This window comes from Apium graveolens, chromosome 7, assembly GCF_009905375.1.
Source record: "Apium graveolens cultivar Ventura chromosome 7, ASM990537v1, whole genome shotgun sequence".
NCBI classification, from domain to species: Eukaryota; Viridiplantae; Streptophyta; class Magnoliopsida; order Apiales; family Apiaceae; genus Apium; species Apium graveolens.
In genome coordinates, this window is record NC_133653.1 from 53,266,151 (window position 1) to 53,338,239 (window position 72,089).

The 72,089-nt window shown below is 36.3% G+C and overlaps 2 protein-coding genes and 1 non-coding gene across 3 annotated transcripts; 2 read left to right on the forward strand and 1 right to left on the reverse strand.

Annotated features, from left to right (window-relative positions):
• The first annotated feature begins 3,926 nt into the window (after nt 1-3,926).
• On the forward strand, nt 3,927-13,594 carry LOC141670794 (receptor-like protein 4). The gene is made up of 9 exons (XM_074476791.1): nt 3,927-4,238; nt 5,366-6,421; nt 7,571-7,718; nt 8,990-9,061; nt 9,529-9,600; nt 10,477-10,548; nt 10,632-10,709; nt 12,465-12,646; nt 13,071-13,594. Exons 1-9 carry the CDS (start codon nt 4,169-4,171, stop codon nt 13,190-13,192), a joined length of 1,872 nt encoding a protein of 623 aa, XP_074332892.1. The 5' UTR covers nt 3,927-4,168; the 3' UTR covers nt 13,193-13,594.
• A 1,640-nt stretch (nt 13,595-15,234) lies between these two features.
• LOC141673646 (ethylene-responsive transcription factor 12-like) lies at nt 15,235-15,684 on the forward strand. The gene has a single exon (XM_074480393.1). It carries the CDS (start codon nt 15,235-15,237, stop codon nt 15,682-15,684), a length of 450 nt encoding a protein of 149 aa, XP_074336494.1.
• A 34,669-nt stretch (nt 15,685-50,353) lies between these two features.
• LOC141675925 (small nucleolar RNA R71) lies at nt 50,354-50,460 on the reverse strand. Its single transcript, XR_012556549.1, has one exon. It is a non-coding gene; the product is annotated as a small nucleolar RNA R71 (small nucleolar RNA).
• Nucleotides 50,461-72,089: the final 21,629 nt, after the last annotated feature.

The following is a 72,089-nucleotide window of genomic DNA, read 5'->3' on the forward strand; positions in this document are numbered from 1 at the left end:
ACAATATATCGCAAGAATTTGCTAATAACAAATATGCATTTATCGCAAGATCATGCATATACACATATACATCACAACAACAGTATAACGGATAGAAAACTTGCCTGAGCGACTGGGGGTTACGAATGGCTCGGGACGAGTCTGGTAACCTATAAACAACAAGTAAGTTGGAATTAAACCAAAGTCACTTGTAAATCTATACATTAACCAACTTAGACTCTAACGCTCGCTTTGCGCTTACTGATTCTCATAAGTCACTCGAGTACCCTCGGCTCCACCATTTTTAATAATTTAACCATTACGAGTTTTAAGACAATTCCTTCGCGAGTGTCTTACCAACTGCCTATTACACCTTACATAAATGTTTCATACTTCAATTAGTCCTTTAAGGTCTTTAACCTATGTTTCAAAGTAAGGCGAGGGGTAAGGGTTCGTTCGCGAAACGTCGTTACTTAAAACGGCCGTTTCTCCTAAACCGTTCATCGGAATCAAACGAACTACATATCAAAACGAAGCTCGTAACATGAACTATCTAAACATGGAAATGGTCATAATCTAGCAGGGGGTTCTCGGGTCCTAATGTTATGAACAAAAGCAGTCTAAAGTAAATCGGACATTACGACGGCTATGTTTAAGCGATTTCCCAAAATTTTACCTAACCAATTCAACACCAAACTATCACCAATCAATCCCAATACAACCATATGACAATATCACTCATCAACCACTTTAAACCATTTAAACCAAGCCTAAATCATACCATGAATCATCAAGAACAACTAGTGCTACTTTTTAACTCCAAAATCAACAAAGCACTTAACCACTAAGATCTCAACATGACAAAACAACTACTACACTTAATCTCTCATTCCATCATCATAATCATTTATACCAAACAACTAAATGCTAAGACAATGAAGAGTTATACCTTCCTTGAAGCTTTTAATCCATGAAAGATCCTTGGAATGCCCATGGAAGCCTTAATCTAACCTCCTACAAGTTTGATCTTTCAAAGAAATCAAGAACACAAAAATTAATTTCAAGAAAGTACTATTCACCATCTTCTTGAATGATTTATAGGAAATGCTAGGAAAGGATTTTGAAGCTAAGATTCCTAGGAAGTATGTAACTTAACTAGGAGAAGCTAGGATAATTACCTTGTAAAATAGCAAGTGAAGGAGCTTGGACTTCCCATTTCTTAATAAAGAAGCCGAGAGCTTCAATGGAGAAAAAGAGGTGAAGTTGTGTTTTTTGTGTTTTTGATTTGTTTTGCTTGGTTGCTAGGTTTTTGTTTTGTTTAATTACCCTTTTAACCATGTAAAATTGTGTGGTTAATAATCAACCACACTTCCTTCATTTTTGGTCATGCTTAGGTCATCAATCTTATGTCATCATCCCACACTTGTCCTCTTCTCATTGGTTGGGTGACATCATCCTCTCTAATCCCTTTGATTAACTTCCTAATTGTTTGCCTAATGACCGCTGATCTGTTATACGGTTCGCTTAACTTTCGTTTTCGTTTATCGTTTGAGGGATCATACCCGGGATCTTATTACTTAGGTTCCCTTAACCTTTCTCAATATATTGTATTCCTTTTATGATCCTCTCTTATAATCCTTTAATTTAAATCCTTTTAATCTGGTTACCTTATACTCAATTCTTTCCGTATCTAGTGGATTTCCGGAAAAATCAAAGTGTTCGGAATTTGGATTCTGACGATCTTTACATACACTTATATCCCATATAAAGTACTAATAAAATCTCAAAATATCCATACCAGAACCCCTATATAGTGTGGCATGAAAAGTTTTCCCATTCAGTAAAAACACTATTCATAAGGGTTTCAAAAATTTCCAAAAATTGGGGTTATTACAAAAAATATCAAGAAAACTAACTAGAGATGTAGTATTAAACAACATGATAGATTGTCTTTACAAAAGCGGTGAGAAATTTGTTATTATGCATATACATAAGCTTTATGGTACTGTCAAGAATTAAAGAAGGGGAAAAGTAAATAATGGGGATGTGATGAAGAGATATCTGATAATGAATTCACAAAAAATTAAAAGAAGCTAGTTGAGGAGTTAGAATAAGAATTGGATGAAGAAATAAGAGTAGAGTTAGAGGGTCCAACAAACCTAGAACCAGAACAAGAGCCAAGAGCTCACAAGTTTCAACAAAAAAGCAAGTTAAGAAAAAAGGTGGCTGTGAAAACAGAGTTGGTTGTAGAGGAGAAATTTAAGAAGAAGGATTCATTCAATCCTAATGCACACTGCTATTTCTGAACCTTCATTAAACCTAAAAAGGAAGAAAGAAACTTGTTAACTATGATGTTTCCTAAGTTTCTAGTCAAGTATGATCAACCAACAATAAGGAAAAGAAACAAGGGACAATCTAAATTCGAATAATCGAAATGACATATAGTCCAATTAGATTTTTTTTTGTTAGAAGGTTTCTAGATTTCATGCCTTAAAAATGATGGTTTCCAGCGAGGCTACCCCTATTTCGCAAGAAGCAAAAGTTCATAGGTTATTAATCATAAAAAATTACTTAAAGAGCAAAAACAATAAGTTTTATAAATAATTAAAGACAATAAAAGACAAGGATCGTTAAACAGCCCGTAAGCAAACATAAATTAAGGAGTATCATCATCCATCTTCCTATATCCAAATGTCTGTTAACTTACGACCTTGGATTTCATATTCATGTCATTATTTATCCTCTTGAAATATAAATAAGATATTCGATGCATGCATATTTTTTATTAAATTCGAACTAATTTAATGAAAAAAATCCATAATGCAACTATCAAAATCACTATATTTTAACAAATGCATGTTGAAATATATCAAATCAATTTTTCTTCATTAAAACTACGATTATTTGGTAGATTTTTTATTATGATGTCTCTCTCATTTTCATCATTGAAATGTACATGCTTTTAAAATGAAAATGTAACAATCCTTCTTCTTTTTTGAAAACGGTAACAATCCATTTTAGTTATGAAAAAACACATATATGATTCATCAAAACCAATCCTCAAAATCAACCGTAATCATAAACCCCATATATATAACTCATTGATGAATCAATATAAAACAAAACAAATTCTCGCGAGGAAGGCGAACAAACTCAAGGGTCTGTAACATAGCCCTCGGTGAATAGTAGTATGCACCATATATATATGTTGATAACTGCTAAATTATATTTTCTTTATTTGCAAAGTACTGTTGGTTCTCAATATAGATTTAATTTTACATTTTTATTTGTTCAAGTCATGATTGTAAAATTTTGGAATTGAAACTAATTATTTAAGTTACCCATTAAGAATTAATTGGAAAATCGAATAAAAGTTGATATTTTTTAATAACATTTAATAGGTTTATCTTACTTATAATTATTACACCATTCAAAAATAATTAATAGTGTTTTACAAATCAAACTCGTCAAATTTTTATTTGGAATAGAAATTGTAGGAAGTCTTCAGACCTAACATATAAATTTTTATTATTGTTGGTAAAGAATTATAAGAACATAATTAAATAATTATCTCCCATTCACGGTCCACCCCAACTCATGTAACATTTTTAAAATTTGTTTGATTATTATGTGGAGTACTTCTTTCCTTGGCTTTTTTTTTATTATTTTCGCTAAATACTTCTTCGCTGATCTCGCCAATATCTATAATCTACTCCTAGGACAAATGATGTGGCCATTATTAGACAACTTGAAAAGAAAAGTTAAAAGATGCTAAAAAGTCCACAAACCATGCAATTTGCTCCGGTGTTCGGAATAAAAGAATTAAACAAGACTACATATGTAACACTATTAAATCAAATAAACCATAAAATTGAATAAAGGGTGGTGAGTGGGAGATGCTTCAATGTCACGGGTCAAAATATGACTAAACACATACACATATAGAATTTAACGTCATTTTATATCTACAGACACACATCCCGAATCTCTCTCCTACTCTCTCTCTCTCTCTCCAAAAATAATATTGAATGCTCGTCTGAAATGTAGTTGCTTTACTGCTTTTTCACTCACACCCTCTCTCTACGAACCTTGTGTCTATCTTTCGGTATTTAGAAACCTGTAAGTATAATATGGTTATAGATGGATTGCTTTGAAGTGGGATTGCTTTAGTTTGGTTCAAATCTTGAAGATGTACTGGCTTTTCTTGCTGTTATTCACTTTGTTTTTAGCTCTTCCACCTTCATTTTGTAGACACCATGGTTAGCTCTCTTCTCTCTTATTCATTTGTATATATTTGTGTATGTAAAGTTTATTATAATGCTTCCCCAATCACTTCTGTGGTAGAAGAAATTACAAATCTAAAATTTGTGATAAATTTATGAAATTATTTGTGGTGCGGTTTTTTAGTTAATGATTAGGATTATTATTGGTGCTACATTTCAATTAATACCGGAGTATTTTTTTTTCATATATATAAATTTGGGTTGGAGTATGATTGCTGGTGTTTTAGTTTAGCATTGGGGGTATTTAATTTTTTATTGGTGTGGTGTAAATGTATTAGAATGGACCAATGCTGTCATGTTTTTTTGGTGTGAAAGGCTTGAGTAACAGTAGAGAAACCCAAAAATTTATAAGGATGTTTCCGTAAATAAAACAGTGACATTTATAGTGAGAGTGCACATTTTTTACGATGAGGTTTGTGAAGAATATGACGGGAAGTAGTAATTGCGGATGAGCCATTCATCACTAATTTTTTGGGATCCAGCAGTGGTTTTAGTTTATATGAATATAATGACGGTACAAATGAAAATTTAGCTATAAAGCAGCATAGTTTCCATTCAGTTCTCATTTAATTTAACTGACATATTCCATTTAGTTATTGATGAAGAATGTAATTGATAAGAAATGCATTCACCTTTTAGAATTTAAGAATGTGATACTGTGAGTTATGGAATTCTCTTAATCAGTGCAAGTTCCATCTTAGAGCAAGTCCAGTGCATACCTATATTTAGTTGTATGACTATGATATAGAACCAAATCACATTATTATATTCCAATTACATAGCCATTCTTGGTTGGATAAATGCATAAATAGATACCTGGTTATATATTTAGAGCCAAGGATGACTATAGGCATTCTTGCCATATCATACACTAAGTATAAATGGGGTGCGAGTTTGTCCACTAACCACTTTGAATGAACTGAAAGAGTTAAATAAAATTTTAATTAAATTTGGAATTAGTTTCCAATTTGCAACTAGCATTGCAGTGCAAGTTCAATTTTAGTACTAAAAACCACTTTTTGGTGCCAAATTATAGCCATGGCTATATTATTTTACTTTTAGCATTGGACTTGCTCTTAAAAGTCTTGTTATGCTCACTGCAGGACCCTATGCTTTGCGAATAAGCTGTGGAGCTCGTGACGACATCCACATTCCCCCAAAGAATACAAAATGGCATAAAGACATTGCATACACAGGAGGAATAAATACTAATGCGACACTTCCAAGTTCCATTTCACCAGCTCTTACTACACTTCGGTATTTCCCGTTATCTGAGGGTCCAGAGAATTGCTACAGTATCGACAAAGTACCCAATGGTCACTACTTTGTGAGAGTCTTTTTAGGGTTGGTAAAAGAACCCAGTTTTGATGATGAACCTTTGTTTGATGTTTCTATTGAAGGAAGCCTGATATCTTCTTTGCAGTCTGGTTGGAGCAATCATGATGACGAGCGGACTTTTGTTGAAGCTCTTTTATTTCTTACAGATCACTCAGCTTCTCTGTGCTTCCATAGTACTGGTCATGGAGATCCTGCTGTACTCGCAATTGAAATTCTTCAGGTTGATAATAAAGCATACAACTATGGTCCGCAGTTTGGACGAAGAACTATTTTACGAACTGGCAAAAGACTGAGCTGTGGTGCTCCGAAACCAAAATTTGATGCCGACTTAAATGGGGATCACTGGGGTGGTAACCGATTCTGGAATTCTTTTAGTTCTTTCGGTCAACATTCCGATCATGTCATATCAACCAACAATAGCATCAAGCAGGCTTCAAATGCACCCAACTCTTTTCCAGAAGCTTTATATCAGACTGCTATTGTCAGTACGAATCAGTCTGATTTATCATATACATTGGATGTGGATCCTAACAGAAACTACTCAATTTGGTTGCACTTTGCCGAGATTGATCCTTCAATCAAGTCAACAGGACAGAGGATTTTTAACATTGTGATAAATGGAAATACAGCATTTAGAGATGTTGACATTGTGAACATGACTGGCGATGTTAACAGCGCTCTTGTACTGAACACGACAGTTGCTGTTGTAGGAAGGAGTTTAACGGTAACTTTACACCCTACAAAAGGCAGTCATGCAATAATCAGTGGTATTGAGATCTTTGAGGTCATCTCGGCTGAGTCCAAGACCATGCTAGATGAAGGTATAGCATCCAGCTTATTTATGTTCCAATCTACTTATTTTACTGAATTGACTATTTAATATGCAGAATTAGCTAGCCACATTAGCGTGGCGGATGCAAAGGGTGAGTTGGTTTCAGCCCACCCCTGCATGATACAATATTATGTGCATATATTAGTGTATTACAAAAAACCAGGAAGCATGGATGGTAAAGATTTTCTCCAATTTACCAATTGTATTATATACTCATAGTTTCGTACCTAAAACTAATTTCCTATTATTGAAATTATTTATATAAAACAATTTGTTAATTTATTTTAAAGTTCTATTCAAAAAATAAATAAAAATGAACTTTTTTCAGTTATGTTCAACAATAAAGAACTGACTATTTAATTCTATTCAACAGATTCATGTATGTCTACATCTTTGACATATTTTGTACTCTTTTTAATGTACATCAGTTTTATCCTGTGGCAGTTAATTTGGAATAAAGATGTTATGAAGTTGCTTTCATAGTAAAGAAACCTAAGGAAAACAGTTACTTCTTATAACTTAGTATAATAAACTGCGAAGAAGAAATCTAGCTTATTATGTTGGATTTAAATATCATATCCACTTGAACTTTTATGTTGAAGAAAAAGGTCTTAACTGAAGTTCAAAGGTGAATCTGGAAAAAAGTTGGGATAGACATGTGGTGCTCATCCACCTACTAATGTATTCATTGTCATAGTTGTCTTGGCTTGTCAGTTTTATGTTTGTCTTTAGTAATCTTTCTAAACTAGTATGTACCTTCGTATTTAAATATTTTTTTGACTAAGGCTTTGTAGTTTCGTCCATGATTAGTTTTCTTTTTCCTTATAAGATTTTTAACTTCTCAAAAATAGAAAATTGATCATACATGGACCTGATATTTTTTAATTTTTTTCTAATGGATATGATATCTATATGCAAAATTGGCTTGGAGTAGAACTAGTCTTGTTAAGCATGGTTATTTGTTACAGATATTTCTAAGGTAACCAATGCTTAAATATACATGGCATCATTCAATAGGTTAATATAACACGTATGCTAGTTCATCTTACTTCTTTTGCATAGAAGCCAAACAAAAGCAGGTGATAGTTAAAATTTTAAAATTTAATGAACAGTTAAATAACGCCTCCTTTTTCTATAGTTAGGGCCTTGCAGGCGCTGAAAAGTGCACTGGGCCTTCCACGTCGTCTTGGGTGGAATGGTGATCCCTGTGTTCCACAACTGCATCCATGGAGCGGAGCAGATTGCCAGTTTGATGAAGAAAGCAGCAAATGGGTCATCGATGGACTGTATGGAATTATTTTCTTAAATATTTTTTGCTTTATTCTTTCATTTAATCATTGTTAAGTTGTTTGATTTCATATTTTGCCTCATCATCATGTTACAATAACTCTGAAAGCAGAAAAAGCCACTGGAGCTTGGTTAAGTAAAAAATGATAAAAGTCTATTGTTGAATCAACAATAAGTTTATACAATTCACAATAAGGATTGTCATCTATGTTCCCGACCATATGACTTATCCTATTGTTAATTTGATCTTCATTTATACAATTTACAATAGTTACCACCTGACATAGTTGTGTTCATGATTTCTAACTGGACATTGTAAATTGGTGGTTGTTTAAAAATATTTTTTTGAAGGGACAGAGAACCATTTTTTAATATATGTAAAATGTCCCAAATTTTTTAAGGCATGTGATCCTTATTATTGAGCTTTAGCTAAATCAATTTCTGTCATCTTATGCTAGGATATAGCATTCTCTAATTGTGGGACTGGCATAGTTTTGTCACATCATACTTATTGATATTAAAGTTGATTTGCTCCTACCACTCACCTGATGGTTTAAATGGCTGCTATTCATCCCAACTTTATAACTGATGACTGTGCCTTAGTATATTAATCTGATTTTCATTGCAAACGATTGACTTAAGCTGACAGATTTGAACTTTTCTCCGTAGATATGAATTATCTTCTCCACCTTTTTGATTAGTTATTATATATACAACTACAGTATCATTTTTATCGTCATAGATTGGTATTGATACTCTTAGTGACCTTTGGTGTGTACGCTACATCCCTGCAAAGGTTTTTGTAGTTATGAAGCATTACCGTGTACAAATCTGGATTCGGCAGCCTTATTAGAGACCTGAGACTGTAGAGCACATCAGCACTCTTACAAGTTTTAGACTTGTTTGTTGCCTAGATTTGCAGACCTCTTTTTTATAAATAATTATTGTGGACCTCCTTAATATAATCAATGGATGATTTCGGCTTTATTAACCATATGCTGAGCAGTGAGCAGTATCTTCTTTTTTAATCATAGCTGAAGTGTCTATCAATTTTGTTCCTTAAACTATTCATTAGGATATCTTGACAGATCAATAAATTGAAGTTGTGCTTGTTATTACCTCTGTTTTCGTCAAATACAGAAACTTAATGTATAATATTCTACTGAAAGTCAGTAGTAATAATGGTAAATGGTATTTCTTGTCTATCAGAAGCTTTTGACATATATAGCTGAACGTGTCATAATAATTTCATCTCCTTTTGCAAGAGTAGTGGACTTGACAATCAAGGCTTGAGGGGTCGCTTGCCAAATGACATGTCTCGGCTGCAACATTTACAAAACATGTAAGTTCTTCACATTCGTCTGTAAATGGATATGTCTACGGCGGATCTCTATGGATTTGAAAGACTGCACCTTTTTAGGAGTTATGTCCGTCTTCTTAATTACTAGCATGACAAGAGTGGACCTACTATCGGCCAATTTCATTTTATTCTCTTTGCTAATAGCTAATTTGAGGGTTTAGTTGTTAATTCTTTCAGTTGAGGATTATGCTACAACTAACAGTTTAGTAGCCTTTTTTAGCAATATTTTCATCAGATCATGTATCTCGTAATGCTATTTGAACTCCTATGTCCATTGACCTTGATTTAATAATTGCAATTACTAGCAAAGTCAAGTCAAGTTAAGTTTTTGGTTTCCTGGATTTACATTGATTAAGGTTATTTTCACAACCACCAATGTTGCGACTACCATAATTATAATATTTGGCATTTATTCTCTTATCTTTCAATCTAATTTTAATTATTTGCAGAAACTTAAGTGGGAACAGCATCCACGGGACTATCCCTTCTTCGCTTGGAGCAGTTACGAGCCTGGAAATACTGTAAGTGTACCTAACCATTATAATCAAGTTGGAAACACGAACATTGCACTCGTTACTAACGCAATTGTTTATTGTTCCAAGTTTGAGATCAATCATATAATCTCAAACCTAAAGGTACTTTGTCAGTTTTACATTTTTCTTAAATAATTCTAAAGGAATGGACTTCACTTTAATCTTGTAGAAAAAGGTGTGGAAGAAATGAGTGGTATGACAAAATTATAGACGGTGTTAATATGCTTTCGTACAAACAAGTTCCTGTAATTATAGGCATAGGTACAGCAGAGCTAATTAGATCTTCAAATCATCCAACAAATCCCTTGATAAAGTCCTCTAAATCACCCTACAATATCCCGTAGTACCAGCCTCTAAATTGCCCTACTACAGTAAATTTAGCCTCTATATATCTGTTAACACCTTTAGGGTTTTAGACGAGTTGAAGCAATAACAGCCTAATGTACACATCAATATCACAGATTTACATTTGTTAAACATATCAATATTTACAGCAATACAATAAACTAATACAAGAAATATCGGGGATGATAACTGAATAAAATTGACATAGAATCCATTAGACCTCAATCTGTTCATTTTTCAGAAAATTATTTCTTGAACTTGGTTGTAGCTTGAGTGCTCTGTACATTGAATTGATATAAACAGTAACAGACAGCAAGATAATATCTTAATTCTTTCTCTTTTTTTAAGTAATTCTATAATATTAAATCCTACATTGTTTAACCTATTCTATAATGTTATACATTTGGTTAATAGTTTTCTCCCGTTCTTTATTTTTGGAAAGTCACAGTTGGTAGTTTATTTTCAAGTTTTTTACTTCTTGGCTAGTAATCTGATGTAATATCTGACATGGCATTGCAGAGATCTGTCTTACAATTTCCTCAACGGATCAATTCCTGAAAGCCTTGGACGACTAACATCATTACGCAGACTGTAAGTTACGCCAATCATTATTTAAGGGTGTGTAACATTTGTGCATACGCAACTTATAGCATTTCATGTTAATTGGATTTCAGGAATCTCAATGGCAACTCCCTTCATGGAAGAGTCCCAGCTGCTTTAGGAGGAAGGCTTTTGCACAGAGCTAGCTTTAAGTATGTTTCTCTTAGTCTCATTACGATAGTACTTTATTGTTATCCTGTTACTTCAAAAATTTCCTTATAAAAGGGTAATCCAGGGTTACATGCCTACATCAGGACACACAGCCCATTTGGGCTACGTACATAAATTCGATTTCATACCTAAATCAAGACTTTAATCAAGGCCAAACATCTCGTAAAGAGTAGTGAGAATCAATTAGTTGGAAATGAACTTATGTTAGGATAGCAATGGTGACCGTGTTAAAATCTCAGAAAGCTTTAAGAGTTCTGGGATCACCCTATTAACTATGAAATTACTGTCCATGGTCCAGTGACTCATTCCTCCTGTGGCTTCTTCAATAATAAATTACGGCCAAGGCACTAGTAAGTTTCGAATAAAGTGCAATAGGTTGCAGGTTGTTTCAACCATGTTTAGTCTCCCCTGGGGTGTTACCTAAACAAGTACTACTAGTCTTCCTTGGGTTGTTACCTAGACGAGTAATACTACCCTGGTGTTTTAACAAGAGTTCATGTCAGAGTATCTGATGGCCATGCGATCTTAAGTGCAAATCCACAAAGCGCTGGAGCAGTTCATCAAGATTCGCTATTATGACATTTACCCTTTGTGGTATTACTATCAGGTCATTGTTGTTTCACATCTAAGTAGCTGATTTTAGCCAATTGGCAATTACTCTATATATCCTTTTTTTTTTTTTTTTTTTTTTTTTTTTGTCACATTTTTTTTTTTTATTTTTAATATCTCGCAAAGTAGCCTCACCACATCAGGTGAGCCTAATCCCCTTATGTTGTGTTTGGTGGGGTGAAAGAATTGGGTGGTTATTGAATGAAACTTGTAATATTTGGAACTCTTTTACCCATTTAACTAATTTTCTCCACAAATATCATCATGAAAAAATTGCATTCCCTCATTTTCTTTCACTCTCCTTCCTACCTCTACTATTTCGCCTTTATTTTGTTCAAATTACAATTTCTCATTCCATTACATTCTCCCCGACCAAACAGAGTATTAAATTCTGTTGGGTTAAACCCAATAGGTGGTATGGGCTTGGTGATAGAAAACATAATTGGATTGGGTAATAATTGTATGGGTACACAATTATTATCATAATTGAGTTGGGTAATATTTGTATGTGTTGACAATTATTATTATAATGGGAATGGGTAATAATTGTATGGGTAGACAATTATTATTGTAATCAGATTAGGTATGTCTTGTTGGCTAAGTTTGTGATGGCTATATACATTGGGTCATGTTATTGTTTGAATGTATGCTTGAGTATTGTTTGACTTAAGTATCGCTTGAGTGAATACCGTTTGAAGAGATTGATTGTATTATTGATAATTGTTTGGATTAATAATACAAGTTGGGACGTGGGTTTTTCCGCGTCATATATTGTGTGTGTATTTTACATTGTTTGTTTAGTTCTATATTTGTGTGTATTCCCCTAAGAGATTCGGGTGTGATTCCGTGAGGCGTGACGTGTGGTTTGCCTTATTAACTGTATTGAGAAATATATCTCGCCCTTTGGCATTACTATTAATGTCAGATAATGCTTAGTCCACTAGTCCGTGTGTTCTTTATATTTATTTAGTCTACAGTCTACTGTGAGGAATGAGGTGTAGTTCATTTTAGAGGTAAACTTGGGACTTTGGCATTTCTTTCATGTTCCTCAGTTGAAACAGCATAGCATACATGTCTTTATACTTGTGATACATTGCACTTGGGATAGTTACCCTGCATATATTCAGTTTTACAGATAATGCTGGTCTATGCGGAATACCTGGATTGCCTAAATGTGGGTCTCATCTGTCTGTTGGAGCAAAAATTGGAATCGGGCTAGGAGCATGTGCTGCATTCATACTCATGCTCATCTGCTCAACTTGTTGGTGGAAAAGACGGCAGAATATTCTCCGAGCTCAAAGAATTGCAGGTAACCTTATCCTACTAGTGTCAAACAGCTTAAATGGGCCATAATGATTTCGCGGTCTTTATCCATATTCTTTTGATTGTAAAATAAATTTTGACGACAAGAGCTTTTAGTGAAAAGTGATAGCATCACAGAACTATGGAATTGTAGAATATTGTTTTATTGTAAGTTATCGCCAATCCAAATTGGACTCCTATTTTGAAACGATAAGTAGCTGAGTCTATACTCCACTGGAAGAGGTGATGGGGGGATAAAAGAACATGATTTCCTGCTAAAGATTCTTTGTCATACAAACATGTACATTGCTTTAAGAAAATTACAACTGTAAAGAGAATAACATGAAGACCCTTCAAAATAATACAAAACATAGCTTATAGGGAATGGTTGTTTCAAAAGCTTATATTCTTTTTATCTTTGATATTCGCAGCAAGAGAGGCTCCTTATGCAAAAGCAAGAACACAGTCTTTACGTGATGTTCAAATGGTCAGGAATTATAGCCATGGTCATACCAGGACTGCTGCTGAGAACGGACCGCCCTTGCTCTCCTGACTTCTCCAGCAACCTTCAGATGCTTGTATCTCAGGAATCCGGAAGGCTACTGATCCTTGTATTTTGCTCACCGGTGTAGGTCAATATTTAATTTCCACTTATTGGATCTACGGGCGTCCTTCTGTCAAAAGCATCATGTTCTTAAATCACAAATTGTGTCATTTTTAGAATCTTGTATATTATCTTCATACCCTCCCATGTAGTTTGTTTCAAAATTTAGCAACATTTGGATAGAATTTAATACTAAAATGTCCAGTTACACAAATACTCGGAAGCTGTACTTGAGCTATTCACTTTATTCTTTAATAATCTCTGCAATGGCTGTCTAATTGTATTGTAAGACTTGCATTGCCTCCTCACAGATATGCTAAGAGGTTGCTTCTTATAAAATTATTACAAGTACCCTATATATCTATTAATTACTCTGCTTATACCAGATGTTCTAGAGTTTCTCAGTTTCCGCATCGCTTCATCCTGGTCTTCTATATGTTCTCCTTGGAAAAAAAGTTTCATGCATGACATGGTGTCTCGTTTTGCAGCTAAAAAATCCTGATCTTCTATATGCATGACATGATGATTTATTGAACCGATCCAATAACCGGTTTAATAAATCATCCGATTTTAAAAAAAAATACCCGATAAATCGGCAATCATTACCTCACGATTGGTTCCAATTCCTGAAATATGTAACCACCGAAACAGGATTTTTACAACAAAATCACGAAATAAAGAGTGCATAGTGGCAGCATGAAATACAAAAGAAAATGGCAAGATAAGTGAGAGCTGTCTCCAAAAACCAGAACACTATCCATCTTCATCTACATATACTCATACATTATACACTTGCAACCACGTGGGAACTTCTGAATAATGACTCCATTAGTCCACACACTAGTACAACTGCACACTGCATGCATATGTGTGCTTGGAGTTTAGTGACGTACAAGTCTTGTTTTGAAATTATACAAGCTGGCACTGTAGCTGCAGAGAAGGGGTTTTAATTTTTTTACAGGATTCCAAACACTGCCTTCCAATCAGCTACAGACACCACTCGCCTGATTGCTTACACAACCATCCATACTCTGTATACTCTGTCGTCTGTAGTAGTAATACTAATAAAATCTTAAAATTTAATCCGAACCTTGATAGTGCAGCGCTTGTGCATACTTGTACTTGATGCCTAGTGGAGTACAATTTATATATTCATACATATATAGCCTAGAAGCCTAGTAAATGCATGTGTAATCAGACTTGTTGCATCACAAGTACTGGAATCGTGTCAGGCTCATACGTAAGCCCCCGCACCGTCTTTATATCTGTTCGCAACTACCACCATCTGTGCAAGAGACCCTTGATACATTTGTGCGACTAATATCTCTCTCTCTTTTTGTCTTCTTTTTAATCAGGATACTATCCTCACCGGTTTACACCAGCCTCGCTGCTTTTAAAAACAACTAGCACACTATCATCACTTTTACTCAACTCTGACCATTCATTTCAACTAAGACCCCATTTTTTTAATTTAACAATAATTTAGATGAAATACTAGTCTAGCGATCAAAATCAATCATACTAGACTCTATTTCATAAAATTGTTGGTTAGATTTAATCGATCAAAAAATTCAGAGCAAAAGTAATGGATTTCGTTAAAAAAATTAGTTTGCTTGAACCACAATAAAAAAGGAACATTTTTTTAGTTGAGGCGTTTCAAATGTCGGCCTATCATTTTCACAACTTAAAAGAAAAAATCAAAACCAAAAATACCACACGTTTTAAAACGAGTCAATAATACACACAACACACGTACATGAATATACAAAAAACCCATGATCAAATCCAACGGTTGATATCTCACTGGCAACCCAAACTCCTCAGCCGCAGACAATAACAACTTGAAACCCTCAATACATCTATATATACAAACCATACATACATTGTTTATAACAAACCAAGATAATGAACCTGTGCCATCTAGTACTCCTTCAGCCGACGATCAAAGGTTAAAACAGTGGGCCCACTTTACTCTCTCTCTCTAAAAGACCATGGCATCCACAAAAGAAGCTCACTATAGAGGAGTGAGAAAGCGTCCATGGGGCCGTTACGCAGCTGAGATACGCGACCCGTGGAAGAAAACTAGGGTTTGGTTAGGCACTTTTGACACGCCAGAGGAAGCTGCGTTAGCCTATGATGGAGCTGCTAGGTCACTTAGAGGTCCAAAGGCTAAGACTAATTTTCCGGCGCCGGAAAATGAGTTGAGTCTTGATCTGAACATGCCGTCCGATCACCGGTGGGGTGGTAACTCCAGGAGGGTAATGATGCGTGATTTTCTTGGAGACCCGGTTCAGAATATGGGAGGTGTGAGCCGCCGTGGAGTGGTGGTGAATAATGGTGGTCCGGTGCCGGAGAGTTCGAATACCGCGGCGTATTTGGGGATTGTACGACGGGGGTTGGGGATAGATTTGAATGAGCCACCACCTATGTGGCTTGCATGATGATGATGAATCATGAGTAGTGTATTTTCTTAACATATTTTACTTTCGAGGTTATTATGGCGTACGTATCAATGTATGTATATATTGGTTTCCTTTTATGAAACATTGCAAATTTTCGATGCTTTCATTTTTTTTTCCTGATTATTAGTGTGGTACTGAACTTTAGGGTTGTCTGGTGTGTATGCGTAGGCTGTCAATGGATCGGGTTTGGATCGCATCAGGTTTGGATCGGATCACTCTTTATCCATATCCTGATCCATATCCTGATCCATTTATTTTTACCGGATTCGGATCGGATCATAGCCGGATTTTTTAGAGCATTATCCATATCCTAATCCGTAGGATTTTCGGATTTTCGGATCGGAGCAACGCTCCGTTATATTTAGAAAAAAATTAAATTTATAATATGTTGAAATCACTATTAATAATAATGATTCGCAAAACCAAAATGCAAAGTTTAATAAAAAAATACATCATTTCACAAATTACAAGTTTATAATCCATTCTGCAAACTTAGAAACATGGCAGTAGCATAAAAAATATTACAAACACTTCAACGAATATATAAAGAGTGGTATTAGTGGAATACAATTCATGTTTTCCATTGTTCAGTCTTAGCATGAAACAAGCAAATTAGAGAATTGCAAACAATTTCTGCGAAAATAGAAAATGAACAGAGTTATACATTTCATGATCCAACAGAAACAAGCCATTGAGAGACTTTTCGTATAATATTAATAACGAAACGTACATAGAGGGACTTCTCATCGGAAACAGAAAAGTTATTCTTGTCCAGAATGAGGAACAACGGAATTGAATGTAATAATAATAAATGAATTTTCCATATTAGCTTAATTTAACAATGTAACTTCAGATTTGCTTAATTTAGTTATAATTATAAAATATTTTCATAATAGCTTAATTTAACAATGTAATTATATATATATATTCTGATCAGATTATTTACGGATCGGATCTTATTAAATCCATATCCTATGTATATCGGATCGGATTTTTATCGGAACGGATTTTTTTCGGATCGAATTTTATTTTAAGTGATCCATATCCGCTTCATTGGCCCTCGGATCGGATCGGATCTGATATCCAATCCATTGACAGCCCTATGTATGCGTAGACACTTTTGAGATTTAATCTTAAATTTATAATTTAGGTAATGGTTTCTTTATTTGTGTATTTGTTTATTTATTTAGTGTTGAATAAATCAGTTGTAACAAAGTATTTTTGTTAACAACAAGACTAGGTCAGTGGCATTTTATTAGAATAGCGTGGAATATTATTTTAGTAGTGGAGATAAAGTAGGAAGTAATTCCTTATTTTTAGGTGTCACCTCTATAGCTATAGGTGTTTAAATTCAAGTAATGTAACGTTCATGTAAAACACTTTAAAATATTATTCTTCTCTTTTAGTTATAATATATATATTAGTTGTTCAATGTAGTACTAACAGATATAAACACAGGCTTAAGTTTACTATCTATATTTGTCTTTCAGTACACATGTATATGTGATACATGATCTAGTTTAGTCTCTACACTTTGTATCAGAGCCTATGGTCCTGAATAATGGCTATACTCTTGTTGAATATGAAAACCCATGTACTTATTGTTAGTCATAGGAGCGGTCCTTTTGTTGGAAGCATAAGTGCATATGACACTCATATTTCCTCTCGCTATGGTAATTTTAGTTATCAAAATAAGTTTTGGTGTGCTTCAGGTATCTCAAGTTGTGATGCAGGTTCAGGTGGTTCTCTAGTGGTGGTGCAGTTGTGCACACGAGTCAATCTCCAAGTGGTGACAGATGGGCAAATAGGAGATATGGTGGACCTGATGAATCTTATGGGATCTTATGGAAATCAAGCTGCATATGTTACAGTTGAAGATTGGCTTAGGAGTAAGCAATTTCTGTGCCGGTGGAAAGCTAAAACCTTGTGGTGGCGGATTCATGAAAGATAACTATGATGATGCACATGAAAATTCAGGATAGATATGGAGATTATGGGCAAATAAGTATCTGTCATATGGGCAAATGCGACGTGCCAAATGAGAAAATTAGCAATGCCAGATGGGTAATACAACGTACCATACGGGCAAATAAGAAAAGTCATACGGACAAAGAAGCAATGTGTTAGACGGACAAAAAAAGGGCCAGATGGGCTAAGTATTAAAAGCCAGATGGGTTATGGAGTGCCAAACGGGTAGAGAAGTTGAAAGCCAGACGGGCTAAGTTGGAAGCCAAATGGGATAAAAGCCAGACGGGCTAAGTTGACAACCAAACGGGTTCATGAAAAATTTAAGATTAAGGGGGTGAATGTTGCGATTTAATCTTAAATTTATAATTTAGGTAATTTTTTATTTATTTGTGTATTTGTTTATTTATTTGGTGTTGAATAAATCAGTTGTAACAAAGTGTTTTTGTTAACAAGACTAGATCAGTGGCATTTTATTAGGATAGCATGGAATATTATTTTAGTAGTGGAGATAGAGTAGGAAGTAGTTCCTTATTTTTAGGTGTCACCTTAGTAGCTTTAGGTGTTTAAATTCAAGCAATGTAATGTTCATGTAAAATATTATAAAATATTATTCTTCTCTTTTAGTTATAATATACATATTTGTTGTTCAATGTAGTACTAACAGATGTAAACACGGGCTTAAGTTTACTATCTATATTTGTCTTTCAGTATACATGTATATGTGATACATGATCTAGTTTAGTCTTTACAGACACATGCTAGTACTAAAAATTACTCCTTGCGTCCCGCTCGATAGTTTACGTACACTGTTTGTACGTATTTCGAGGTTTCAATAGAGTATAGTTTCATAATATTTTTAAAAAAAAAAAATTGGATAAAAGTTTAAACATGAAACTTTTTTCAGAATTTTTTTAAAAAAAAAATTATGGAAGTATACTTTAAACGAGCATTGAAAAGCGTGTCGTAAAATAACGTAAACAATCCAGCGTGACGGAGGGAGTATAAATTTAGCTTTTTATGTACTTTTTGTAAATATTTTGGGTTCGTCATTATTAAGAAGAGTAAGTCAATCAATAAACCAAAATAAATAAAAGTTATTGCATGCTCATGAGCATATCATAAGAATATTTATTATTTAATTAATTAATATATTATCGCGTAAATTAGATTGAGTAAGCATATGACTCGTGTCGAACATGATCATGGAATGATTACTCATATTATTCGATATTAATTCAATAAGCATATTGTGACAAAAAAATATAATCATGTCAAGCACGGTCACAGAATGATTACTCATATTATTCAGTATTAGTGTTTAATTATTAATGATATATTTATTTTATTATTTATATAATTATCGGAAATTGAAGCTGAAATTAGGGTGAAATTCAATAAGTTAAATTAAATAAATCTTCTATAATTACGTAGTTACGGGGAATCGAACCCGAGTTTAAAGTGAAACTAATTATTAAACTATATGATGTTAACCAAAATTTTATATTTTAATAATATTTATTATTATTTAAATATTATGTTACTATTATGATGAATCAAGACCGAAATTAGAGTGAAATTTAAGAAGTGAAACAAAATAAACAAATCATGTATAATTGAGTAATTGCATGGAATCGAACTTGAGTTTAAATTAAAATTAACTATTTGGACTATACAGTGTAATTATTATCTGGTACTCCATTAAAATAGTGTTTCCCTTTATTAATAAAAGGTATAAATTTTGACAAAAAATAAAATGTATAAATTATCAACTTTTATTCTCATTTTTAGTTTATAGACTTAAGTTTATAACTTCTTTTACATTATTAACATTATATTCCATCAAAATAGTGTTTTTCTGGTTGTTAAAGAGTATAAATTTTTATCTTTTATTCGCGACTTTTAGTATACATGGCATAACATATCGTTAAGAGTGACGTTTATACAAATAAAGAGTTTCACTGTTGTTAGATAAATTTTTATTTGGTGGAAGCCCGAGTTTGTAACTTTATTATTAAACATTATTATTATTATTATTATTTATTATAGTGGCATACTACGGTATACATGACATGCCATATCATTAAGAAGGATTTTTGCTTTTAATAAAGATACGGGAAATCGAACCCGAGTTTGAAGAGAAACTAATTATAAGATTATATGATGACAACCAAAATTTGGTATGTTGATATTATTATATCCGTTATGGATTAAAAACTAGGTCATATTTATTGCTAGGGTTCGTGAGTTCGAGACTCGATTTGACTGCTCTCGTGTTTCGTGATTCAATCTGCCTTAACAAGATGCCTACGTACCTTGCTATGTGCCAAGGATCAAGTCAAAAAAACGTAGTTCTGATATATGAGGTGAGGCTCCTTATATAGGCATGGAATGCCTTGGAATTGAATTAGGGCTAGGAGACTTGGTGGACAAGCCTCAAATTTAGAGTGGACTTTGGAGTCCTAGGAAGTAGCAGACTAATTCTTTATCTCATAAGACCACTTGGAGGTTGATCCACAAGGACTCATATCCTTTCTAGAACTTTTAGCAATAGTTGATTTTTCCCATTTTTATTAATTACGAAAATAATTAATATTCAGGGTTTTTTGGCCTTCATAAATGGGCTTTATTGTTAGCCCCTCCTGGGCATAATTATGCGATATTAATTACGCAATCAGGGTTTATTTTTCTCCCTATCATTCCCCCCCCCAACTTTCGGGAAATCGTAAAAGATTCCGAGGAACTTAAGTTCATTTAATCCCGTACAGGGTATCGTTTTATGCGTAAGGTGTGGAGCGACCTACACATTTACAACGATTTGCCTTGTATGTGGCTTCAGGGTAACCTCCCTATTATTTTCCTTAACTTATTCCTATTTTTAAGAATTTTCTGGTATTTTTCCTTAATTTACAGGAATTTTCCCTTAATTCTGGAATTTTTCCTTAATTTATAGAATTTTTCTTAATTTACAGGAATTTTCCCTTAATTTCTAGAATTTTTCTTAACTTTTTTGGAATTTATTTCAGAAATTCTTATTTTCTGAATTTCCCAGAAAATTTTCCATCTTTCATTCTTTCTTCTTATTTTTGTATAATTTCGACCAGGAATCCATTCGACCAGGATCCTGGTCGAATTATGGTCCCAAAACTCCTGGTCGAAGTTCCTTTCGGTCAGGATGACTCCATCAGAATCCTGACCGAATTAAACTCTCATGTTTTTTGAACATGCATAGATTCGACCAGGGTAATTCGATCAGAATCCTGATCGAATTTCGGTCAGGATTTATTGTACAATTAGATTTTGACTGAATTAAGTTCCAGAAGTTTTGTCCAAATCCTGGTCGAAAGATCGTGGTTGAAAAAAATATTCGATCAGAAAATAATGATCCTTAATTCCGTCAAAAAATGGGATAACCACCAGGTCTTGACCGAAAATTCTATCAGAAATTCAGATCGAGCGTTCCTGATCAAAATTTCCACTCGTGGAAATTTTTGACCGAATTACACCTCTATATTTCCTGGTCGTGATGTTTTTCGAGCTGGTGCTTTCAATCAGGAATTAAATCATAATCCTGATCGTATTTAGGTCATGATTTTAATTCTTGATTTGATTTTTGATTAGGTCGGACTTTTCATTCATGGGCTTTTTACCGGGGCCCCCTTTTCCATGGGCTTTCTTTATTTTGGCCTATTTTTTCTTGGGCTTTTCTTTGGCCCATTCTTTATCTGGGCTTTTGTTTTGACCCACTCTTTATTTCAGAATATTCTAGAAACTATAAATATATATTTATTATTATTTATTTATTTATTTATCCAGGAGACTTCTGGAACTTCCTTGATTTTGGGTCCAAGCATTTGTGCTGGGCTTTTAGCCGGTTATAACCGGTTGGTCTGCCCTTTTTACCGGCCCAGTGACCTATTGGGAGTCCTATATAAGAGTGGGGGGAGTGAAGTGGTTTCTCACACTTTACTTTCTCATTTCTAAACTCTCCTCTCAAAACCTCTATCCCCATCCTTAAAGCTTTTTCCGGTAAAATCAGCCTTTTTCGGCCTCCTTCTTCCTCCTTTCTTCGCTTTAAGCTTTACTCCAACCTCCATTAATGGTTGACAAAGGTTTATAAAGGGCATCGAAGATTGCTTCAGCATCTAAGAGAGGTAACGACATTGAAATTCGCTCTTCTTATATGTCGCTGATAGATATGATTAATACTAGGGGAGATGAATATTCATATAACGCTCATTTAGATTTCTTTGATTATTTTAAGAAATGGTATGAGGCAGATGCTATTAAAGAACTTAACACGACTTATAACGTTCGCCCTCCCCTTAGGATAGTTCCTACTGAAGGTGGTGATCGTACATGCCACTGGAAGCCTGACACTTTATTTATTTATGCTGATGCCCTAACCGCGGAGCTGAGGTTTCCTTTTCATGAGTTCATTCCTAGATTATTAGCTGATTTGCAAATCAATCTTTGCTAAATTCCCTCAAATTCCTGGAGATATATCCTTTGTTTCATGGTTTTATACCTTAGTAGTGGTTTTCCTCTTTCCGTAGCTGTGTTTAGAAAAAAAAAATTAATTCTATAATAGTGCCCAACCCGGTTGGGTTTATATTAGACAACGACCCAAGTCTCCACAAAACTTCAATAGTGCTTCAATCCCTGATAACAACCAGCACCGGAGGGATAGTTTTGTTAGGCTCGGATGGGAGAATGGTGACTGGGGCACACTCTTTAGATCCTCCTTCGGGAAGGTCACTGATGGCAGCCCTAAAACCATCCACCTATCTCCCGAGGAAACTATCATATATAATGAGCTTATAAAGGATAATGGCTAGACTCCCAGCTGGACTTTGTTAGAGGAATTTTCTTTGATTCAAGTGGGACTTTCCTCAGTCTCTACGCAGGGTACTTCTTTTCTTCCCTTCCCATATTTTCTTCTTTTTCATGCGATATTGACACCACGTATCTTTGTTTATCCCTTTTTGCAGCCACTAAGGAAATCAACAATGAGAAGTTGCCTGTTGTTGAGGAAACAGCAAGAATGAAAAAGGCCCGGCTTGCGGGGTTAGACCCCCGTGGTAAGGCAATAGAGCCTAGCTTTCTGAAGAAGTATAAAGAGCCCATGGTGGAGGCTTCTTCTGGGGGGACTGAAACCCTAGCTACTCCTGCTTCAATAGCTACTGGTGCTTTCCAGCCTCTCTGGGGATTCCGTTTAGCGGATACCGTGGTTGGTTCCACGAAGCACGTATGGGATTGGTCCTATCACTCTGTTACCCCTAAGGACTTCACTGATATGGTGGTTGGTCCAGACTTGGAGAGGATAAAGCTTATGGGTGCCCAGTCTCTAGCCTCGGTAAGGGTCTTCCCCTTTTAACTCCTCTTTTTTATATATACTTGTAACATTCTTTTGCCTTACACCAATTGTTATCATTTTGTTTCAGTCCAACACTTATTTCCAAGCGGCTGTGAGGCAAGCCGAGTCCTGGAAGAAAGCCTCGGATAATGCGGATAACGCCCTCAGGAGGCAACAAAGGAAGTATGTCGCGCTGGAGAAGAAGATGAAGCACAAGGAGGAGGAGCTAGGGGAGGCTAATGCTGAGCTAGTTACACTGAAGGCTGAGAATGACAGAATCATTGATGTTTACCTAGATACGGATGAGTTTGCTCAGTCCATGAGGGTTAGGGACAACACGGTGTTCCCTGGAATTTTCATGATTGGCTGGGACACGTCCCACGGGACTGTGAACGAGGCTTGTCCCGACATTAAACCGGCGGACTACGTGTGCCCCGATGATGAGACCTTACTACAGAGGTTTCGTACCCGTGTAGTTGTCTCGGATGATGGGCATGTTTGGCTGATGACTTATAAGCCAGCTTATGACTTATACGCCGGTAACAACTTATAGAGACTGTTTGGCGACCTAATTTATAGGTCGAATTTATAACTTATAAGCTGATAAACTGAATGTTAGTAACGACGTACTTTTTCTTAACTTATTTTAATTTTTTACTTTTTTTATTAAGTGTAATATTAAAATCTATGTTTTTAAATATTTTTATAACTTAAAATTCACGAATTAAGAAAATTGTATTTAAAAATTATTTATTTTAGATTATTTAAGTAAAAAAATCCGACTTATAAGTAATTTATCCAAACACTTATATAACTTATAAGTTTTTATCCACGTATCATTTATAAGTCACTTATGCATTTTAAGTTATAAGTTACTTATTTTAAGATTTCCCAAACGGGCACGATATTTCTCAGGATCAGCTTCTTCCCCCTCCAGAGTCATCTTCCAGACCTGCTGCAGCGGATCTTAGCTCTTCTTCTTCCGAGATCGGCACTGCTGACACGTCGAGTGAGAGCGGAGTGGATGACAACATGGATGATGATGGCACCTCTGCTCCTTAGAATTTTCATTGGCCATATTTGCCAAGTGATATTTAGGCTTATACGTAGTAGACTTTCAGGTTCTGCGTGTGCCAAGTCCTTGGTACTTCAAAACCATCCATAGTTTCCATCTTGTAAGATCCTCTTCCTTGAACACTTTTGATCTTGTACGACCCTTCCCAATTTAGGGCAAACTTTCCTTTCTGCCCTATACCAGAAGCTTCTACTTTTCTTAGAATCAAGTCACCTTGTTTGAAGAACCTTTCTTTCACCCTTAAGTTGTAGTAAAAAGAAGATTTTTTCAGATATTCCACTATCTTGGCATGTGCCTCATCTCGTACTTCATCAATTAGGTCAAGGGATAGCCTTAGTCCTTCCTCATTTTCTTCAATATTGTATACTTGAATTCTGGAAGACAAATGTGATATTTGTACAGGAACAACTGCCTCCGCTCCATATGCCAACATAAAGGGTGTCGCTCCGGTAGTGATCCTACAAGTAGTCCGATAAGCCCAGAGTATTGGGAGTATTTCATCCACCCAATTATTCCAGGATTTTTCAATCCTCTTTTTCAGCCCATCTAGAATTATATGATTTGCCACTTCCGCTCGTCCGTTGGCTTGTGGATGAGTTACAGAGGTAAACCGTAAATCAAACTCATTCTCCTCGCAATAATTCCTAAACTCTTCATTATTGAACTATGTTCCATTATCGGTGATCAGGATACGAGGGATTCCATATCTGTACATGATATTTTCCCAAAGAAATTATGCAATCTGCTTGGTTGTGATTTTGGCTAAAGCTTTAGCTTCAATCCACTTAGTAAAATAATTTATAGCTACAATCAGGAACTTCCTTTGTGCAGTGGCCATGGGAAAAGGTCCAAGTATATCCATTCCCCACATGGCAAAGAGAATGGGTGAATTGATGGAAGTCAACATCTCAGGGGGCTGACGAACAACCAGTGCATGTTTCTGACAATGATCACACTTCTTCACATATTCTTTGGTATCGACCATCATCTTTGGTCAATAAAAGCCTAAACGAGTTATCTTGTGTGCCAAGGCTCTGCCCCCAAGTGTTTCCCGCACATACCTTCATGTACTTCTTCGAGAACCAAACGCGCCTCATCAGTCCTAAGACATCTTAAGTAAGGAACCACATAAGACCTCTTGTATAAAATTCAATCGATCAAGGAGTATCCCAGTGCTTGCACGGCCAACTTTCGTGCCTCAGACACATCATTCGGAAGCCATCCAGTTTGAATATGGGCATTAATGGGATCCATACATGATGTCCCCAGCCCTATATGGGCTACAAGCTTAACATCGATGCTTCGTGTTTTCAAAATACGGAAGTACACAATCCCTGAACTTTTCTCTATTTCTAATGAGGCAAACTTAGATAATGCATCTTCCTTAGCATTTTATCTCTTGGAATGTGCTCAACATGGCATTCATCGAACTGAGTCATCACAGCCCTCATTAGGCACACATACCTTGCCATAGTTTCATCCCTTGCTTCAAACTCCCCCTTGACCTGGGATACGACAAGCTTCAAATCTCCACAGACCTTCAAGTTCTTAACCCTCAATGTTCCCGTGAGGACAAGCCCAGTTATCAAGGCTTCATATTCAACTTTTTTATTCGTAGTTGGGAAATCCAACTTCATAGCATATTCGAGCAGAAAAACCATTAGGGATTTGTAAGACCAGCCTAGCTCTACTTGAATTTGTTTTTTATGCTCCATCAAAATAGAGAACCCATAATTCCTTGTCCTTTTTTTTGTCCTCCTTCATTATCCTCTTTTCCCTCTATACCCTGAGGTTTGGTATCTTCCTGCCCCCCGACTTCTTGGTTGGGATGGTACATTCAACTACGAAGTCAGCCAAGGCCTGGGCTTTCATCGCCGTTCGTGGCTTATATTTTATGTCAAATTCTCCCAGCTTAATAGCCTATTTAATCAGCCTTCCACTGGCTTTAGGACTGTGGATGATTTTTCTCAAAGGTTGATTTGTTAGCACTTCAATTTTATGAGCTCTGAAGTAAGGACGCAACTTCCTTGAAGCCATCACTAGGGTTAATGCAAACTTTTCAATATTCGAATAATTCAACTCAACTCCGTGCAGAATCTTACTAATATAATATATGGGTTTCTGGACTTTAAGTTCCTCCTTAACCAATACGGCGCTCAAGGCATTCTCTGAAATGGCCAAATATAAGTACAAAGTTTCATTCAGGGCTGGTTTGGCCAGCAACGAGGCTTGAACTATATATTTTTTCAATCCTTCAAAGACCTCCTGACTTTCCTCAGTCCATACAAAATCTTTTACTTTTTTCAAGGATTTGAAGAATGGGAAACCTTTGTCTCCGGATTTGAAGATGAATCGTCCTAAGGCAGCGACCCTTCTAGTAAGTTTTTGAATATCCTTGATAGACCGCAGAGGCTCCATGTCCAAAACGGCCTTTATCTTATCAGGATTTGCTTCAATTCCCCTCTTGGAGACCATCAATCCCAAAAACTTTCCAGATCCCACTCTGAAAGTACACTTTGCAGGATTTAACATCATTTTGTGGTATCTTAGGACCTCAAAAGCTTCCCTTAAATGGGTTATGTGGTCAGTCTTCACAAGACTCTTGACTAACATATCATCTACATAAACTTCCATAGTTTTACCAATAAGATCTTTGAAAATCTTATTTACCAACCTTTGATAGGTAGCTCTTGTATTCTTAAGACCAAATGTCATAACAAGATAACAAAAAACACCAAAGTCAGTGATGAATGATACATTTGGAATGCCATCCTTATGCATCTTGATTTGATTGTATCCACTAAATCCATCCATAAAGCTTAGCATTTCATGGCTAGCAGTCACATCTATCAATGTATCTATCACTGGCAACGGGAAACAATCCTTCGGGCACGCATCATTTATATCAGTGAAATCTACACACATTCTCCATTTTCCATTAGCCTTTTTTACCATTACAGGGTTTGCTAACCATTCCAAAAATTGTATTTCCTCAATGAAACCAGCATCTAAGAGCTTCTCCACTTCTTGCTTGATCGCTTCCTGCCTCTTAGGGGCAAAACTCATTTTTTTTTATTTCACGGTCTTTCGATTGAGATTCATGTTTAACTTGTGGGTGATCAGTCCCGGGTCTATACTGGGTATATCAGCTGCTGACCATACAAACACATCACTATTCTCTTGCAAAAACTTCACTAACTTACCTTTAAGGGGCTCCTCCAAAGATGCTCCGATAAAGGTCACCTTCTCGGAGTCCTCAGGAGCCAAAGGGACTGAAATCAGGTTTTCAGTCGGCTTCCCTCATTTCTCATCATTCTCACGAATATCCAGATCTTCAATAGGAAAAACCTGCCCCCAGCACCATCTGCCCTAAGGGAGGCCACGTAACAACTTCTTTCCATCTTCTGGTCTCCTCTCTCCTCTCCAATCCCATTTATGGTGGGAAACTTCATTACTGAATGGTAAGAGGAGGGAACTTCTTTAAAAGCATGTATTCTTGTTCTTCCCATGATTGCATTGTAAGTTGATCCAGTCTTCACCACTACAAAGTTCAATATCTATGTTGTTTGCCTTGGTTCATGACCTATAGTCAAAGGCAACTTAATTATCCCTTCTACGGGGCATTAGACTCTAGCAAAACCACATATCGGCATATCAGTTGGGGTCAGTTGAGAATCGTTGTAACCCATCCTTATGAAGGTATCATGGAGTAAGACGTCCACCGATGCCCCATTACCTACAAGGACTCTCTTCACCGGGCTATTTTTTATTATTGGTGTTATGACCAGGGGATCGTCATGAGGAAATTTGACACCTTCTATGTCAAAATCATCAAATGTCATTGTCACTCTGGTCCTGGCTCTTTTCGGAGGTTCCCTCACTATGTGCATGATTTCTCTGGTATAGGTTTTTCTTGAGTTCTTAGACAATCCGGCAGCAGTTGGTCCTCCAAAAATCGTGTTTATTACTGGCCCTCGGGGTTGAGGTCCTCCAAATATTGTGTTTATCACTGGCCCCCGGGTTGGGGGTTTCGCCCCTGATCATCTTGATCCTTTCTACGATCTTCCAAGTTCCTTCTTCCATTATTAATCCTATCTCCTCCATCTCCACTATACTTGCTCAGCCTTTCTTTTCGAATAAGGAATTCAATTTCATCCTTCAGTTGTCTACACTCATTGGTGTCGTGACCAGCATCCTTGTGAAATCTACAATATTTTCTCTTATCTAACTTAGCAGGATCAGCCTTCAAGGGTTTGGGTCAATGAACATCCTTATCTCTCTCGATTTTCATTAAGATCTGGATCCTAGGGTCATTCAACTTAGCATATTCGGTGAACTTTTGTCCAGATCCTCCCTTCATTGAGGTTGAATCAACGTCTCTCTCGGTTCTAGGATACTTGTCCTTAGCATTATATTTCAGATCAGTCTTCCACTTCTTATAACCAGCGAATTCGTTATTCACCACCGTCTTCCTCATACTTTCATCCGCCTTGATGTACTTCTCAGCCCTATCTTGGATCCGTAACATGCTTTTAGGGAGGCTCTTGGCTAAGGACATCTTGAAAAACTCATCTCTAATTCCTTGCTGCAGTGCTATCATAGCAACCTTGTCATCGAGGTCTGGAACCTTCAAAGCCTCCTTTGTGAAATAGTCCAGATAGTCTCTCAAGGACTCCTTTACTCCTTGCATAATGCTCATGAGAGATGCTGAAATTTTCTCATCCACTCTTCCACTGATAAATTGCTTGATAAAAACTTGACTTAGATCTCTGAAGGAACCAATAGAATTTGGTGGCAAACGACTTTACCATCTTTGAGCCATTCCTGACAGGGTTTAAGGAAAGGCCCGACACTTAATAACATCGTTCACGGGCTGCAAAAACAGTGTGTTAGAGAATGTACTGACATGATTAGCGGGATCTGCAGTACCATCATATGCTTTGATGGTGGGTATTTTAAACTTCCATGAGATATGGACATTCATTATTTCTTCAATGAATGGTGGAGTTGGATCATCAGGATCTCCTAGGGGCAGAAGATCGCTTGGATCAGCCCTTGGGACAACAACCCTTCTTGGAATTGGACCATCCTCGTCTATGATTGGAGGAGGATCTCTCCGCCTCGGAGGAAGTGGGGGTCTTGGGGTCAGGTTCGCCTCCAGATCGCGCTTCAGCCTTTGGATATCACCTTCATGAGACCCGATCATCTCCTGTACTTCTTAGGGATTCGTCCATCGGGTGCTCCTGGGACGCTGATTAGCATCAGGAATCGGTTCTTTACCAGCACGCATCCTTCTTGGAGCGACATCATCATCCGAAGATTCGGAGTCTCTCTCAGTATAAGGCCCAGAGAATTCTTAATCCTCCGGAATAGGAGCCAAATAATGTATGTAATGGGGCGTATGCCCTTGTGCTTCACTCTCATTGGAGTGCCCACTCCCTCCAACCTCTGGGTATAAGGGCATCCCGTAAGGGGGTTAGTGGTCACAATTGTTAAATACTCATACCCAACGGGTTGTGGATTTACAGGTGCTTATAACTGTTGACATCGGGGATTCATCCCTTGAAGAGTAGGAGTATTCGTCCCTTGAGGTTGTGCCTCGGTTGTTCCCACCAGAGTTCCTCCTTGGGTGGAGGCATAGGTTTAATGCGGGGGTATCTCTAACACTGACGAAATTGGTTGGGTTGTCCCAGCCGGTGTTCCTTCAGGAGCGTTGATTCCGCTCTGCGTATTCACCATGGTTGTTGTTATGCTTTCCCACAGACGGCACCAAATGTTATGGATTAAAAATTAGGTCGTATTTATTGCTAGGGTTCGTGAGCTTCGAGGCTTGATTTGGCTGCTCTTGTCTTTCGTGACTCAATCTGCATTAACAAGATGCCTACGTACCTTGCTATGTTCCAAGGATCAAGTCAAGAAACGTAGTTCTCATATATGGGGTGAGACCCCTTATATAGGCATGGAATGCCTTGGAATTAGATTAGGGTTAGGAGACTTGGTGGATAAGTCCCAGATTTAGAGTGGACTTTGGAGTCCTAGGAAGTAGGAGACTGATTCTTTATCCTATAAGGCCTCTTGGAGGCTGATCTACAAGGACTCATATCCTTTCTAGGACTTTTAACAATAGCTGATTTTTCCCAATTTTATTAATTATGAAAATAATTAATATTCAGGGCTTTTGGGCGTTCATAAATGGGTTTTATTGTTGGTCCATCCCGAGCATAATTAATGCAATATTAATTATGCAATTAGGGTTTATTTTTCTCCCTATCAATATCAATATTAACTTATTATGATGTTGTTATGTGGAATCAAAACCGAAATTACGGTGAAATTTAAGAAACGAAACTAAATAAATAAATCTTGTATAATTGTGTAGCTGTACGGAATCGAACTTGAGTTTAAATTGAAATTAACTAAATAAATTATACAGTGATAAATGTTATTTGATATTTTGGTAATTTAGCAATATTATGTTCCATTGAAATAATGTTTGTCGTCATTAATGAAAAGTATAAGTTTTGGCAAAAAAATAAATAGTATAAATTATCATCTTTTACTCTCAATTTTTAGTTATAGACTTCTAGTTTATAACTTCTACTACATTACTAACACTATATCCGTGAAAAATGTGTTTTTCTAATTAATAAAGAGTATACATTCTTATCTTTTATTCGCGGCTTTTAGTATACATAACATAACATACCATTAAGAGTGGGTTTTTGCTTGTAAAAGAAAGTTTTATTGTTGTCTGGTAACTTTTTATTTGGTAGGAGCCCAGGTTCGTAAACTTTTTATTAACCATTATTATTATTATTATTATTATTATTATTATTATTATTATTATTATTATTATTATTATTATTATTATTGTGACATACCATGCCATTAAGAAATGGTTTCTACTTTTAAAAAAAAGTATAAATTTTATTATAGTTGTTAAGGCAACGTCAAAAATGCTGTAAAAATATGTGTAGTTATTACTATAATTTAACACCAAAAAATGATTTTTGATGGTAAAATATAAACACGTCTCCACTGGTTTTGAATAAAGCTAAAAAGTGATCCTAAATTTTATTTCAAATTAAAATAACTTTCAAATACACTACATTTTTTAAAAATGAATATAACTACCTTTCAAGTATCCCACATTTAATTAGATATTTATTCATTTTTACATTATTTTTCATATTTTGATGAGTTATCAATTATAACACCATCTATATGTTGTGCTAAATATATCATAAATTATAGTATTATGGTATTTTAACATAAAATTTATCACAAAATTGGAATGATATTTATTGTTTTTTGTTCTATAATACAAATATAGCACAGAATATAGCACACCGGTGAACATGCTCTTGGCACCAAAATTTTCCTATAATCTACTATATTTATCCCAATTTGTCTAGTTTTAATATTTATAATTAAATTGACACAACTTTGATCGCAAATTACAAATAATTCTTTTATTATTTTTAAAAATTAAAAAATATATATTAAAGTATATTAGATATATTATATAATGATATATTTTGCATAAATATTTTCAATTATACACTACTTTATTCGTCCCACCCAATTCTTTACATTGAGTTTGTGCACGTAGATTAAGAAATAATGTAAATTAGTGGTGAAAAGTAAGTAAAGTGAGTAAAGTGGTTGTATCAATCACTGTTTTATACATAAAGTGGGTATAGTGGATGTATTTGACATTTAAATTATAAAATTTTACTATTTTTAGAAATTTTTGAAATATAAAGAATTGAGGGAGACATCCAAAAAAGAAAAGTATAAATATAAGGATGGGACGAGAGAGTATATAAAATTTTAAGTCAAAATTAGTTCATTTAACCTAAAAAATCAAACAAGACGGTTGAATTGGGACGAAGCGGAGTATGTGTTAGGTATGAAATGCATATAGAGGGGGTGAATGTGTGTTTCTTGATTTCTCTTGGACTTTAAATTTGGTTTTAAGCAAAATCAAGCTTTATGTTTAAGGTTTGGAACTCAATAGGCGATATGAAATTTGCATTGATAATTAATTGACTGTAGAAAACACATAAAAACAATTGTCAAAATTTGATCTTTTTATTAAAAAATCAAATTAGTTATGTAAAATCTTTGTTCTTGAATACATTAGAAACAACTACTTCTTGAGAGAATACAAGAATTTCTATATATGTTATGTTACTACTGAACTAATGATTCGTGACATGTTTTATAGATTAACATGCACAGTTTGTAGAGATAGTACTAAAATAGACTCACACATTTACTAAAATCCTTTTGTCTATTTCTATTTTAAGTGCAGCAAATCTGCATATGATCTTCTGGGTTTGTGACCCTTTTTTGTCCAGTTCATCTTAGCCCTTGATATTGCACTCCTAAAGATGCATTTGTAAACTTGAAGCTTAAAGGTTGATGCTTTATATAATTCTTGAACCTGTTATCGAGAACTGCATATTGTATAGAGATGTCAATATCGAGATGTAGATTGACTTGTCGATATCTCCACTTCTTTACATGTAGTTTGACATGTCGATATCTCCACTTCTCTACATGTAGTTTGACTTGTCGATATCTCCATTTCTCTATATGTAGTTTGACTTCTCGATTTCTCCACTTCTCTACATATAGTTTTGACTTATCGGTATGTCCAATTCCCTATATGTAGTTTGACTTGTCTATATCTCCACTTCTCTACATGTAGTTTTAACTTGTCGATATCTCCACTTCTCTACATGTGGTTTTAACTTGTCGATATCGCCACTTCTCTATATGTAGTTTGAATTGGCGATATCTCCACATCTCTACATGTACTTTTGACTTGTCGAAATCTCCACTTCTCTATATGTAATTTGAATAGTCAATATCTTCACTTCTCTACATCTAGTTTGACTTGTCGATATCTCTACTTCTCTACATGTAGTTTTAATTTGTCGATATCTCCACTTCTTTATAGGCCAAATTGACTGCTCTATAAGTAAAGTGACTTCTCTAAAGTGAGGTGACTTATCTACATGCCAAGGTTACTTCTCGATAAGCTTCTTGACATCTTGTTCTGTGACTTCTTGATATTTGACTTATAACATTTTTCAATTTAAAGCCTTATTCTTCACCAAGCAGTTTATCTTTATTCTGAGACTTGATCTTCTTCCATAGATTTATTTGTAGCTTGTTGGCGGTTTACTGAAAAATACTTATGTTTAGTCTATATAAGTGTAAAGAAAGCGTTATGTCGAGATGTCTGGGTATTTATAGTGTAAAGATGTGACTTCACGACAAGAGAATTAGAAATGATAAAAACTATATCGAGAAGTCACATGGAGCGTGTAGTGAACTCATATCGAGATATCATTTTCTTGACTTTTATCGAGAACTAGATAGTGACATATCGATATGTTGTACAAATACCTAGTTTGCCTAAATAGGACTAATTTATTCTCATATATATTGTGAGAAATACAACACAAAATTAGAATAGATTTTATATCAAAAGTATTTCATTAAAATAATTTATTAAATTAAATTATTCAGTTTGAGTTATCGAGATGTCTAGATTTGTACTATAGAGAACTCTATATCGATAAGTATATCGAGATCTCTACATGACTTATCGAGAAGTCATAAAAAGACTTATCGAGAAGTCATTAAAGACTTATCGAGAAGTCATTTTAGACTTATCGAGAACTCGGTTCTCTACATACTTTTGCTTAATATTGATCATATCTTATATTAATTTCACACATCAACAATATAAATTACCATTTGAAAAGTTTTTCTTAGAACTAGAAATATTTCAAGTCGGATTTATGTTAGATATATTTGATAATGTCATGGCTAATATGTTTTATGTTTAGATTTCAGATCTTATTTGAACAGAACAAATCAGTACTTAACTGATCAGTACTTATACTGGAAGTCAGAACTTAAGGGATATCAGTACTTATGTTATCAGGAGATAGATATCAGAACTTAAGTGCTGAAGGACGATCAGATAAGGACAGTAGCTGATTAAAGTTAAGAAGATCAAGATAAACATAAGAAGAGATATGCATGAAGAAGGAATTCCGTGAAGAATGGAATACTTGGAATAGAAGATATCTGATTGATATATTTTAGGAAGCAGAATTATATTCTATATCAATTAGCGAATATCTTGTAACTGTGTAGTATATAAACACAGAAATAGAGTTTACACTATATGTGTTATCATTATCGAGAATATTATTTAGTATAACTCTAGCAGCTCTCGTGATATTTTGTTCATCACTGAGAGATAACAGTTCCAGATTGTAACAGAGTTTATTGTTTAAATAAAGTTTGTTTTCTGTTACATAAGTTCTTGAAGTTTGATTTGATTGTGATAAACACTGTATTCACCCCCTCTACAGTGAAAGTGTGACCTAACAAGTGGTATCAGAGCTATCTGTTAACACACATACAGTTAAAGATCCAAACACAGTCATGTCTGACACAGAAACACCAACTAAGCCTACCAAAACTGAGGAATCATCAAAGACATCAATTCAGAGTCGATATGAGACTATCAGAGTTCCCATATTGAGACCATCTGAATATCCCATATGGAAGGTAAGGATGACCATGTTTCTGGAAGCAACAGATCCAGAATACCTTGATAGAATCAGGGAAGGGCATCACAAACCTACCAAGCTCGCTGTTGTAGTTCCAGGTGAAGCAGCAATGACCGTACCAAAGGAAAAGAATGACTACACTGCTGAAGATATAGCATCTATTGCTAAGGATGCCAAGGTACGTCACTTATTGCATAGTGCCATTGATAATGTAATGTCAAACAGGGTAATCAACTGCAAGACTGCTAAGGAGATATGGGATGCACTGGAGACAAGGTGTCAAGGAACTGAAACAGTTAAGAAGAACAGGAAGACAATACTCACTCAAGAGTATGAACACTTTGACTCTAGGACTAATGAGTCATTGACTGATGTGTATGAAAGATTTGTCAAACTCTTGAATGACTTGTCATTGGTTAATAAGGAGTATGATCTTGAAGATACAAACCTCAAATTCCTGTTAGCTCTTCCTGAATGTTGGGATTTGAAGGCAACAACAATAAGAGACAACTACAATCTTGATGAAACAACTCTTGATGAAATCTATGGAATGCTCAAGACTCATGAACTTGAGATGGAACAAAGAAGCAAGAGAAAAGGAGGAAAGTCAAGGACAGTTGCTCTCAAGGTTGAAGAGGAATCCCCCAAACCACCTTCCTCAAAGAAAGATAAGGGTAAAGCTCTTATTATAAAATCTGATACTGAGTCATCAAGTTCTGAGAGTGATGATGACTCAGATTCTGAAAGCTTGCCTGAAACTGATGCTGATGAGGAGATGATGAAGCTGTGTGCTCTTATGGTGAAAGGAATCACAAAAATTGCATACAGGAAGTTCAGGAAGGGAAAGAAGTTTTCCAGGAAAGGCATAAGTTCTGATAAGAAGAATTTCAGAAGATCTGAAGGAAAAGGAGGAAAGTCTGACAGAGGAGATTATGCCAATGTTAAATGTTATAATTGTGGTGAGAAAGGCCACATATCTCCTGAGTGCAAGAAGATCAAGAATGACAAAGGCAAAGCTCTTGTCACAAAGCAGAAAAGCTGGACAGACACCTCAGACTCTGAAAGTGAGGAGAACTATGCATTGATGGCAAATGCTGAAAAATCAAGTTCTGAGAGCAGTTCTGAAACTGCTGAAACAAAGGTACCTCAGACTACTTATGCTTTTCATACTGATGATATTAATGAGTTGAGAAGATATCTTAAAACCATGTTTGTTAGTTATAGAGATCAAACTTTAACATGTGAAAGATTAACTTCTGAAAATCTTGCTTTTAAGAAAAGAAACAATTTCTTAGAAAAAGAGTTAGTCATGTTTCATCAAACTCAGAAGGATAGAGATGATGCTTTTTATGTTAGGGATGAAGTGCTAAAAATGAATGAATCTCTAAAAACTGAGTTAGAAAAGGAGAGAGAGATTATCAGAACTTGGACTAACTCTGGCAAAGCAACTCAAAATTTGCTGAGCAGTGGAAACTGGAAAGAGGGCTTAGGTTATGAAGAAAATAATGAAAAAGGAACTGAAGAAATTAAGCCTATTGATAAGCAAAAGCCGAAGTTAAAACCTGTTAAGTTTGTAACTGAAAAATCCGAAACTGAGAAATCAGAAGTTAAAAAGGAATTAACTTCTGACAAACTAAAACAGGAAAAGACAGCTGAAGTTAACATAGGCTTAATGACAAAGAAGCAGCTTAAGCATAAGCTGAAAGATGTTAAGAATGCAAACAAGGTAAAATCACCTAGGAAAAACAGGAATGGAAAGGAAGGTGTGAATAAAAGCAATAACTATAAATCTATTCCTGATGCTCCTAGGAAAGCATGTTACAACTGTGGAAGTTCTAACCATCTGGCTTCTTTTTGCAGGAAGAATAAGAATATTAACTCCTTATCTACAAAGTCAGGAGTTAAGAGTCAGTCTGTTAGATACAAACCACAAAATCCTTGTTTTCATTGTGGTAGTTTATGGCATTCCATTTATACTTGTAAGGAATATCATAGTTTGTACTATGATTATTATCAAATAAAACCTTCTTTAAAGAAAGTTTCTGTTGTTCCTTCTAGTATAAGTTCTGATAAGAAAACTGTTAACATAAAATCTGATGTTAAATCCGCTGCAAATGTTAACAAATCTAAAAAGGCCAAAGGATCCAAGCAAGTCTGGGTCCTTAAAACTAATAATTAGTGGTCTTTTTGATTGCAGGGCAACAGGAAAAATATTTTAGTTCTGGATAGTGGATGTTCAGGACACATGACTGGAAATAAGGCCCTGCTATCAGACTTTGTGGAGAAAGCTGGCCCAAGTGTTTCTTATGGAGATGGCAACATTGGAAAAACTTTGGGATATGGCAATATCAATCTTGGGAATGTCATCATTAAAGATGTAGCTCTAGTCTCAGGACTTAAACACAACTTACTGAGTATAAGTCAAATCTGTGACAGAGGTTATCATGTTGATTTCTTTGCAGAACATTGTGAAATAGTTAGTAAATCTAAAGGAAAAATTGTTCTGAAGGGATTCAGGCGTGGTAACATTTATGAAGCTAAGCTTTCAACAAGTTCTGATGGTTCTGCAATCTGTTTAGTGAGTAGAGCCTCAACTGAAGAAAGCTGGAATTGGCACAAGAAACTCTCTCATTTAAACTTCAACAAGATAAATGAACTGATCAAGAAAGATCTTGTGAGAGGACTGCCAAAATCAGTGTTTGTTCCTGATGGTCTTTGTGACTCATGTCAGAAGGCTAAACAAAGAAAATCTTCGTTCAAGAGCAAGACTGAATCATCAATTCTTGAGCCTTATTATCTACTTCATGTTGATCTATTTGGTCCAGTGAATGTCATGTCTATTGCAAAGAAGAAATATGCGTTGGTCATAGTAGATGAGTTCACCAGATACACATGGGTGTATTTCTTGCACACAAAAAGTGAAACTGCATCTATTCTGATTGATCATGTCAAACATCTGGATAAATTGATCAAAGATTCTGTGAAAATTTTGAGGAGTGATAATGGCACTGAATTCAAGAATTTGATAATGGAAGAGTTCTGCAAAAATCATGGAATAAAGCAAGAATTTTCTGCTCCTGGAACTCCACAGCAAAATGGAGTTGTTGAAAGGAAGAATAGAACTCTAATTGAAGCTGCACGAACAATGCTTGAAGAAGCAAAGCTTCCAACCTATTTCTGGGCTGAAGCTGTGCAGACTGCTTGTTTTACTCAAAATGCAACACTCATTAACAAGCATGGAAAAACACCATATGAGATGGTGAAGAACAAGAAGCCAAATCTCAAATACTTTCATGTATTTGGATGTAAATGTTTTGTTCTCAAGACTCATCCTGAACAGCTATCCAAGTTTGATCTAAAAGCTGATGAGGGAATCTTTGTAGGATATCCACTTTCTACAAAAGCCTTCAGAGTCTATAATTTGAGAACAAAAGTGGTCATGGAATCTATCAATGTCTCTTTTGATGACAAGAAGATCACTGGACTTGAAGATTGCATTGATCATGATAAGCTGAGATTTGAAAATGAAGATTCATATTCTGATATCTCAAGTCCTGACAGTCTAAGTCCTGATACTGTAAACTCTGATGGGTTAAACTCTGATGTTATTGAAACTGTGGTGACTACGTCAAAGGAAGATGCACCAATGCAGGGGGAGCATACTCAAGATATTATCACATCTCAAGAAGCATCAGAACATACATCTGGCTCTTCAAATTCTGATTCGTCAAGTTCTGATAAGCCAAGTACTGACAGTACTGAAAATCTAAATACTGAAGGATCCAACTCAGAGAGCATAGTTTCAGGGGGAGCATCAGAAAATGAAACCGAAGACAGCATGAATCATGGGGGAGCATCCAGTTCTAGAGAAAATCTTCCATCTGCAAGGAAGTGGACAAAATCACATACACCTGATTTAATAATTGGAAATCCTGAGGCAGGTGTCAGAACTAGAACAGGTACTTCGAATGAATGTCTTTACAATTCTTTTCTCTCTCAGTCTGAGCCAAAGAAAGTGGAAGAAGCTCTTCAAGATGCTGATTGGGTGCAAGCAATGCAGGAAGAGTTGAATGAATTTGAAAGAAACAAAGTCTGGACCTTAGTGCCAAGACCCAAGAATAGATCGGTTGTTGGTACAAAGTGGGTATTCAGAAACAAAACTGACAGTGATGGCATAATTGTAAGGAACAAGGCAAGGCTGGTTGCAAAAGGATATTCTCAACAGGAGGGAATTGACTATGATGAAACATTTGCTCCAGTTGCTAGGTTAGAAGCCATAAGGATATTCATGGCTTATGCTGCTCACAAAAAGTTTACTGTCTTTCAAATGGATGTGAAAAGTGCTTTTCTCAATGGAAAATTGGAAGAGGAAGTATATGTTGAACAACCTCCAGGCTTTGTAGATTCCAAACATCCAGATTATGTCTACAGGCTTGATAAAGCACTTTATGGACTTAAGCAAGCTCCAAGAGCATGGTATGAGACTTTAGCTCAGTTTCTTCTGGAAAGTGGATTCAACAGAGGAACTATTGACAAAACATTGTTCTATCTCAATCATGGCAAGGACTTACTTCTGATCCAGATTTATGTTGATGATATTATTTTTGGGTCTCCAAATGACAAACTTTGCAAAAAGTTTGCCAACCTAATGCAGTCAAGATATCAGATGAGTATGATGGGAGAACTTAGTTATTTTCTGGGCCTTCAAGTCAAGCAGACTGAAGAAGGAACTTTTATTTGTCAATCTAAGTATACCAGAAACTTGCTGAAGAAATTTGGAATGCAAGACTGTTCAAGTGCATCCACTCCCATGGCCATTGCAACAAAACTGGATAAGGATACTGGTAATTCAGTAGATATTACTGATTACAGAGGTATGATTGGCTCACTTCTCTATCTAACTGCTAGTAGACCAGATATCATGTTTGCTACCTGTCTTTGTGCAAGATTTCAAGCAGATCCAAGAGAACCTCACTTAACAGCTGTAAAAAGAATCTTTAAGTATCTTAAAGGAACAGCTGATCTAGGATTATGGTATCCTAGAGAATCAGATTTTAAATTAATAGGTTACTCAGATGCAGATTTTGCAGGTTGCAAAATTGACAGGAAAAGCACAAGTGGAAGCTGCCAATTTCTTGGAGGCAGGTTGGTTTCTTGGTATAGCAAGAAACAAAAGTCAATTTCCACATCAACTGCAGAAGCAGAGTATATTGCTGCAGGAAGCTGCTGTGCACAGATTCTCTGGATGAAGAATCAGTTACTGGATTATGGGTTAACATATTTCAAAATCCCTATTTACTGTGATAATCAAAGTGCTATTGCTATGACAGGTAATCCAGTTCAACACTCTATGACAAAGCACATCAGTATCAGGTACCATTTCATCAGGGAACATGTGGATGAAGGTACAGTGGAATTGCATTTTGTTCCCACAGATCAACAAGTAGCAGATATCTTCACAAAACCACTGTGTGAAGCTACCTTTTCAAAATTGGTAAATGAACTTGGAATGATTTCAGGTTCTTTCTCTAAATCTGCTTAAACTTGTTCTATGTTATCAGACTTTATGATCAGTATTTACAGAATTAATCTCTTTGTATATTCTGTGCATTAATTGATAAATGTCTTTAAGTACTGACTGTTGTCTGATATATGTTTCTAAACTCTGATAAGTGATATGTCTGTTTCAGTAACTATTTAATCCCATGAGGATAACTGTGCTAGATACTGACCTACTAGTCTTCAATAAACAAATGATCCCATGAAAGAAGTAATTATTTCTGTGGAAATTTTATGACACAAGCAAATTCTGATAACTGAGCTTAGTTAAGTTTACTTTGTATATCTTATTACTAAGTCACAAATTAGAATAATGCTACTCATCTGTTTAAGTTCTGATTCTAGTAAAACTGCTGAATGTACTAAGTGCTGATAAACCTCACTTATCAAAAGAAAAAGAAAAAGAATCAAAGAATAATATCAGGTACTCCTTTGAGATCTAGAGTAAAAATGTGAATGGGACGACCCAAGTGCATTGCTGGTATTAAGTAAATATGCATTAGAAAAGCAAAATATTTTTCTTGGTGACTTTTCACACTCTATGATTACTGGAGAAATACTCTGATAATAGCATAAATTCTAATAAACAGTCGTGACTCACTTACACTGAGAAGCCTCTGTAAAATAGAATTTCAAAAGATGCATAAAATTAGCACAAAAACAGTAGAGGTGGACTCATGCATGAACTCATTTATCAGTAGGTTTCAGGATAATGACAGCTCTTTAGCAAAATTTTAATTATGACTTATTTCTAAGATGTACTGAAGTAGATCAGACTTTACTCTTTGTCTGTTATTTAGCTTAATGCACACACACATCACTCCATATGAATGATGAAACTTCTGTGGTGGTCTATGTTATTTTAGATAAACAGTCATTGTGTCACTTCTGCACAAATTCTGAGGACAAGTTCTAGTTACACGTTCTGATGATTAAATTCTGACGTTCATAACTAAGAACTTGTATGAGTATTTACTAAGATAGATATCCCTTGTTCGAGTTAAGACATTATGTTCTGATGACTGTTAAGTTCTGGTATAGGTCTAAGTTCTGATTTTTCAGTCTAACCCTTTACTTGACTTATCTGTGAATAAAATTTGGTAACAGTCTCAGATTAATTTCGAAATGTTGAAGTGGAAGATTAATAGTCTATGGTTAAAACATAATGGCACTCGTCCTTGAACAGTTCACTCTTGTTACATGTGCACATTCTTTTTCCAATGACTGTTATTCTTTTTCAAAGTCTAGGGAGACGAGGTAGAATTACTTCTACCTGTCAGCATTCAATTTCTTTGCGTCTCTTGGCATTCTCTTGCCTATATATACAACCACTTCACATCAGTCTTTCCATCACATTAGTCTTCTCATCACACTTGTATCACAAATTCAGTCTTGTTTTTCATTTACTATCACAAATGGCTGAATTTGGCTGGTTCTACAATTACGGTGATGAGACGGTGCATGTCTTTTTGAATGGAATTCCAACTCCCTACCCTATCACCAACATCCCTCACAATCTCTGGATTCAATTTCCAGAGGTTATCAAACGTGATCTGGTGGCCGTTCGAAGAGACCTTCACCTTCGTCGTATCCGTCAGCAAGAGCGAATCATTCGACTCGCTATCTTGTTTGTCGAAGATAGGAAGAGGAAGATGACTTAATCTCGTCTTCTTCCTGTTCTTCTTCATCCTCAGCTTTGTCAGGCTTCTTAGCTAGGACTACAGTTGTTGATGTTAGGATTAGAAGCTTAGGGAAAATCTTGTATTGATGTAATTTCTATTTCATATATGTATTGACTTGATATATATTAATGAAAACTGTCTTTACTTCAAGATTTTGTCTCTGAGTTATTTTATCTTGTGTTGTTAAATCCTGATTGATATTCTGATGACCATTTAAATTTTGTTTTTATTTAAGTTCTGATTCTCTGTCAGCACTTATTCATAGAAATTATCTCGGTCATTTTTAACATGATTCATTTTCAGAATATTAATGTTGCAGTGAAAAACAATCCAATCAGTGATAACGGGTTAAAATTTGAATTGTTTCCCTTGATAAAAGGAACAGTTTTTTTTTCCTTGAAACTCGGCAAATGGGTAAGTCATGATTACTGTTTTCTCGAGCCCAGTAACTATCCGTTATTACTGCATGTCTGATAGGTGTCCAACGGTAACAATTTTTTTTTGTATAAGTACAGCAGAGAGAAGATTTCTTTAATCTTTTTAATTTCTTCATCTTCTATCTCTCTTCTTACTTTTACTCTCTTTCACTTTACTATTTCCGTTGTTTTCATACAGATATTATCTCAAACACCTAACAGGCATACTTCAATTTCAATATTTTTTCACATGGCACCAAAGGATTTAATCATTGATGGAGCAAAGTTTGTTCCAAACAACTATGCTGCAATTCTTGATCATGCTGAAGCTCCATCTGAATTGCATTTTGTGCAAGATCTTCTTGCACATAGTGAGGTTGGGTACGCCTTAACTCAGCCTGAATTCTTTTCAAGTCAACAAGTTCTGAGGTTCTGGAGGACTGGCGTTTTTGATGATGGTGGTAACCGTGGAACTCCCAGTATTATTTTCCAAGTGGGTGATTCATCTTTTGTAGTCACTCCTGGTACAGTACGCAGGGCTTTACATCTTCCAGAGGATTGTACTTTCTCAGTTCCAGAGGACTCAGACCTTCGGGAGTTAATGGCTGAATTGGGATATGAAAAGAGTCTGACGAAACTTGGACAATTGAAACGGGCTAATATCAGAAGAGAATGGAGTTTCTTCTTCGATTGCATCACCAAGGCCTTTGGCAACAAGTGTTCAAATTTTGATGCCATCCCAATTCTAAGTCAGCACATCGGGTATGCTATTATCCATCAAACACATTTTGATTTTGCAACTGGAATAATTGGTTTTATTGGGGATAGGATGACAGAGGATCGAGATGTTGTTTATTTTGCTAGATTCTGTCAACTTATTTATACGTATTGTACTGCTGAACCCCAGTTAGTCAGCACTCAAACTCCACCTTTTAAGGTTGCAAAAAGGTACTTTAACGACCTGATAAATGCTGACACAAAGAAATCAATGGTGAGACAATTACAGATTCCTCAGTCTGTGAAACAGATTCTGGTAAATGCTGATCCAGCTACTTACAAATCTGTTTACTCAAATGTTCAACCAACTCACCATAACCAAAATCCATCAACTTCAGTCCCTACCTCTCATTCTACTCAACCTACCCTCAGAACTTATCTCAAATCCTATCTCTCCACTTCACAGAATGCTCAACCTTCTTCTTCAGCACCTACTGTGAAGCCTACATCCTCTAAGCCAAAGAGAACAAAGACTGTTCCTCAAACATCTCAGAAGAAGCGGAGGATTACTTTGAGAGATGAATCAGATTCTGAGGATAAGATTCCATCTTCAGAACCTATGATAAATGAAGCTGAGAAGGTAACTTCTCAGAAGGATTCTGCAATTGGGGGTTCTAGGCTTCTCAAGAGGCTTAGACGTATGACAGTTCCTGCAACTCCCAAGGAATCCACATCAACAAGGAAGTACAAGAAACAGAGGGCACAGAGGCCAGTTTCAGATGATGAGGAGGAAGCAGCTAAGGAAGGGGATCAGGAATCTCTGATCTCGCAAGATAAGGAATTTGCTCCAGTCACTTCTTCTCCGTCAACTCAATCTCAGGAACCTGTATCTGACAAGGCTAATTCACCTTCTATCTCTCTTGTTGATCCAGGCACAAGTGCTGAAATTGATATTCAGAACTTGGTTGTGCCTGAAATACTTTTGTTAGAAGCTCCAACAACAAATAATCCTTCCACAACACCTGTTACTGATGCTGTTCAAACTCCTGAGTTATCACTATCACCTTCTCTGCATCAAGATGATGATCAGATTTTAGGTGAGCATCAGGATATGGCTGTTGATCAGAACTTAGTATCCGATCAGCAATTCGAGGATGTTGAAGCCTCCATTGCTACTCACACAGTTGTCTTATCAGAAGATACTGATTCTTTAAGTTCTGATGCTGCAAATGTTGGAGATACTGGTGAAGCTGCTACAACTGTAGATGCTGATGCAGCAGGTCCTTCAGGACATACTCCTCCATTGACTCTTCCTAAGTCTGAACTGCTAAAGGAGTTTGTTATCAGGGATGCACCAGTACCTTGGAGTGAAACTCCTGCAGGTCAGGAGTGGACTAAGGAATGGAACTCAGTTTCATGTGTTCCAAATGCTTTACATCTTGCTGAGCACTTGACTAAAGCTGATGAAATGTTAAATACTGATGATTTCAAAACCCAGCTTAGAGTCACTGCATTGAGTACTAAACATCTACAAGGTCTTCATTCCAATACTCATGCAGAGCTACACAAGATTCAGGAGAACTTTATTAAACAGGAACAAGTTTGGAAACTTGATAAGAAAAAGTTCTTCCAACCTACCATTGACAGGGTTGCTTATATTGAGAAAACTCAAGAGAAGCAACAAGCTCAGATTGATCAAATTCTGACAAATCAAGCTTCTCAGCAATCGCAACTTACTGAAATCCAGACCTCAGTGGAACTACTTATCTCTCTTTTATTACCTGCTGTTGCCAAAAAGGGGGAGAAGGTAATTAAGTCCAAATGCAAAACCAACAAGTCACTGCAAGGAAAGGATGATGGAAAAGATGACCAAGGAAACTCTGGAATGGGTAGTGGTCATAGTCAAGGTAGAAGGTTTACATCAAGACAAGCTAGTCACAGAACAAGTTCTGATACTGGGAAAAGAATAAGTTCTGTTGCTGGTAAAAGGATAAGTTCTGATGAACTTCTAGATCTTGATGAGGAAATGTCAAGACAGTTATTTCTTCAAGAAAATCCAGGGATGGACTTGGAAAGTTTAAAGGAAGAAGAAGCCAGACTTAAATCAGAGAAAGTTATATCTAAATCTGAAGCTTCTGGTAAAAAGTTACTTCCAAAATCTAAAGGCATTGTGATCAAAGAAAGGATACATACTGAAGAAACTTTGGCTAGATCACAACCACAGATAGATCCAAGATCCAAGGGTAAAGAAAAGGTTGGTGAACCTATCAAGCCTTATGTACCTCCTGAGGAAGAAGAAATTACTGATGGAAAAGATAATCTTGCTCTGACTTCAAGAAAAGTTCTTAAAACAACCTCTGACATGGCTCAAGTTGTTCAGAGTCAAGAAATTGTAAGTTCTGATATTCAGAAGAAGCAAGTAACCTCTGACAGTGCTCAAGTTAACTTGATATCAGAAAATAAATCTAAAACACTCCTACCAGGATTCACTAAAGCAAAACAGACTCAATCTTTGAAGACTACTTCAAGTGGTTTTGAAGCAAGAGTAGTTACTGGAAAGGAAGCTAGAGATAAAACTGGATTGGGAAGTGCTGATGAAAGAAGAGTACACAACACTACTGATGATCCAACTTCCTTGAGTGAACCAGGTATTGGAGCAACTCCTGAAAGATTGAATCAACTAGAATCTGTACAGATGGTTTACCATACCTACTTGAAAGAATACATCATGTTGTATTTCATGACAGATGGTAGGGTTTATCATATAAGACAAAATGCCATTCCGTTGAAGTATTTTGAAGAATTGGAGCATGTATTGTTCTTACTTCAAGTGGATGACAGAATAACAGAGACTGCTGCAAACTACTTAAAGGAACAGATTCAGAGACAGAAAAGACTTTATTCTGTTAAGTCTGACAGCAGATATGTTCCAAAGTACAGAAATCACAATGGTGATATTGTTGATATGAAGCCTAATACTGCACAGATCAGAACATATCTTGGTATTAAGGGGCTTGAATTCAATCTAGAGTCTAATAAAGCTTATGTCATAAGACTAGATCGGGAGTTGAGAAAAGCAAAGATTAATGATCTCAGAGCTGCAATATTTCAAACTGGTGAAGATACTGCAGAGCTTAAAGATGTCAAACGGAGAATGATTGATGAACTCAGATATGCTGAGAAATGTTTGTTGAAGAATTATCTCAGAACAACTCCTGACATCAGAGAGATCAGAAAATGATGAAGCCAAGTCGAAGATCTACAACTGCTTAAATTCTGATATTTATACAGATTGAAGTTGTTATCAGAAGTTGAATTGGTAAAAACTTTAAGGACTGTAAGTTGTAGTTATCTTGTCTATTTCTCATGCATTTGTACTTAATGTTTTTGACATCATCAAATATCTGTTAAACTTGTATATTTTGTTAATTTACAAGTTGGGGGAGATTGTTAGATATATTTGATAATGTCATGGCTAATATGTTTTATGTTTAGATTTCAGATCTTATTTGAACAGAACAAATCAGTACTTAACTGATCAGTACTTATACTGGAAGTCAGAACTTAAGGGATATCAGTACTTATGTTATCAGGAGATAGATATCAGAACTTAAGTGCTGAAGGACGATCAGATAAGGACAGTAGCTGATTAAAGTTAAGAAGATCAAGATAAACATAAGAAGAGATATGCATGAAGAAGGAATTCCGTGAAGAATGGAATACTTGGAATAGAAGATATCTGATTGATATATTTTAGGAAGCAGAATTATATTCTATATCAATTAGCGAATATCTTGTAACTGTGTAGTATATAAACACAGAAATAGAGTTTACACTATATGTGTTATCATTATCGAGAATATTATTTAGTATAACTCTAGCAGCTCTCGTGATATTTTGTTCATCACTGAGAGATAACAGTTCCAGATTGTAACAGAGTTTATTGTTTAAATAAAGTTTGTTTTCTGTTACATAAGTTCTTGAAGTTTGATTTGATTGTGATAAACACTGTATTCACCCCCTCTACAGTGAAAGTGTGACCTAACAATTTATTTTTTAAAAATAAATATGCAAAGATTTCTAAAATATTTATATATCGTATTCCAGTTAATTCTTAATTAAATCAAACTAAATTTGATTCATTAAGAATTAATCTGTTGTAACATGTGAGCCGAGTTCTAGCCTTAAGATGAAGAATTAAGCATATCAATTTCACTAACAAGTCTCGTGAACGTTGCTTCATCTAAAGGTTTATTGAAAATGTCAGCTAACTATTTTTATGTTGGAACATAAATGAGTTCAATGGTACCATTAGTAGCATGTTCTCTAATGAAATGGTATCTTACATCAACGTGCTTTATTCTATAATGATTAAAAGGATTAGCAACAATGGATATTGCACTAGTATTGTCACACATGATAAGAATCTTCTGTAACACTAGTCCATAATTCATTGGTTGATTTCTAATCCAAATCACTTAAGAACAGCAAATTCCAGCAGCTATGTATTCAGCTTCAGCTGTGAAAGTTGACATAGTCTATTATTTCTTACTATACCAAGATACAAGTCTTTGACCAAGAAATTGACAGCTTCTACTTGTGCTCTTCATGTCAACCCCGCATCCAGTAAAATCTGCATATGTGTATCCAACAGTTTCAAAACCAGTTCCCATAGGATACCATAATTCCAAGTTATGGGTACCCTTAAAATATCTGAAAATCCTCTTGACGGCCATTAATTGTGATTCTTTAGGATTTGCTTCAAATATTGCACACAGGCATGTAGCAAACATGATGTCTGGTCTACTTGTAGTCAAATAAAGTAGAGATCCAATAATTCCCCTATAACTTGAAATATCTGCAATCTTTCCTTTTTTATCTTCATTCAATTTGGTAGCTGTAGACATTAGGAGTAAATAAAGGTGAACAATTCACCATTCCAAATTACTTCAGAAGATCTTTGACATATTTAGTTTGACTGATTAAAATTCCATCACTTATTTGACTAACTTGAAGGCCAAGGAAGTAACTTAATTCTCACATCATGCTCATCTCATACTCACTCTGCATGAGTGTTGAGAATCTTAGACAAAACTTCTCATTAGTAGAACCAAAGATAATATCATCCACATAGATTTGAACTAGGATAATGTCATCACCTTGCCTGTAGATAGAGTTCTATAAATTTTGCCTCTACTAATCCATTCTTGATCGATAATTCTTATAAGGTGTCTATTAAGTGGCATTTATGTCCACTTAGAATGCTTCATAAAGGCTTGAATTGGTGTTTTGTACTCGATTTGTTTGTGTTTTTGATACATTTTTTTAGGGTTTTGCATTTCAGGCGTGGAGGTTTAGCATTATTTTGGTGCTAAATTGGTGTTAGGAAGGTGTCTCGGAAGATTGCTCGTTGAATGCCATCAAAAACCAGCCAAGAAAACAAAAAAATAATTTTCTCCGAAAGGTCAGCGCGCCCGCTCCAGAGTAACAGAAGGTCGGCGCGCCCGCGCTGGAATAGCGCGCGGCCGCGCCAGGTCGATTTTTAAGATTCATGTTTCAAGTAGAAGACGGATTTTCTGGACTTCTCTTCTGACTGGGCTGCTATATAAAGACTCTGAAAAGACGATTTTCATAACGGAGAAAGGAGAACACAGCGAGAAGACCTAGGAGCACAAATACAATGAAGGCGAAGTAGATCTAGTTTATTTATTATGATTCTTTGTTTAAGTTGTAATCTGGGATGCTTGTTTTCTTGTTTGTTGAACTTATTACTCTAGTGATCGTACTTTGATTATTTATTCAGTTTTATAAAGACTTAGTTTTATTATACCATGCTTTCATCCGAACCCACGGTGATGATGAGTTCGGTTATGAACTAATTGTTATCGTGGGGTTTCAACGGATTTACTTATGGATTTCTTTAGTTAATTTGTTCAGATATCTTAGTGTGTGGTGATTGTATGATTTTCTAATATTGGTTGTGCTTATTCGTCTTATGAGCGTCGCGAACTTATAAAATAGTGTGTTAATCTCTATTGAAGCGAAAGTGAATATAGGGGTTTAGAACTTGCCATGCTAGCGTAGGTTCATGTATTTGTTATGCATGATTTGTAGGTAATTTTAACCATCTTACTTTCCCTATGTAATCACGATAGATAACTTGCGCATTAAACCATTATGTTGTCAAATTCTATAGACATATAGGGTCTCAACATAATTGGTGTCTATTCAGCTTCTATCTCTTTTGTGGATGTCTGTTAGTAGGGTATTCGTGCAATGAAAGTTGGCATTTACTAGTTTCGTGTTATCAGATTAGTTGTCATCACCATTATATGCTAAGGTTAAGAATAAAAGGCTATTGAATGAAGTAGTAATGAAGTTAGAATCACATGTTTGTCTCGTATAAGTAATTCAGTTTTCTTATTCTCTTAGTTAATGTTATTTAGTATAATCTCTTAGTTAATTGTAGTTATAAACAAACCTAGCTTGTTATCATCTTAGCATTGAATAATAACCATACCATTGTTGCATTAGCGCATAAATTAAACTTAAGTTAACCAGTCTCTGTGGGAACGAACTAGAAAGAATTATATATTGCTTGCAAACGCGTATACTTGCGTGTAAATTAGCGCTTATTTTATCCCAGCAAGTTTTTGGCACCGCTGCCGGGGACTTTTGGTTTATTTTTAGTTTATGTGCTTGACATCAGTGGTCGTTAAAGTTCACTGACTCGGATATTTTACTTACTTATTTTCGTGTGGTTTTTTCAGGTACTCTAGAGAGCGTGTATGCTAACGCATTCCCGATCTTGCAAGAGAACACTGGATAAAGCGGAGGAAGTAGTCGAAGAATTTCTTGTTGAGGAAAAGGTAGAAGAAGAAATCTTAGTTGAGAAAGTTGAAGAAGAAGCTCTTATTGCAATGGGAGAACCAGAAGCAAATCTGGAAGCTTTGATGGATTACTCTCAACCTAAGATTAATAATATTCAGTCTAGCATTGTCAGACCAGCCATCACGGCTAATAATTTTGAGATCAAGGCTAGCACAATTCAGATGGTGCGGAACTCAATCCAGTTTAGGGGTTCTCCAATGGAAGATCCTAACATGCATATTAGAGATTTCATCGACATCTGCGACACTTTCAAATTCAACAATATTTCTGAAGATGCTATAAAGCTAAGGCTTTTTTTGCATTCTCTACCACCAGGATCTATCACCAAATGGGAAGATCTTGCTCAAAAGTTTTTTACTAAATTATTTCTTATGGCGAAGACAGCTACAATCAAGAATGCTCTTACTCAATTTTCGCAGCAATCGGGAGAGTTTTTGTGTGAAGCTTGGGATCGTTATAAGGAGATGATTAGAAAGTGTCCTCATCATGGGATGCCTGACTGGATGATTATTAATTGCTTTCATAATGGCTTGGGAGCACAGTTTAGACCCATGCTTGACGCAGCATCAGGTAGAGCCTTATGGGCTAAGAGCTACGATGAATCTTATGAGTTGATTGAACTAATGGCTGCTAATGAATACCAGAATCCTTCTCAGCGATTACCTCAAGGCAAGGTAGTGGGAATTCTGGAGGTAGATGCAGCTATTATTATAGCTGCTCAGCTTAAGGCTTTGACGATGAAGGTGGATTCTTTGACGAATTATGGGGTTAATCTAATCACTAGTGTTTGTGAGCTTTGTGCTGGTACACATGAGATAAAGCAGTGTGCTATTTCTAGTGAATCAGCTCTGTTCGTGAGCAACTTTCAGAGGTCGCAGTAACCACTTCCATCCACATATCATCCTAGCAACCGCAATCATCCTAACGTCAGCTGGAGCAACACTCAGAATGCAGTACAACAGCCTTATCAGTAGTATGCAGCAAAGCAATACAACCCTCCTGGTTTTCAACAACCGTAATATGCACCAAGACAACAACTCCAACTGCAACAATCTAATAAAAAATCTGAATTGGAGGAGTTGAGGCTCATGTGCAAGAGCCAGGCGGTTTCTACTAAGACCTTGGAGAATCAAATTGGGCAGATTGCCAATGTCTTGCTAAATTGTCAACCTGGTACACTCCCTAGTGACACAGAAGTTTCGGGAAAGAAGGAAGTTAAAAAGCAGGTTAAGGCAATTACATTGAGGTCTGGGAAGGTTGTTAACCCCGAAAAAGCTCAAATTTTGAAAGATAAAGTTGTGGTTGAAGAAGATGTACAGAAGGAAGTAGAAGTGGAAGCAAGGAAGAAAACTGTGGAACATACTCCTCCTGAGGGTAATACAGGGGAGAAACAGGTATATCCTTCACCTCCTTTTCCTAAGAGGTTGCAGAAGGAAAAGTTGGATAAGCAGTTTGCTAAGTTTTTGGAGGTGTTCAAGAAACTTCATATTACCATAGCTTTCGTGGAAGCTCTTGAATAGATGCCTAGTTATGCGAAGTTTATGAAAGGTATTCTTTCTCAAAAAGTGAAGCTTGATGTCTTAGAGACTGTTGCTCTCACGGAGGAATGAAGTGTTGTGCTGCAACAGAAGTTGCCTCTGAAGCTTAAAAATCCCGAAAGCTTCACTATTCCTTGCACCATTGGAAACTTGTCATTCGACAAAAGTTTATATGATTTGGGAGCTAGCATCAATGTGATGCCCTTGTTTGTCTTCAAGAAGTTGGATTTACCTGATCCAAGGCCTACTTATATGTCCTTGCAGTTGGCCGATCGTTCTATTACGTATTCACGAGGCATTGTGGAAGATGTCTTGGTCAAGGTGGACAAACTCAACTTTCCTGCGGTTTTTGTAATTCTTGATTTCGAGGAGGATAAAAAGATTCCCATAATCTTGGGAAGACCATTCTTGGCTACTGGCCGAATCTTGATTGATGTGCAGAAGGGTGAGCTCACTATACGAGTGCTGGATCAGGATGTGACGTTCAACGTTTTCAATGCCATGAAATTTCCTATTGATAATGAGGAGTGATTAAAAGTGGAATTGGTCGATTTTGTGGTTACTTCAGAACTTGATCAATTGCTAAGGTCTGATGCCTTTGAGAAAGCCTTGTTGGGGAATTCAGATAGTGAAGATGACGGAGGTGATGAGCAGTTGCAGTATCTGAATGCTTCTCCTTGGAAGCGAAGGCTGGATATGCCTTTTGAATCTCTTGGAATGTCAGAACTGAAGAATGCTGAGGGGCGTCTCAAGCCATCTATTGAGGAAGCTCCTACACTCGAGCTTAAACCATTGCTCGAACACTTGAGGTATGCGTTTCTAGGTGATGCATCTACTTTGCATGTTATTATTGCATCTGACCTTTCAGGTAGTGATGAGGAAAAGCTCTTGAGATTTCTGAGAGAGTTCAAATCGGCAATTGGATGGACTATTGCAGATATTAAGGGAATCAGCCCTTCTTATTGCATGCATAAAATTCTGCTAGAGGAAGGAAGTTAGCCAATTGTTGAGCAACAAAGAAGGCTAAATCAAATAATGAAATAGTTTGTGAAGAAGGAAATTCTCAAGTGGCTAGATGCAGGGATCATCTATCCTATTTCTGACAGTTCTTGGGTGAGTCCAGTTCAGTATGTGCCAAAGAAATGAGGTATCACTGTGATCGTTAATGAGAAGAATGAGCTCATTCCTACTCGAACAGTCACGAGGTAGAAAGTTTGCATGGATTACAGGAAGCTGAACAAAGCCAAAAGGAAAGATCATTTCCCTCTTTCGTTCATTGATCAGATGCTTGACAGGTTGGCTGTGCATGAAAAATTATTGTCTTCTGGATGGCTATTCGGGTTATATTCAGATTTGCATCACTTCAGAAGATTAAGAAAAGACTACCTTCACGTTTCTGTTTGGTACTTTTGCCTTCAAAAGAGTTTCTTTTGGTTTGTGTGGTGCACCTGCCACATTTCAGAGATGCATGATGGCTATCTTCTTTGACATGATTGGTCAGAATATGGAGGTGTTCATGGATGATTTTCCTATGTTCAAGGATTCTTTCGACGAGTGCTTGCAAAATCTTGGCGCGGTTCTTGAAAGGTGTGTTGTGACCAATCGGGTTCTCAACTGGGAGAAATGTCACTTTATGGTGCAACAGGGCATCATTCTTGGGCACAAGGTCTCCAGTAAGGGTCTTAAAGTGGAAAAAGCCAAGTTGGGGTTCATTGAAAACCTTCATCCACCAATTTCTGTTAAGGGAGTCCGCAACTTTCTTGTTCATGCGGGTTTCTATAGGCGGTTCATTAAGGAGTTCTCTAAAATATCAAAACCGTTGTGCAATCTTTTAGAGAAAGATGTCCATTTCAAGTTTAATGATGAGTGTCAAGCTGCTTTTGGGAGCTTAAAGAAGAGTTTGATTACGGCACCTGTCATAATTACGATGCAAGTGACTATGCAATTGGAGCAGTTCTTGGGCAAAGAAAGAACAATATATTTCATGTGGTCTACTATACTAGTAAGACCCTCAATGATGCTCAACTGAACTATACTACTACTGAGAAGGAACTCTTATTCATTGTCTACGGTTTTGAGAAGTTTCGCTCTTATTTGCTTGGGACGAAGATGACAGTTTTCACTGATCACGCTGTTACTCGCTATCTCATCTCGAAGAAGGACTCGAAACCTAGATTAATTCGGTGGGTTCTTTTACTTCAGGAGTTTGAGTTTGAGATCAAGGATAGGAAAGGTACTGAGAATCAAGTTGCTGATCATCTCTCTCGTTTGGAAGATCCAAGTGCGACTTCACAGGATAAAACATTGATAAATGAGTCTTTTCCCAATGAGCAGTTGTTTGGGTGCAAGAAGAAGAACCGTGTTCACAGACATTATGAACTACCTTGTGAGCAATATTATGCCTCCAGACTTGTCTTCTGCTCAAAGGAAGAAGTTTCTTCATGAAGTAAAGTGGTACATGTGGGATGAGCCATTTTTGTTTAGGCAAGGAGCTGACCAAATCATTAGGAGATGTATTCCGTACAGCAAAATGGAGGGTATCTTGCGAGACTGTCATTCGACTGTTTATGGAGGCCACTCTGGTGGAGAAAAGATAACAGCTCGTATCCTTCAAGCAGGATTCTTCTGGCCAACATTGTTTAAGGATGCGCATCGGTTCATTTTGAAGTGTGACCGCTACCAGCGTGTTAGTAATATGTCCAAAAGGGATGAGATGCCTCTTAATATGCTACTCGAAGTTGAGGTTTTTGATGTTTGGGGAATTGACTTTATGGGGCCATTTATCTCGTCTTGCAATAATCAATATATCTTGTTGGCGGTTGATTATGTCTTGAAATGGGTGGAAGTTAAAGCTTTGCTGACAAATGATGCAAAGGTAGTGCTAAATTTTCTTCACAAGAAGATATTCACAAGATTTGGGACGCAAAGAGTCATAAACAGTGATGAGGGATCGTATTTCTGCAATCTCAAGTTCACTACTATGATGCAGAGATATAATTTGAATCATCGCATTCCTACAGCCTACCATCCTCAGATAAATGGTCAAGTTGAGGTGTCTAACAGAGAGATCAAGCATTTTCTAGAGAAGGTTGTATATCCGTCAAGGAAGGATTGGTCTTTGAAGCTGGATGAAGCTGTTTGGGCGTATCGAATGGCATATAAGACTCCATTAGGCATGTCACCATTTTGATTGGTTTATGGTAAGGGATGTCATTTGCCTGTAGATCTAGAGCATAAAGCGTATTGGGCTTTGAAGAAATTGAACCTTGATATGGATGCAGCTGGTAAGAAAAGGATGCTTCAATTGAATGAACTCGACGAGTATCGACTTCAAGCGTATGAGAACAACAAAATATATAAGGAGAAAGTTAAGAGGTGGCACAATAGGGGTCTAGTGCTCAAATCATTTGTGTCGGGGCAACAAATTCTTTTGTTCAACTCTCGTTACCATCTTTTTTCTGGAAAGTTGAAGTCAAGATGGTCAGGGTCGTTTGTTATCAAAACTGGGTTTTCATATGGAGCGGTGGAAATTTTTGAAAATGATATGGGCCAAGCATTCAAGGTGAATGGACAGCGGTTGAAGCATTACTATGGGAATACGGAACATTGTGAGGTGGTGAGTCATGTTTTATTGTCAACTTGATCTCGGAAATTCTACGTCAAGCTAGCGACGTAAACCAAGCGATTTTTGGGAGGCAACCCAAACTTTTTATACATTAGTAGGAGTTAGAAAGAAGAAAAAGCAAGAAGAAAACACAAAAAAAATCAGAAAATCAGAAGAAAAAAATAGGGTATTTTGACAGAAGTACGGTGCACTCGCGCTGCCTGGCAGGGCGGCCGCGCTGAAAGTACAGAAGCACGGCGCGCCCGCGCTGGGAAGCGGGGAGGCCGTGCTGGTTTGATAGACGTACAGTGTGACCGTGTTGTCATAGCGCGCGGCCGCGCTGCTGAAAAACAAAAAATTAAAACAAAATATAAACTCCAGCCGATTTTCCTCCCCCACTTATCTTAATTCCTTCTCCAAATCAATTCCAATCACCCCATTACTCCCACTAATTCCATAGTCTATCCCACTTCTATTCTAAACCTAATTCTTAATCCCTATATATACATACACTTATACACAATCTTCTCCACCACACTTTTCAATTCTCAAACACATAAATCTCTCTATACACTCTATTATTCTCTTTTATTCGAATTCAATGGCACCCAAGAGATAAAGGACCCAAGTTAGCAGCAGCACCACCGATTCTTCAAGTGTTGGAGGTGTGAGGCCTAGGTTTAATACTCCGGAGGCTGAAGCAGAGTATACGAGGTTGCTATTAAAGCCCATAGCGAAAGAGATAGGTTTTCTGCCATTGGGAAGGGATGGTAAGCTTTTGGAGATGATTCCGGAGATGGGTTGGGTTGCTTTTTACGAGGCACCCACTGTTATGCCCATGAGTGTAGTTCGAGAGTTTTACGTGAATACGAAGGAGGACAAGAACGGGTACTCGGTGGTTTGGGGTTTAACTGTGCATTATACTGTGGAGGCTATTCGGAGGGTGATTAACCAGCACGAGAGACAGGAGGATCAGGATGATTGGGTGACGAAGACCGGGGAGGATCTTGACTTGGACATGATTGTTGCGACGCTGTATGTCCCAAACACTCACTGGAAGTTCAAGAAGGGCTCGAACGAGTATACCACTTTCCCTGCCTCTTGCATGAATAGGTTCGCTCGTGCATGGAACTCTTTTATTTGCACTAACATTATGCCCTCCTCGCATGTGCAAGATGTTACTGTGGATCGTGCCAAATTGTTGTGGGGGATATTACAGGGCGACTATGTGGATCTTGGCTCTATTATTTATAAGGGCATATTGAGGTTTCTGCGTGGGAGCACTACGGGTTCTATTCAGTATGCGTCGATTGTGACAAAGCTGTGTGTGGCAGTTGGAGTTCATTGGCCAACACACAAGAAGCTGCAGTTTCCTAGTGCCCCGATTGACAGTTCGACAATAGCAGTGATGCAGGAGTAGTATGGGGGAAAGGCTGGTGAGAAGGGGCTCGGTTACTCCTATGATCATTTGTCGGGAGGACGGTCAGCTGATCAGACATATGATGGTGGTTCTGCTCAGGCTAGTAGAGCAGCATGGAGACGTCAGATGGGGGAGTCCGGTTCTTCAAAGCAGCAGCAGCAGGATGTAGAGGACAGTGTTGGTTTGGGTTCAACGCAGTATAGGCGCTTGGTGAGGCGGATGGATACGATGCATGACATCCATAGCAGGTTTGCACAGGACCTTACCCAGGCGTTGGGAACAACCTTTAGAGCCACACTAGTTGATATTTAGTGGCCAGTTTTCAGTGAGTATGTTATGTCCCCGCCTCCTGACACTCCCCCCGCGGAGTGTGACGATTTTGATTCCGAGTAGGTATGCCTGATTCCCTCATATTACCTTCACTGAGGATAGTGAAAATTTTAAGTTTGGGGGTGGTAGTTAAGGAATATTTTTGTGTGTCTATCCATTTAGTTGCATATTCAAGCTAGTCTAATCCATTTAGTTGCATATTTGTCATGTAGTTTTTTTATTTTTATTTTGCTCATTAATTTTGCATATTAATATGTTTGCATATAGTTACATGTGCATTTTATCATGATCCCTTAAGTTTGCTTTTCCGATTAATTTGTGATGTTGATGCAAGTGTAGTGATGTCTTATAGAGAGATGTTAAGTCATATTGAGTTGATTTGCATGCTAGAAGCAAGAATTTTTCACTAAGTCTTATAGGTTTCTTGCGTACTAGATCATGGTCATGGTTTGTTTTTTATTGAGGTTTAATCACTTGTTTATATCTAGAATTTAAGACATTGTCTTAATGATAAAATAACATGGTTATTTAAAAAATGGAGAAAAACATTAGATTTTATTGCTAGTTATTGTGGCTATGTGTCAAATGGCTAGTAATCGGCTCATATTTATATGAGTAGTCTAGGGTTGAGCGAGATGGAGCGAAACGCACTCGTTAATAAATCATGTGAAAAAAAAACTGTTAGGAAATGAATAAGACAAAGAGGGGGGGTTAATGTGTTTTACTGTTTTTGAGCTTTTCTTGAATGTTAATGGTTGAACAAAGTAAATTAAATCTTGTAGGGAAGATGTGTTAATGCAGTAAACAAGCATGCAATAAATAAGAACATAATCTTTTCAAAACTCACTAAATTTTTATATTAAAAATCAAGAATGTTTTGCTACAAAATTTCTAGGCTCTTTGTTGATAAAGAGCTTAGCTGCTTCTTGAGAGAGTTACAAGATTTTCTATCTGAATTGTTACAACTGACTATAGGACCAGTGTTAACTTTATAATTCAGTTAACTGCTGGTTTACACAGTGTATAATAAGACATGCTATTAGCTTTTGTAAACAGACACTTGTCATTTCCATTTATAGAAAAGTATATCTTCTATTTCTGGCTTAGCATATATTTAGCATCATGTGATCATCTTGATCTTCCTTTGTCAGTTAATCTTCACCATTGATCTTGCACATCCTTCAAGCTGCTTTTTGTAGACTTGTCAATCCAGCTGTTTGGATTGTTTGTTGATTGTTGATCTTGGATATTGAACTGGTCTACAATTCTGTACTTTGAGATTTTACCTCGAGATCTCCATTTGGTCTATAGAGAACTTGACTTCTCAATAAGTATATTGACTTGTCGAGATCTCTAATGCTTCATAGTAAATTTGACTTGTAGAGGTTTTTGAGTTCTCTATAAGAGAATTTGGCTTGTAGAGATCTCTAGTCTTCATATCTCCACTTTGACTTATCGATATCTCTGAGTCCTCTAATGATTTATTGACTTATCGATAACTCAGAGTTCTCAAGTCAAATTTGACTTGTTGACAACTCAGAGTTCTCTAGTGAATTTTGGCTTATCGATATCTCTGAGTTCTCTAATGGAATTTGACTTATCGATTACTCAGAGTTCTCTAATGAATGTTGATTTGTCGATAACTCTAAGTTCTATAGTGAAGAAATGACTTGTCGATATCTCCAATATCCATGTCTTCAATTTGGTTTGTCGATATCTCTGTGAGTTCTCTAGTGCCTTTTCTGACTTCTCGATAAGTCACTTTGAGTTCTTGAATGACTTCTCTATAATACTAAATCTGTGACTTGTAGAAATCTTGACTTAGAATATTTTTCCTAAAACAGATTTATTCAACTCCAAGCTTCTTCATAATTCTTCTGAGTCATGATCTTCTTGATCTTCTTCCAGATAGAATTCTTAGGCTTGACACCGTTTATAGAAAAAGACTTCAGTCTACTTCTTTGACATTTTTATAGACTTTAAGTGTTACAAGTACAAAATGCAGATTTCGATAACAATACAACTTACTTAGGATTGACAAATTGTCATAGTCTTGTTAAAGTACAGGCATGTCTTGTACAACAATCTCCCCCAAATTGTGAGAAGATTGCTTAACATAAATTCATGCCTGTTAACAAGACTAATCCCAAGTTTAAAAAGATGAAATATTAAATTGATACACAAAGCTTGATCAGATTACAACTATTTGTACATTAGGAAATTTACAGTGTTTAAAGGCTGCAAGTGTCAGGTAAAGATAGTTTTTACATCAGTTTGTTCTCTTTGTATGTCCTTTAAGTAATCAAGAATTTCAAGTTCTTCTATAATAGGTGTTCCACTTAGAGCTTCTATGAGTTCCTGTCTTGCTGCTTTTGAGTAACCTTTGTCCAGTAAATCAATCATGAATCTTGAAAATTGACCAGCTTTAATGTTGAGAAATTTTCCATCTTTGGAGATTCTACTCATTCCTTTTGCTTTCAACTCTTCAGATCTTTTTATGTACATCTCTATTTCTTCATCATACTTCCTCCTTCTATCTTCAGCTTTAGCCTATTCTCTTTTCTTTGTTTCTTTCCTTTCAATCACCATTCCGTTAGAACTGATCTCCATGCCCTTGTAGCAGTATCCTTGTCCTTTACCAAGCTTATTATTCTCTTAATTTCAGTGGTTGAAAGAGAGTCCATTAATTTTCTTCCAAGAAAGGTGAAGGAACCATCTTCATAGAAAACTCTAACATCCCTAAGAGATACAATCCAGACTTTGACTATTTCCTCAGCAAGTTGTTGAAAATGGTCTTCATTTGAGATGCACCTGTTTAGAGGTAGAAAGTCAGATTGCTTGAAACAGTTCCAGATGGCCCTTTCAGTGACTTCTTCTTTCTTTGTAGGCTTGACTTTCTTAGGTATTCTTCCAACAGATTTGAGATTGACTTTTAGTAAAGGCTTGGTTAAGGGTAGGGTTGTGATTTTCTTGAGATGTGTCTGGCTTGTGGTGATTGGAATTTTTAGAAAAGAATTGGTTGGTTGTTTGTTTGTACAGAAACTTTAGCTTTGAGATTTGAGATGATTTGATGTTTGAGATCATTGATGTTTTAGGTTGAGCTGAGGTTTGAGCTAGTTGTGTTGGGATTTTTAGGGTTTGATGTGGTTCCGAGCCATCATGAAGCTTTATGCTTCTCTTCTCACTTCTTCTCTTCTTTTATTCATCTTTCTTGTCATCCTCCTTCTTCTTCTCTCCACTCTTGATGCCATATGGCTTACTAGATTGACTTGGATTTGAGCCAGAAGGATTTTGATCATCTTTCTTCTGCTCATCATCATCCAAATCATCCTTATTGATATGTGTTTTGGGCAAGTTGGCTTCTACATTATCCAGATATCTCCTCAGTAGCTTTTTCATTTCCATATCATCATTGTTCTTATTCTTCTTGGTTTTTAAACCAGTTCCGAGGATCATGATAAGCTTCTTGTTACTCATGACACACTGTTTGGGGATCTGAAAATGTTTGAATTGTTTGGTGTTTGGACAGATGTATGTTATACCCTTGTTTGGTTGTAGATATGCTTCGGGAAAGGCAGCCACTTGAGCATCTCTCAATTCAGTAAATAGCAAGGTATCTTCATGAGTTATAACTTTGACTTTGTTGATGAAGTTATCTAACTCGGATGCCCTCCTTGAGACGAGGTAATTGAGGGACACATGCATACATCTATCTATCCCTAAGTCATTTGCATTGATCACTATCCTCTTTTGTAAAAAGTTGTCTTGATTGACCATGATCACTCTTATGAAGTTAATTATCTTGTCCAGGGCCTTTTTGTAAGTGAAGTGATTATTGTTGAAAGAAGCTTTTAAGGCTTCGAGTATTTCATCATACTCTCTGCTCAGACTAGGTCTTTCAGCAGCCCTAATAAGTCTCTTCATGTCAAGATCAACTTCTTTAGATAATTTCTTTTCAGCACCCTGGACTTGTTGATGAAATGACCTTTATTGTGCCAATCTAGCCTCTATCTCCCCCTTAGTCTTGTTGACAAGCATGAGGAGGGGAGTAGGGATTTCAGGCCTTACCTGTTCAGGTAGAGAAGGTAGTGGTATGTTGAGTTTGCCCATGATTGCTCCCAAAGCTATAGAATTCTGCATTTGAGGATGCTTATGGAAGTCTACCAGGGTTCGGATATCTGTTTGTTGGCTCTTGATAAGAGATGTCAAGGCCTGAACTTGTGCAGTAAGAGAAGAGTTGGAGTCTTGCAATGTTATGACTTGACCTTGTAGAGATTGAATTTGTAGATTTGTTGAAGTAGATACAAGTTGATGGGAGCTTGATGTAGAGGCAGCAGTAGATGACCCAAATGTAGCTTGCACAAATTTCTGAATCTCATCCATGACCAAGAAAAAGAGAGTGTATCTAGCAGAGTGCATCTGATCCAACTTCAATCTTGTGTCATTAGAGTTGGTGATATAATTTTGTACTTGATTGTGCAAGGTAACAAAGGAATCCTTGAGTTGTATCATGCTTCTATCTACACCACTGATAGTCCTGATTGCTCATATCAGAGGTGAGTAGATGTTGAGAGATGTATGTTAGTCCAGAAATCTACTCCACTAAGAGATCATCTATAGATGTGGGTTGGGAGACAGATTCTTGCAGCCAGTTGGTGAGAATGTGGAGTTGTTGAGGTTGGGAAGTTGAAGGGTGTGAGGTTGAGGGTTTAGAAACACCTGTGACTGAAGTCACAGTTTCACTCACAGATTGCTCTATGGTTTTGACAGTGTGTTGTCCTCCACTTTCAGTGGGAACCTCCAATTGAATTGGAGGGGATTTGACTAGGTTATTATCATGTACACCAGCGTAAAACCCTTGTGTGTCTTGCAACACACTGGCACTTGAATGTGCTATGCTTGCCTCCCCTATGACAGTGTCATGGGCAATTGTACTCACAGCTTCAACTGTCAAAGCAATTTCTGCTAGGGTTGTGAGGGGAGTTGTCCCTACATGAGGACCCTCCAATTGAATTGGAGAGGATTTAGATAGCTCCCCCTCAGGAGTACTACCCCCAAACCTTTCAGTCTGTGAAGACTGTTTTGCACATGAAGGTGCTTTAAAGGTATTCATGGGGTCTTCTGTAAAAACTGATGAATCCCCCATGTTTGTGATGGTGTCATCAAGGCCTACCCTAGCATGTAGCCTCTCACCATCTAAATGGAGTGTCTCGGTGGTGAGCAAAGTTTCTTGAGCTAAGTCAATTGATTTTTCATGCACTTGAGAGTTAGATTCAAGTGTAGATGGAAGAGAAGAAATTTTAGAGATAAGAGTTTGTTGTTCAAGTGTGAGTGTTGGCAGCTCCCCCTGAATGGATGAGGAAGCTTCAAATGATGTGCCCTCATTGTGTGTGCCTTCCTTATTTCTTTAACCATACACTTGAATTTCTTCTTGTACAGGCTGTGCAAACTCGCTATTGGTTGCTTTTACAACTGCATCCTATTGGGAGGATGCGGAGGTGGCTAGAGTGGTCAGCTCAATTTGCTTACTCCTTTTGGATCTTTTGACCAGAGGTGACTCCTTTTCAGTTATATCCTCACCACTCTCAGCTACAACAGTTAAGGTTGCCCCATTTCTCTTCTTTTTACTCACCTCATCCTTTTGAGAAGATGAGGCGGTTAGTTGCCTAGCTTCTAAAGGTTTTGAAAGAATGGTTGCAGCTTGGGAAGATCCCTGTGGGTGTTCCTGTGTTTGTACTTCCACAGGTGCAGGGATCATAGCTGTACTAGATTGATTACCAATACTTCTCATTTCTGGCATTGAATAAGGATAAGTCTTAAATCTTTCAATCATGAAAGGTGTTAACTTAAGACTTACTGGAATCTTATTCTTAGTAAGAAGTGATCCAAATAGAATTTTGGATACTTGCTTACAATTGCCAATTAATGTCATGTTTACAACTTCTAGCATATGTATGTCATTTACTTTATAATTTAAAGCTAATATTAATAAATCTAGGCAGAAAGATCTCCTTACCTCTTGATTCTAATGGCATTTTCAACCTGGTGTCCTACATTTATTTGTTTGTTGTGAGCCATGGAGTAGACCAGCTTCTGGACAATACTGGATATATTGTCAAATCCTGACTTCCTACAAGTGAATGCCCTTATTATAGAGTCAAATTGGAATAACCATTCCCTCTCCAGATATTTCTTGTTCATGCTGGTCAGATTAATCCTCTCAGAATAATTTATGAAGTCCATGAACTCATGCAGCTCATCCTGAGTTGGAGCCTCCACCAGATTGTCAGTAGGAATGCCCAAAGCCTTGTTGACATTATCCTCAAGAATCTCCACTTGTTGTCCCTTAATTGTGCAGTTTATTACTATAGTTGTAGCTTGATTTTCATACACAGCTATTCTGGTTGTTGTTGTGTTCCAGAAATCACCTAACACATCTAGATACAACACAGGATTAGCAGTTAGAGCACCTACAAAGTAGGTCTCAGAAAGAAACTTAACAAAGCACTGAAAAACTTCAGGTGCTTGATTTGCATCCAGATATGCAAGAAAGTTGGTTTCCTTGGGGAGAAAGTGTACAAGATTGTTGGCTGCCATTGATATGAGTATGAAGTTTAGTGGGTAAAAGAGATTTGTGAGAAATAGGGAAAAACTAGAGAGAAATCAGTTTTGGATTGAAAACTATTTCACTTAAGATCTCGAAAGTGGTAAGTAAATGTATGTATCGAGAAGTCTGGGTATTTATAGTAAAAGCAAATGACTTGTCCAGAACTCAAAAATAGATGTTTGAAATTTTCCTATCGAGAAGTCATTTTCAAGAAATTAAATACATATCGAGAAGTCATTTTAAATTTCTCTTATAGAGAACAAAAAATTGACTTAATGAAATGTCATATAAATACCTAGTTTGTCCAAAAATGGGCTGAATTAATTCCAACTTTTATTTAAATAAACTCAAAATAAAATTAGAATAAATTTTCCAAAAGTATTTTACCAAAATAATTATTATTAAATTATTTCAGTTTTGAGTTATTGATAAGTCAAAATTGTACTTATAGAGAACTCTGTGAATTAACACTACTAGAGAACTCTACAAGGACTTATCGAGAAGTCATTTTTAAGCCTATCGAGAAGTCACTCGAGAAGTTAGTGAATTGAATTGTCGAAAACTCACTCGAGATGTCCTAAAATGATTTGTCGAGAAGTCAATTAGACTTATCGAGAACTCAGTTTTCTATATACTTTTGATTTTTTTTGTAATTATGCCTTGTGTTAATTTTACATATTAAGAATGTAAATTAACCACTGAGCAGTTTACTTAGAATTTGAAAAATTCCAAGTTGAATTTTGAATTTTTTTGAAAAAAAATGCAGAGATTTTTGAAATATTTATAGTTCATATTTCAGTTATTTTCCAATAAAATCAAATTAATTTTGATTTACTGGAAATTAATCTACTGCAACACATTAGCTGAGTTCTTGCCTTAGGATGAAGAATTAAGCATTCCAATTTCACCTACAAGTTTAGTGAAAGTTGTTTCATCCAAAGATTTAGTAAAAATGTCAGCTAATTATTTTTCTGTTGGAACAAAAATGAGCTCAATGGTACCATTTGTAGCATGTTCTCTAATAAAATGGTACCTTACATCAATGTGCTTTATTCTAGAATGATTAACTAGATTGGCCACTATAGATATAGCACTAGTATTGTCACACATGATAGGAATTTTGTGTAACACTAGGCCATAATCCATTAGCTGATTTCTAATCCAAAGCACTTGAGCACAACAACTTCCTGCAGCTATGTATTCAGCCTCAGTTGTAGAAGTTGATACAGATTGTTATTTGTTGCTATACCAGGATACAAGTTTTTGTCCAAGAAATTGACAGCTTCCACTAGTACTCTTCCTGTCAACCCCGCATCCAGCAAAATATGCATATGTGTAGCTAACAGCTTCAAAACCAGTTCCCTGAGGATACCATAATCCCAAGTTTGGAGTTCCCTTCAAATATCTAAAAATCCTTTTTACAACCATCAAATGTGATTCTTTTGGATTGGCTTGAAATCTTGCACATAGAAATTTTGCAAACATGATGCCTGGTCTACTTGTTGTTAAATAAATCAATGATCCAATCATCCCTCTATAGCTTGAGATATCTACACTTTTGCACTTTTTATCTTCATCCAACTTCATTGCAGTAGACATAGGTGTAGATGTAGGTGAACAATCAACTATACCAAACTTTTCAATAAATCCTTGACATACTTAGTTTGGCTGATGAAGATACCATCACTTCTTTGACTGACTTGAAGTTCAAGAAAGTAACTCAGCTCCCCCATCATACTCATTTCATATTCACTTTGCATAAGCTTGGAGAATCTTTGGAAAAACTTCTCATTTGTAGAACCAAAGATAATATTATCCACATAGATTTGAACTAGGATCATATCCTCACCATGTTTCTTGTAGAAGAGAGTCTTGTGGTACCTCTAGTAAAACCATGCTTCAGAAAAAATTATGGCAGTGTGTCATACCAAGCTCTAGGTGCCTATTTTAGTCTATATAGAGCCTTAAGTAACTTGTACACAAAATTTGGAAATTCTGTATCTTCAAAGCCAGGTGGTTGTTGCACATAAACTTCTTCTTCTAGCTCACCATTCAGGAAGGCACTCTTGACATCCATTTGATACACTTTAAAATTTGAATGTGGAGCAAATGCTAGAAAGATTCTTATTGCTTCAAGTCTTGCAACTGGAGCAAAAGTTTCATCATAATCAATTCCTTCCTCTTGTGAGTAGCCTTTTGCAATTAACCTTGCTTTATTTCTAGTGACTATACCATATTCATCCATCTTGTTCCTAAACACCCATTTTGTTCCAATTATGCTTCTATTCTTTGGTGCGGGAACCAATTTCTAAACTTTGTTCCTTTCAAACTGATTCAGCTCTTCCTGCATGGCATATATCCAATCAGGATCCAGTAAAGATTCATCAATTTTCTTAGGTTGTACATGAGACAGAAAACATGCATGTAGGCACTCATTAGCAGTTGCACTTCAAGTCCTCACACCAGCAGTAGGATCACCAATAATTGCTTCTCTAGTATGACTTCTATCCCACTTCCTTGTATGAGTTTGTTGACCTATGCCTTCATCATTTTCTTCATTATTGGTATGACTGCTAGATCCTTCTTCTCTTTCTCCCCCTGAGTTTGTGCTATCAAATTTAGGAGTCTGAGATGAGCTTCCACTTTCATGATTTTCCTGTTGAGTAGACTCTTCATTTATCATCTGTTGTGCATCAACTTCATCTTTCCCATCAGAATCACTATCAATGTTGAGGTTTTCAAAAATAAGGGCTTCCGCTTCATTATCATCAAGGCATTCCAAGCCTGGACACTTGTTATCATCAAAAGTCACATCTGTACTTTCCATAATCTTCTTTTGATCAATCACATAAACTTTGTAGGTTGTTCTTTCCAGTGAATATCCAAGAAAAATTGCTTCAAAGACTATTGAGTCAAATTTTCCCACATATTCAGAGTTGTCTTTCAAAATGTAACACTTGCTTCCAAACACATGAAGATGCTTTAACGTAGGCTTTATTTTAGACATGATTGAGTAAGGTGATTTGCCATATGCTTTGTTGATGAGATATCTGTTCTGAGTGTAACATGCAGTGCTAACAACCTCTTCCCAGAAACTTGTTGGTAACTTGGCATCTTGCAGCATTGTTCTAGCAGCTTCAACTAATGTTATGTTCTTCCTTTCAACTATCCATTTTGTTAAGGTGTTCTAGCAGCTGAGAATTCTTAAACATTGCCTTTACTTTTGCAGAATTCACTCAAGGTAGCATTTCTGAATTCTGTTCCATTATCACTTCTCAATCTTTTTACACAGTTCTAATCTCCAGCCTGTTTTTCTACCCAAGTGTATCTTGAGAAATTATGATGTGTGGAGTTTCATCTTTAGAGTACATGAACTCTACCTAAGTGTATCTTGAGAAATCATCCACCATCACAAGTACATATTTGTTCCATGAAATAGATAAGACATTTACTGGCCCAAACAGGTCCATGTGAATGAGATGCAATGGTGCACTTATAGAATTCACAGTTTTTGACTTGTGACTTGATCTTTTCATTTTTCCTTTCTGAAAAGCTTCACAAACTTCAACTTGAGTAAATTCCAGTTTGGGCATGTCTCTTACTAACTCCTTTTTTACCAAGGTGTTAATTACCTAAAAATTCAAGTGAGACAGCTCTTTATGCCAAAGCTTTCTTTGTTCTTCTGATGCCTTGGTGTAGAAGCAACAAATGTCATCCTTATTTGTTGAGTCCAAGTTTGCAACAAACAAGCTTCCTTTCCTTGCTCCTTTCAGAGCAACTTCACCAGTTTCCTTGCAGATAAAAGTGCATTCTTCTTTGTTGAATAAAACTTCAAAACCTTTGTCTATAAATTGGCTAACACTTAGAAGATTCACCTCAAGTCTAGCTACTAGTGCTACATCATAAATGACAACATTTTCAGAAATAATCTTGCCATATTCCATTGTGAATCCTTTGATGTTGTCTCCAAAGGTCACCAAGGGGTCAATTTTCTCCTCAAACTGTGATTGCAGGGCTTTATCACCTATCATATGCCTGGAACATCCACTATCTATGATACAGATGACTTTCTTCACTTTGCCCTGCACACAATGAGTTTTAAGTGTGTTTAGCAACCCGAGCAGTGTTGGGTACTTTTTTCTTGTTAACTGATTTAACAGAATTAGAATGAGTAATTTCAGATAAAATAGAGTTCATTGGTTGTTGAGCATTTTCCCTTTCTGTTGTAGACCCAATTTTTGTTTCTTAGAGGTTTACTCTCAGTTTTTGACAACTTTTCATCACTTGTAAGTTGCAAGGAATGAAGTCAAACTTGTCACAGAAGGAGTAGGGGTCACTTCCATTTGCTTCATTGTATTTGCAGGCTCCTTCAGTTGGCTTGCTAACTGCCTTTTTACAAAGGTGAGTTAGGTTATTCACAGAGCCACATTTTTCACATTTCTTTCTTGGAGCATCTGCAACATAAGCAAAATTGTTGCTTTTGTTTATCCCTATTTTTCATTTCTATTTTTCTTTTTCTTTCTTGCATCTTCAGTTTTGGTTTCTTTAACAGGTCTCTTGGGACTTTGTTTGTCCATGAGCTTCTCTTCAGTATTGGAAGACTGAGTTGATTCTTCAGCTTTCTTCTCTTTGTCCTCATCAGCAATTTCTTGCTTGATAATCGATTCGTCTTCACTGAAGTTGACTTCACATGCTTTGAATATAGGTGCATTAACCTCTTTCAAAAAGGTTGGAGCATTTTTAGTTTTCTTTATTTTCCCTTTATCACCTACAGTCTTTTTTTGTCATTCATAGCATCATAGTCGAGGCCAATAGCAATGTTTGTACATGGCTTATTTTTCTCATGGTACTGTCCAACCAGTTCAGATGCATTTCTGAAAGATTTTAGCTTCACTTCATTCTTTTCCAGCTTCTCCCTTAATATTGCTTCAATTTCACTTGCACACTTAAGCTTGTTCTTTATATATGCATTTTCTTGTTTTAAAGTTTCAAGCTCCACCAACAACAATTCAGTTTCATGCTTCTAACTTTCAAGCTTCTCATTTATCTTTGTTAATCTGCTAACTTCTTCATTAGCAGCAACCATGCTTATGTGGATGTGAAACATTTATGTGTTCATCTTCTCTATAGTTTTCTTATATTGACTCACATTTAAATCAATTGTGGTAAGAGTTGGTACATGTGATTTAGATTAGGATAATTTTCCTTACTCCAAGGCCATGAGTGCATAATTTCTAAATTCTTCATCTTCATCATTTTCAGAGTCATCCCAACTTTTACCCTCTGCAATATAAGCTTTACTTTGTTGTTTCTTCAGAAGAGCTTCATATTTTGCTTCAAGTTCAAGATAAGCTTTATCCTTCTTTGCTTTCTTGGGTTTCCTGCATTTTGTAGCAAAATGGCCTAACTCATCACGGTTGAAGCACCTTATCTTAGATCTGTCAATAGATCCAGTTTTGTAGCCAGTTTTGCTTTCATAAGTGTACTTCCCTTTTCCTTTCCAGCTGTTGTCTTTGTTGAAAGATTTTCCTTTACCCTTGAAGTATCTTGGCTTCTTTACTCTAATGTTAGAGAATTTTCTAGCCAGATAGGCCATTGACTGATCTAGTTCATCCAGTTCATCAAGAGTGTAGAACTCATCTTCTTCCAATTCCAGAATTACTTGTTCCTATGAATCATTTGTTCTTTGCTCAATTGTTGAGGCAACTGGAGTTTGGGATCTTGGCTCATCAGTAGATGTTTGGCTTTCATTGACAATTAAAGCACTTGAGCCATCTACCACATGTCCTTGGTCAGATCTCAATGATTTTCTTTGAATCATTTCAAGTTCATATGTTTTAAGAATTCCATACAGAACTTCCAGTGTTATCCTACTCAAGTCTCTCCCTTCCCTGATTGCTGAGATTTTCTGTTCCAAATGATCAGGGAGAGTAAGCAGGAACTTCAGGTTCACTTCTTCAGATTCATAGTATTTTTCATGGAGCTGCAAATCATTTATCAGCTAGTTAAACCTTTCAAACATATCTGTTATACTTTCCTTTGTCTTGGCCATGAAACCCTCATACTGTGAAATCAGTATCCTTCTTTGAGCTTTTGTTGCGACATGCTATGTTTTCTCCCCCAGATCTAACTTCCTCAGTTCCCTACGGGGTATCTCAATCTTTTCCCATATTTGCTTGGTAGTGTCACAGTTGATATTGTTGTTGTACATCACATTGTCAAGTGACTCAATCAATATCAATTGCAAGCCACTATCCAGGGAAACTTTCTCTTTTTCAGGATCAGAATACTCAGAAGGATCTTTTGGAGTATAATGAGCTGGAATGACCATATCACCATCTGTTGATTCTTCAACTCTAACCATGGGAGTGAAGGGCCCATTCTTGAGGATCTGAATGTAGAGTGGATTGGTCATCCTGATAAACAACATCATTTTCTTTTTCCAAAGAGTGTAGTTAGCTTTGTCAAAGGTAGGAATTTTAATGCTACTGATTTTCTGTGTATTCATTCTTCCAAGATCTTGAATCTGTTTACTTTCAGATTTTGCTATGATACCTCTTGTTAGGAAACGAATAACACACAGAGGGGGTGAATGTGTTTTACTATTTTTGAGCTTTTCTTGAATGTTATGGTTGAACAAAGTAAATTAAATCTTGTAGAGAAGATGTGTTAATGCAGTAAACAAGCATACAATAAATAAGAACATAATCTTTTTAAAACTCACTTAATTTTTATATTTAAAATCAAGAATGTTTTGCTATAAAATTTCTAGGCTCTTTGTTGATAAAGAACTTAGCTGCTTCTTGAAAGAGTTACAAGATTTTCTATCTGAATTGTTACAACTGACTAAAGGACCAATGTTAACTTTATAATTCAGTTAACTGCTGGTTTACACAGTGTACAATAAGACATGTTATTAGCTTTTGTAAACAGTCACTTGTCATTTCCATTTATAGAAAAGTATATCTTCTATTTCTGGATTAGCATATCTTAGCATCCTGTGATCATCTTGATCTTCCTTTATCAGTTAATCTTCACCATTGATCTTGCACATCCTTCAAGCTGCTTTCTGTAGATTTGTCAATCCAGCTATTTGGATTGTTTGTTGATTATTGATCTTGGATATTGAACTGATCTACAATTCTGTACTTTGAGATTTTACCTCGAGATCTCCATTTGGTCCATAGAGAACTTGACTTCTCGATAAGTATATTGACTTATCGAGATCTCTAATGCTTCATAGTAAATTTGACTTGTAGAGGTCTTTGAGTTCTCTATAAGAGAATTTGGCTTGTAGAGATCTCTAGTCTTCATATCTTCACTTTGGCTTATCGATATCTCTGAGTCATCTAATGGTTTATTGACTTATCGATAACTTAGAGTTCTCTAGTCAAATTTGACTTGTCGATAACTCAGAGTTCTCTAGTGAATTTTGGCTTATCAATATCTCTGAGTTCTCTAGTGGAATTTGACTTATCGATAACTCAGATTTTTAATGAATGTTGACTTGTCGATAACTCTGAGTTCTCTAGTGAAGAAATGACTTGTCGATATCTCCAATATCCATGTCTTCAATTTGGCTTGTCGATATCTCTGTGAGTTCTCTAGTGCCTTTCCTGACTTCTCATTAAGTCACTTTGAGTTCTCGAATGACTTCTCTAGAATACTAAATATGTGACTTGTAGAGATCTTGACTTAGAATATTTTTCCTGAAATAGATTTATTCAACTCCAAGCTTCTTCATAATTCTTCTGAGGCATGATCTTCTTGATCTTCTTCCAGATAGAATTCTTAGGCTCGACACTGTTTATAGAAAAAGACTCCAGTCTGCTCCTTTGACAATTTTACAGACTTTAAGTGTTACAAGTACAAAATGCAGATTTAGATAATAATACAACTTACTTAGGATTGATAAATTGTCTTAGTCTTGTTAAAGTACAGGCATGTCTTGTACAACAAAAAGAAAATGAAAAAACATATATGTTGATGCATAATTGATCACGAGTGGGCTCTTTAATACTCGAGTTATTAAGTTCTTAGGGGACTTTGTGCGTAGTGACCTAAGGCTTTTATAGTCTGGGATCCAATAGCCTAACGCTTGCTACATGGGTATTATTGTATAAGTCTTTTGTGGACCTCACTCATCGCATGGTCAAATAAGCATGTTTGTGTTTATTATGTGTTATCAATAAAAGCATTAATCCGTGTATAACTCCGATATAAAAATTGAAGTGTTGTCATTCATTTTGAGTTTATCTTTTATTTTATTTATAATCTTGTGATTTCCTTGATGAGTAGTGTGATGGTTATTAATATAGTTGCGAGAGTATATTATTAAGCAATTGCTCACACACATGTTTCTGGCTTGTGAGTTGAGTTGCTCCAAGAACATGGTTAAGAAACCAAAGGCAAACAAACCATGTTGCTCTTGTGAATAGGTTGGTCATTGGAGTAAGGAATGTCCAAGTAAGAAAGCTAAGAAAGTTGGAGTGGTAGCTCAAGCAAATATTGTGCTTGGAACCATGAGTGGGCATGTAGCTAACATGGTTGTTGGTGAGGTTGTTTCATCTGGAACCAATGACGGGTATGTTACTTACAACCGTGTACAACTTTCCACTTATTT

Bases quoted from the DNA above. Each gene is read 5' to 3' on its own strand.
- LOC141670794 (XM_074476791.1), top strand. From the start codon at position 4,169: ATGTACTGGCTTTTCTTGCTGTTATTCACTTTGTTTTTAGCTCTTCCA. The intron at 6,422-7,570 runs GTATAGCATCCA...CTTTTTCTATAG, and splicing joins CAAGACCATGCTAGATGAAG to TTAGGGCCTTGCAGGCGCTG. The intron at 12,647-13,070 runs GTAACCTTATCC...TGATATTCGCAG, and splicing joins CCGAGCTCAAAGAATTGCAG to CAAGAGAGGCTCCTTATGCA.
- LOC141673646 (XM_074480393.1), top strand. From the start codon at position 15,235: ATGGCATCCACAAAAGAAGCTCACTATAGAGGAGTGAGAAAGCGTCCA.